This window comes from Cyrtonyx montezumae, unplaced genomic scaffold, assembly GCF_038088225.1.
Source record: "Cyrtonyx montezumae isolate F1298 unplaced genomic scaffold, pur_monq_1.0 scaffold_80, whole genome shotgun sequence".
Classification (NCBI taxonomy): domain Eukaryota; kingdom Metazoa; phylum Chordata; class Aves; order Galliformes; family Odontophoridae; genus Cyrtonyx; species Cyrtonyx montezumae.
In genome coordinates this window covers 428,947-499,566 of record NW_027072090.1, presented here as the reverse complement: position 1 = coordinate 499,566, position 70,620 = coordinate 428,947, and the positions used below count along the sequence as shown (strand labels likewise).

Sequence of the window (70,620 nt, the reverse complement as noted above, 5' to 3'; positions counted from 1 at the left end):
TTGGGAACTACAGGCCTGTAACCATGGAACTACAGGCCTGTACCTGTGCCACTACAGGCCTGTACGTGGGGAACTACAGGCATGTATGTGGGGAACTACAGGCCTGTGCCTGGGGAACTACAGTCCTGTACCCGGGGAACTACAGGCCTGTACCTGGGGAACTACAGGCCTTTACCTGGGGAACTACAGGCATGTATGTGGGGAACTACAGGCCTGTACTTTGGGAAGTACACGCCTGTACCTGGGGAACTACAGAACTGTAAGTTGGGAACTACAGACCTGTACGTGGGGAACTACAGGCCTGTACCTCAGGAACTACAGTCCTGTACCCGGGAACTACAGTCCTGTACCCGGGGAACTACAGGCCTGTACCCGGGGAACTACAGGTCTGTACGCGGGGAACTACAGTCATGTATGGGGGGAACTACAGACCTGTACGTGGGAAACTACAGGCCTGTACGTCGGGAACTACAGGCTTGTACCTGAGGAACTACAGTCCTGTACCTGGGGAACTACAGGCCTGTACATCCGGAACTACAGCCCTGTACCTGACAAACTTGTCACGGTGTTGTCCGTGACAGTGACCCAAGGGAAACCGAGAAGGGAGAGGGGAGAGAAAAAAAAACTGCGTCAGTGGCCGCGCGGCCGCCCGAGCAGAGCCGCGCTCCGGGAGGGGGAGGGGGAAACAGCGGGAAGAGATGGGTCTACAAGAAAACAACAGCACGATCTGAGAAGGAACGGTAACTTTACTAAATCTAATAAAATTGAACAATTGAGAGAGAGAATAAAATTTCCAACCCAAAAGCTGTGAGCTTATGTTAAGGAGGACCTGCAGGGGAAGCACACGTGCTGAACCTCCACGGCAGCCCAGAGCAACGTGCCCAGACCGCGCGCCGCCTGGCATCTATGGGGTGGCTATGGGCGGCTATGGGGCATCCGGTGCGGAGCTCCGCCCCTCTGCTGCTCCCACAGCATTAACTCCTTCACTGCTGCGTGATGCTCTGATGTGGAATACCGGCATCAAAACCACAACACCACAACATGTGTTAATCCTGAAAAATACTCAGAACGGTGGATGAACTTTGGCAATGTCACATCTTAACTGCCTAATGTTTGATAGGAGGTTAGCCTCGAACGGCCTCTGAAAGCCTCAGCCCATTGCCACTAATGACTATTATTATGACCTGAGAAAACGTTTTCTTATGGTAAATGCCACTGTGCACCACATGATTGGTTTTGTACTGGAAGGGATCTCATTCCCTTCTGTTATCAGCATTATTGCCACAAAGGGGTGAACTCCAAAGCCTGTACTGAAGAAAGTTCCCACCCAAATCATGGTTGGAGAGCTGGAAAATCCAAGCAGCTGTGTCTCAGCTGCCAGAGAATCCATTAATCCTACCTTGGAAAGTAACACCGTCAGGAGAAGAGAGGGGACAAGGAAATGTCTATTTGAGAAGAAAACACTGAAGAAGTATTCATGTTTTTATCTAAGATAATTGGTACAGCGGGAGATATTTACAGAGACAGCTTGTGGTAAGAAGGGAATAGATTATCCCTGTTCTCAAAGGGAGAAGAATCAGAGAAGATCTGCTGAACTTCTTGACACAGTGCTTTAACTTAGTCTTCTAATTCTGGGGCCTGTGCCTAGATGTGTAGAGTTTAAAGCAGTAGGTGATGAAGTCATGATGCAATTCTGATTCAGTTTCCTTAGACATTCTGTATCTTCTATCTTGTGTAGTCTTAGACTTTTGATTCTGTAATGCCTTGAAGGAGTTAAATAAGTATGGCAGAATGCTCCCCGGAGACTGCACCACGTGCTGTGGAACCAGTGCAGACATATAGTGATGCCAGCTGTTTCATCCTGTTTCGCTGTCCCACTGACTGTTGAGAGAAGCAATTTCTCATTATAAGCCCAATCTGATCACTGTGAAAGGATACATCAAGGATTCAAGAGGGCTCTTGGAACTGAATTAGGACACTTGAACTGAGTAACCAAGCGTGGCAACAGTGAATCACTGGGACCCATGGCGCAGCAAACGTTTTCTTGTCATCAGATTGCTATGGCTCAGTCAAGTCCTGCGTGCAGTTTTCTTCCCACAGTGGCTCCACATTCTGTGTGTGCTCTGGTGTCGGGAATTCTGTGAGTGCTGTATTAGTATTTCTGAATTCACCCTCTGTCACCACCACCACCCACTGACACAGTTCCTCTTGGAGCATCACAGACCTCAAAACTTGAAGCTGCTGTAAAAACCTGCAGCAAGATGCCACGTTATGTCTGATAAATAACCCAGCAGAGCAGATGGAGCACAGGGTGCCACAGCCTGGCAGTGAAATAGAAGTGCACCAGCAGGACCATGAATTGAAATCTTCAGTAACATGGACACCAACCTTCTCTATTCTCCACACGGCCTCTGCAGGAGTTCTGTCCCATACGAGATGGCTGTGCCTTCATGGCTGCTGTGGTTTTGTGGTTTTGATGCTGGTATTCCACATCAAACCAGCATGCTGGGAGTTGAAGAGTTGAAGAGGGATGGAGCTCCAGACCGGATGCCGTCCTCCCTCGGCTGCCGCGGAGATGCAGTGTGTGAACTTCTGCTGCAGTTTTTCTAACGTAAGCTCTTAGTTTTTGGTTTGGAAACTTTTGTCTCTCCCAGTTGTTCCATTCTGTTAGATTTAGTAAAGTTACTGTTCCTCCTCAAAAAGATTTTTCCTTTTTTGACCCATCTGTTACCTCCATACCCTTCCCCTCTTCCTTCCTCCCCCCACCCCGAGTGTAAGGCCACCAACGATGCATTTTTTTCCCTTTTTTTTCCCCTTGTATCCCTGTCGTCACAGATAACACCGTGACAATGGCTGTCCAAGTTACAGTGCAACATGAAATAAGCGGTGCAGTTATAGCTGCAGAATTCCCTGCCTGCAGTGTAAATCAGTGAGCACCCAGAAAACGGTGTTAATTCTGATCTGTTCATATTTCATCTCAAAATAAGTACTTCTTTCTCATTAAAGACAATGTGTTTTACCCTAAACGTATCACACTGGGCCAGTTAATTGGATCAATTGCATAGCTCCATGGTTGCCAACCCGCATTTAATTCCAGGGTTAACTTCTGCATTATCTGATAGGAGGAAGTGCTGCTTTGCAACAGGCATAAGATAACACAGAACCTAAGGCACATGCAGTAAGACAAGTTGTTTCCTAGGGTCTAAGCCTCAGCATCATCTCAATTCTTTGTCTGGTCTGCTGGACTTACATGTGAGATTCCTACTCTTCATTTCCTACGTGGAATGGAAACCTCTGAGGGGAAGGCATGGCTCAGTGGGCACAGGAAGGTTGGGCTGAAGGTTGGACTGATGATCTTAGAGGTCTTTTCCAACCTTAATGATTCTGTGGCTCTTATCAAGTTGTTCATATTTCATATGAACAACAACTGCAAACAATGCCTTAAAAGCCTGCATGGCATAGGGTTCCTTGGGACTACAAACTGTCTTTTTGCAGGGAACCTGCAAAGCTGTGTGTAAAGGTTGTAAAAGCAAAGAGACGAGTGCAAACAAAGGAGGTGTTACAAAAGAAGGAAGATGACTGCTCACCTGTCTCCGAAGATCTAGGTTCACAGGGAAGGAACTCCACAAAGGAGGGATCTCCAACAAGAGATCCTTCCTCAAGTGGCAGTCAGCCCTTAAATGAGGTCTAAGAGGGGCTCCACCTTTTCTGGTCACACAGGTGAATCACCTTCACTTGTGCTCCCAGGGCTGCTTTCAAGTGCTCACTCAGTGATTCAGACTGTAACTAAGGTTAGGTGCTGTCAGAACACACACTGCAGGAGGGTCTTGTTGTGACAGCAGGAACAGCATTGCTGGTGGAGCTAGACTGCCCCAAAAAAGGCTCTCGCCCTGTGGTCTAGAATCCGTAGCTGTGAAGGGCTGGATCTAGGGTGTTGGCCTGGTAGGTGTAATCTTTGGTCCCCCCATCCCCTCCTAGAAAGAGCTTGAAACTGTTCTCCTTTGCTTAGCCTGGTGCACAGCCTGTCTGGAGGAGCCGCTGTGCCTGTGCTGAATCAGGTACAGTTTGCAGGCACTGAGCTGCCTGTATTGTTCTCTTGGGCATTTTGCCTGATGTTTTTGGGCAGTATGAGCCTGGTTTTGTAATTTCTCCTGCTGTGTGGGAGTTGGACACTGTGCTTGTTACCCACTCCATCTAAGAGGAAGTGAGATTCCTATATGGGTCCAAGGAGAGGAAGCTGTAGGACAGAGGAGCTGAAAAGGAGTCATCTTTCAGCATCAATATTGTCCTACACTTAGGAAAACCAGCAGCTTATCTCCACCTGAGGAGCACACGGTGAAAATAATGCATGCGAATATCCTTTTGTGTGTTCGATAGAGGTAGTAAGCAGACCATCTATACTGTAATGGCTGCTTGATCTTCAAATAATGTTGACGTGTAAATGATCTACTAACTTGATCTTTGCAGAAAAAGTTGCCTAACCTGCATAGTCTGGACCTCTTCAACTGCAAGGTGACCATGCTCATTAACATCTGGGATAGCATGTTCTCCTTTCTGCCCGAGTTCACCTGCCAAGAGGGATTTGATGCTGTTGAGCAGGAAGCCCCTGACTGAGACTCTGAGACAGATGGGGATGGACTGGAAGATGAATATTTGAACTGGGAAGGTAAGGATTTTCTCCTTTTATGTGGGAACAGCTCATTCTTCCCTTCTTTATGATTGTGTAGCTAAATAAATGATTACAACTTGCCATGTAAGTAGGGGCTGTCTGGACAGCCCTGCTCATTCCTATCTTTGGTGGGCTGCGTCAGAAACGAAGCTTGCTGCAAGCTGACAGGGCTTGCTGCTGGTACTCCTTGTGCTTGTTTGGTGTGATATTACTCCAGCTCTAGGAGGTGTGGGATTAGCAAGTATTTGGAAACCATAATATCTTCTTTTGGTAGAAGGTGAGGAAGAGGAGGAGGACGAAGGAGAAGATGACTTGGATGAAGAAGTCATTGATGAAGAAGAAGATGATGATGATGATCTGGAAGGTGAAGAGGAGGAGGATGCAGTAGATGAGGAGGTGAGGCTTTCTATTGCTATTGAGTGTCTTCAGCAGAGTTTTGGCTTATTTGACTGTGTGTGTGAACTGCAAACTTGTGTCCCGTCAGACGAGATGTCACAGATCCTCTGTGAGCAGATTCAAGGGGTCCTACCCTGGGCTTTGGCTTTTCCCATCCAGATACTTTTTGTCCTGTGAGAGTTTCTGGTTCAGTAGTTTTCTACTTGGACTGATGTTTGTGTGTCAGTCTTCAAGCCATAAGGCCGCACACACACAACTTGTAACAGGTGCTGCTAAGGTTTTCCATGCTCAGCTTGTGCCTGGCACCCTAAGTAAGGCAGGAGCATAGGTGAAGGAAAAGGACTGTGGTTTGTGTAACAAGGTGTTTTGTTTTGACTCCAGGAGGAAGGCGAGGAGGAAGATGGTGAGGATGAGGATGGTGATGAAGCTGGTGATGGTAAGTTGAATTCTAACAAACTCTATGCCTTGTGAAGCTGTCTTGACAGTCTTGGCGTGTTTGCTCTATTCTCAGAGCTTCCAAATCTCCTGTGCCTTGTTGCCTTCAGCTTTTCCATGATAAGTGCAGTGTAGCTCCTCGCAGACACTGCTGAACGTGTTAGTTTGTATATATAGTTAGCTTGTGCCTGAGCTAACTAAAATGGAGGCTAAAACCTGAGAGTTAGGTGGTGGTGATGGGGAAATAAGTTTCAGTACTGGGTAGGTCTGCCAAATATTAGAGGAAAGTTGCCTGGTGGGCCTGTCTAAGTAGCTTGAACTGATGGTTCTTGCCAGACTGGTGCTTGTCATGTGTTCTCCTATTAGTAGGCTCTGAGAGATGCTCTTGGAGCTCTAGAAAAGGGGCATAGTCCTGAACTGGAGTCCGTACTCCTCTGGTCATAAAAACCCAAACAGACTGACAGAATGTAGTGGCTGGCATGACTTGAAATGTCCTTGCATGAGTTTGGTCAGAGATGACTGAATTGTGCAATTGTTATGCTTTTGGGGGTGCTCAACAAAAACCTTGCTTTGAAGCAGTGGATGAAATGTGGGATGCTTGGAGACCATGAGGTAATTCCTGGTTCTTAGGAGTTGAGGCTTTTTGGGGTAGCATGAGAAATGGAGCTGGGTGGATCTGATACGACACGGTGAGAGTTTAGTCTGTGCTTGCTCGCTGGCAAGCTGTGGCTGCTGAGGCTTGTAGTCACAGCTCAGGTGCTGTTCCACAAGACCAAACAGAGCTTCATGCTTCACCTCTGTTTGCAGACCTTCCACGAGGCGAGAAGAGAAAACGAAGTCTAGAGGATGAAGGAGAGGAAGACCCAGAAGATGAAGAGGATGATGAGGATGACTTTTACAGACTATGACTGTGCTTGTCTTAACCTCCCCGTTGTGTCTCTGTGAGACTGTAAATCCCCATCTCCCACTCCTCCTCCCCTTTGTATGGCTGCAGCGTCCACAATATATTTTTTTAACATGTAGAATACTGTAGGCATTCAGGGGAATCTTCCACACAAGGCTCTCTTTCACACAGGTATCTCATGACCAAAGACTTCAGGGCTGGGGACACCACTTTCTGTGTCTGTCCCAGCTTCCCCCCCCCAAGGGCTGTTTCAACCCCCAGCAAGACGTGGAGCGGGTCAGAACAAACAACATTTATTAGGAAACGAGAAAAACTGTACAACAATAGAACACTATCCTCATCCCATCCCTTCCCTCCCCCAGTTCTGAACAAATAACAGTTATTAGGAAATGAGAAAAACTGTACAACAATATATCACTAACCTCATCCCACCTTTCCCTCCCCCCCGTCCTATAAGAATGGCTCTAACCCTTCTCTTCCACCCCACTGCTGCAGGGGGAGACTGAGCTGCTCTGTGCTCAGCATCATGCTGGAGGCTTCAGGGGTGCTGTAGTCGCAGGAGAGAATCTCTTGGGGCAGCGAGAGAGAGCTCATGCTGTGAGAGGTGATGATCTCATCGAGGTCACAGATCCCCGAGGTCTTGGAGCACGGGGATGCTGCTGGGGAGGCCGTGGTTGATCCCCTGGGGCTCAGGATCAGATCCGCTCAGCTCAGGGGAGCAGTTGAAGAGCCTCATGGCCTCCTCCAGCAGCACCTCTTCGGGCACATCTCTATCTAGGCTCTCCCGGCTGTTCTCTGCCTCTTGATGACTGGGGGCAGCAAAGGTACCCGCTGGGATGTTGCTGTGGAGGGGGACGGTGTCACCCGTGGGGATACCACTGCTGCCACCTGGGGCTGCCTCGGAGATGTTCAGCTGTTGGATCTGCCCCTCCTGCTGCTGGAAGCTGGGGACTGAAGGCACCACCGAGGCCACAGCTATGGACTTGATACGGCTTCCGGACTTGATACGCCCCACCGACTACTACCCATTACTCGTAGTTCAGGCAGACTGCAATGAAATATCTCAGAGAAGTCTGCGAACTATGAAAAGAGATTTCAGGGGATTAGGGCGATTAGTTCAAGGGGTGGGAGCACAAGTGGTGTTTGCTTCCATACCTTCTGGGGCGGTGAAGGACACAGAATGGGCTAGGAAAACACAGGTGATGAATAACTGGCTGAGAGGTTGGTGTAGAGATAGACACTTTGGGTTTTTTGACCATGGGACAGTTTACTCAGCTCCTGGCCTGTTATCTGTTGACGGGACGCACCTATCCCAAAGGGGGAAACGAATCCTAGCACAGGAGCTAGCTGGACTCATTGAGAGAGCTTTAAACTAGCTGTGACGGGGGAAGGGGATAAAACAGGGCTCACCAGTAAAGAGCCTAAGGAGGCTGTGCTGAAAAAAGGGGCGAGGCAGATATCTCAGCTGAAGTGCATCTATACCAATGCACGCAGCATGGGCAATAAACAAGAAGAGCTTGAAGCCATTGTGAGGCAGGCTAACTATGACCTTGTGGCTATTACAGAAACATGGTGGGACCTCTCCCATGACTGGAATACTGGGATTGATGGCTACAAGCTCTTCAGAAGGGATAGACAGGGAAGAAAGGGTGGTGGCATAGCTCTCTATATCAGAGAGTGTTTTGATGTTGAAGAGCTAGTGGTTGGAAATGACAAAGTAGAGTGTCTATGGATAAGGATCAGGGGGATAGTCTCTAGGAGTGACATCGTGGTGGGGGTCTGTTATAGACCACCTAGTCAGGATGAAGAAATAGACGAGATGTTCTATAAACAACTCGTAGAAGTTGCATGATGGCCATCACTCGTTCTCATGGGGGACTTCAACTTCCCTGATATATGCTGGAAATACAATACTGCGCAGAGGAAGCAGTCCTTGAGATTTCTAGAATGTGTGGATGATTGCTTCCTGATACAGCTGGTGCAAGAGCCTACCAGGGGAGATGCCTTGCTTGACCTACTTTTCACTAACAGGGAAGGACTAGTAGGGGATGTGAAGGTTGGAGATTGTCTTGGCCAGAGTGACCATGAAATGGTGGAGTTTGCTATTCTGGGTGACGTCAAGAGGGTGACTAGCAAAACTATTACCTTGGACTTCCGGAGGGCAGACTTTGACCTGTTCAGGACACTTGTTGCAAGGGTCCCTTGGGACTTGCTCCTGAGGGGTAAAGGGGTCCAGGAAGCCTGGATGCTCCTCAAGATGGAAATCTTAAAGGCACAGGAGCAGGCAGTCCCGGAGTCCCGTAAGTCAAGCCGGAGGAGAAAAAGACCAGTGTGGATGAACCGGGATCTTTTGTTGAGACTCCGAGAGAAAAAGAGAGTCTATGTCCTCTGGAAGATGGGTCAGGCTACTTGGGGTGACTACAGAGAACTGGCCAAGATCTGCAGGCAGAAAATTAGAAATGCTAAAGCCCAGCTTGAAATTAGGCTGGCTACTGCTGTAAAGGAGAACAGGAAACCCTTTTACAAATATATTAACAGCAGGAGAAAAACTAAGGAAAATTTCCCTCCTTTACTCAACGAGGCAGGCAATATAACCACAGATGATAAGGAAAAGGCTGAGGTTCTCAATGCCTTCTTCACATCTGTCTTTAATAGACAGAACAGTTGTCCACATGGTACTTGCCCTGACCTGGAAGTCCAGGACAGGGTGCATAATGCACCCCCTGTGATTCAAGCAGAGATGGTCAGAGATCTACTCCTCCATCTGAACTGCCACAAGTCCATGGGGCCAGATGGGATCCACCCAAGGGTGCTGAGGGAGCTGGCAGAGGTGATTGCCGAGCCACTTTCTGCCATCTATCAGCATTCCTGGTTATCGGGAGAGGTCCCACAAGATTGGAGGCTTGCCGATGTGACTCCCATCTATAAGAAAGGCCGTAAGGAAGACCCGGGGAACTACAGGCCTGTCAGCCTGACCTCGGTATCAGGGAAAGTTATGGAGCAGATGATCTTGAGGGAAATCACACGACACGTGCATGGCAATAAAGGGATCAGACCCAGCCAGCACGGGTTCACCAGGGGCAGGTCGTGCTTGTCCAACCTCATCTCCTTCTATGACTGGGTGACCAGACAGGTAGATGAGGGAAAGGCTGTTGATGTAGTCTACCTGGACTTCAGCAAGGCCTTTGACACGGTCTCCCACAGTATTCTCCTGAGGAAACTGGCAGCCCGTGGTGTGGACAGGTTCACTCTTCTCTGGGTGGAGAACTGGCTGGAGGGCCGTGCCCAGAGGGTAGTGGTTAATGGAGTGAAGTCCAGCTGGCGTCCTGTTACGAGTGGTGTCCCCCAAAGGTCAGTTTTGGGGCCCATCTTGTTTAATATCTTTATTGATGACCTAGATGAGGGAATTGAGTGTACCCTCAGTAAGTTTGCAGATGACACCAAGTTGGGAGGATGTGTCAAACTGCCTGAGGGTAGGGAGGCCCTTCGGAGGGATTTGGATAGGCTGAATAGCTGGGCTGAGCTCAATGGGATGAGGTTCAATAAGACCAAGTGCCAGGTCCTGCACTTTGGCCACAATAACCCCATGCAATGCTATAGGCTTGGGGCAGAATGGCTTGAAGAATGCAGAGAGGAAAAGGAGCTGGGGGTGTTGGTTGATGCTCGGCTCAACATGAGCCGGCAGTGTGCCCAGGTGGCCAAGAAGGCCAACAGCATCCTGGCCTGGATTAGAAATAGTGCAGCCAGCAGGAGCAGGGAGGTGATCATCCCCCTGTACTCAGCTCTGGTACGGCCGCACCTCGAGTACTGTGTTCAGTTTTGGGCCCCTCACTACAAGAAGGACATTGAGGCCCTGGAGCGTGTTCAGAGAAGGGCAACAAAACTGGTGAGGGGTCTGGAGCACAAGTCTTATGAGGAGCGGCTGAGGGAGCTGGGATTTTATAGTCTGGAGAAGAGGAGGCTCAGAGGAGACCTTATTGCACTCTACCACTTCCTGAAGGGGGGTTGTGGTGAGGAGGGGGTGGGCCTCTTCTCCCTGATAAATAATGACAGGACGAGAGGGAATGGCCACACGTTGCGCCGGGGAAGATTTAGATTAGACCTGAGAGAACATTTTTTCTCTGAAAGAGTGGTCAGGCACTGGAATGGCCTGCCTAGGGAGGTGGTTGAGGCACCATCCCTAGCGCTGTTCAAGAAGCGTTTAGATGAGGTGCTAAAGGATTTGATTTAGTAGTTGGGTAGGGATAGTGATAGGAGGATGGTTGGACTAGATGATCTTGTAGGTCCTTTCCAACCTTATGAACTTATGAACTTATGCCCTGCTCCGGGGGGGCTGCGGGGGTCGCCCAGCTCTGCGGAGCTGCACAGCCATTGCTGGGCATCCGAGGTTGGCCGGTGGGGTTGGCCGGTGGGGGCACGGCAGTGTTTGTCCACTCGAGGCGGAAGACACGGAGGTCGAAGTAGCAGCCGCACGGGGCTCTCCACATCTCTGCGGGGATAGAGGGAAGTTGTTGGGGGAAGGGTCTTTGACACCCCCTCCCCCGGAGAGCTCCCACTGCGGGTAGGGGCACGTCTAACCTGGTGGGAGAGCCTCGGCTGCGCCGGTTGCCATCGGTGTCACCGTGAGCGGGGCTGCCAGCGGGGGCTGCTGCATCGCAGGGGGCTGGCAGGGTTTGGCTGAGCCTGGAAGAGATGAGGGAAACGGCGTCGATCCCCTCCCCAACCGCCAGGAAGAGCCCGGAGGGGGACGGAGAAGGGACGGCAGCGCCGGCGTGGGGCGAGCGGGGCTGCTGCTCACCTGCGCTGTTGAGGAGCTCAGGATAGATGAGCATCGGAGGTGCCAGGGAGAAGTAAGCAGAGAAGTAAGCAGCAGAGAGCTGCGTCTGCTGCTCTTGAGCAGCGGCTCCAACTGCCAACGGTTGGGGTCTCCTGCCGGTGGTCGTTACTGGGGGTCCTCGTGCTCTGTCCCCGCCCACCACGTCCTCCTCACCTCCAATGAGCTTACAGGGTTAACCGCGAGGTGCAGCCACCTCACCGTGGCCGTTAGGAGATGGGAAGGGGTCAGAGCTCCCATCACTGCAGCCCAGGGGGGATTTCTGTGGCTGTGGAGAGAGCAATGTGTGCTGGGGCCATCCGTGCGCCCACCATAGGGACGTGTGAGCTTGGGGCTGCACGTGGAGCCCCGTTCGGGGTTCCCGTTGTGTTTGGGGCTGGTGGAGATGCTCTCTGCTGAGGCTCCGGCTCCGGATGCCTGACTCTCATGCCTGACTTTCATGATGCACTGCAGGGAGTTTTCGTTTTCGTGCAGTGTCACGCTGCCCTGGAGAGCTGCCCGGGGGCTGCACCGTGGGCCACCCATCTCCCCCCTGCGTCCCTGCCCTCGAACCCACCGCCCTTAACCACATCTGCTCCCCACGTGCTCCCGGATCCGTCTCAAGCCAGGCCTGGCTGAAAAGGGTGCAGCTGTGGCTTTTAAGGGCAATTTTTGAACATCCCCTTCTGCATCCTTCTGTGCAGCCACGCTGTACCCACAGTGTATGGGAGCTGTTGAATCACGGCCTGAACCACTGATTGATCACCTGAGCTGAGCACCGAGGCAGCCACAGGGGCACAGCTAAAGGCGATATACCTGTGTGATTGGAACGGGTGGAGCCTGGCTGCCCACAAGAGAAAGCACCTGCTAAAAGCCAGGTGTCCTGTGTGCTGCATGTCCCTTCCATCCTGCTCTGCTCCACGCTCATCCTGCCTGGCCACAAGCAAACAGGCACAGCGGAGCTGCACAACGCTCCCATGCTCCACCCGCTTTGTGCAGGGACACTCCAACCTTTCCCCCAGGCTGGACGTATTTGGGAGCTGCATTTTCTCCTCGTTCTTTGAGTTTGGAACGACACTGCTCAGATCAGACGGGCATCCCAAAACCCCTACCACACAGAGGCATGGGGCTTGCTATTTTAGCACATTCTGCTCTGTAGTCCCAGTCAGCGACTCTCGTGTACCGCTGCTCCCTGGAGCGGCTGTGCAGCTGCAGAAAGAAGTCACAGTGAGACCTCACCAGGCAGCCCAGAGGAGGCAGAATGGCACAGGAGCACTGCAGGAATGTGCTTCCACGAGGCAACGGCACCAGGCTGGGGTAAAGGATCCTCACGGGTGCACAGCTGCTAACAAACCAGGCTGCAGAGGTGGTCTGCAATGCTAAGAAAGGGCTGGATGCTTTTCGGAGTCACCTTTGGGCTACTTGCAAGGCAGAGCAGGAAGCGACTGTAGGCAGTGAAAGGGAATATTCACTGTGGGCAGGAACTACTCAGCCCCATGCAAACCAATAGCCAGCCCTGAAATAATGAAGCTCGTCTGAATGAAGCCTCTGTTTTTGAAAAAGCACTGCAGTGGCCATCTCCTTTGGTAATGGATACAAAGCCTCAGGAGCACCGAGGACAACGTTCTAAATAGAAAGGCATGGAAACTTGTCTCTCTCATCAGGAGAAAGCACTAGAAGACACTAGAAACACAGATGGCCAAAGCTTTGAAAGAGCTACTTAGCAGGGGGTAAGGTCATCCCACAGCCCACTCTGGGCCCACACGCAAGCAGAGCTCCCCCAGACAGCAGCCAACAACTTCAAGCCACAGCAAGTATCCCAGTACCGTGAGCGTGGCTGCTCCCCACTCCCGGATCCTGGGGATTATTTGATGAGCCACGTTCCTCTTTTCTTGCACCCCTGTCCGTATCTTCACGGTCAGCGGGACGTCCAGCACCTGCAGAGAGGGCAGAGTGAGGCCAGGCTGGGGCAGGACTCAGCTCCACCTGCTCACGTCCTGCTGCCAGCCCATGCTCGCACTCACCGAGTTCATCCCTCGGACAGTCTGCTCAAACTTGTTAGATCGAGTCATGAGAGCACAGCCTCCGCCCTGGGGAAGGAAAGAAAGAAAGAAAGAAGGAAAGAAAGAAAGAAGGAAAGAAAGAAAGAAGGAAAGAAAGAAAGAAGGAAAGAAAGAAAGAAAGAAGGAAAGAAAGAAAGAAGGAAAGAAAGAAAGAAGGAAAGAAGGAAAGAAGGAAAGAAGGAAAGAAGGAAAGAAGGAAAGAAGGAAAGAAGGAAAGAAGGAAAGAAGGAAAGAAGGAAAGAAGGAAAGAAGGAAAGAAAGAAAGAAAGAAAGAAAGAAAGAAAGAAAGAAAGAAAGAAGAAAGAAAGAAAGAAAGAAAGAAAGAAAGAAAGAAAGAAAGAAAGAAAGAAAGAAAGAAAGAAAGAAAGAAAGAAAGAAAGAAAGAAAGAAAGAAAGAAAGAAGGAAAGAAAGAAAGAAGGAAAGAAAGAAAGAAGGAAAGAAAGAAAGAAAGAAAGAAAGAAAGAAAGAAAGAAAGAAAGAAAGAAAGAAAGAAAGAAAGAAAGAAAGAAAGAAAGAAAGAAAGAAAGAAAGAAAGAAAGAAAGAAAGAAAGAAAGAAAGAAAGAAAGAAAGAAAGAAAGAAAGAAAGAAAGAAAGAAAGAAAGAAAGAAAGAAAGAAAGAAAGAAAGAAAGAAAGAAAGGGGGCACAATCAAGACTTTCTGCCTCCTCGCACAGTAAAGAGCAGCCCTCTGCTCAAAGGAACACAGCTGAAACTCCAAGGCTTTCCAGGCTTGGTGTGGTTTTCTCTTCAGCCGTTCCCTTTCTCCTTTTTCCCCTCCCCGCTTCTGCCTGCTGCTCAAGCCTAGCGTCCATAAATGACCTGCTAACTCTCCATCAAACTGACAGCAGCAGATCAGCTAGCAGGAGACGATGCCAACAACAAGCATCTCCACACAGAAACGAGACATGCTGCAGAACATCTTCTCACCTTCTCGGAGACCAGGTCGATTGGACACCCAGCGTTGATGTCTGCAAAGTCCACGTCAATCGTTTGGTTCAGGAGCTCTGCACATTTGGTCATCGTGTCTGGAAACGCTCCCTCCAGCTACCAAAGGGCGACAGTTTGTGTGAGTTCAAGAAGCAGCTTTTCTCCTCAGAAGTGAGTTATCCTTTGTCTGCTTGTCACCACGGCGGCACTCACCTGCACCCCAAAAATATCCTCAGTGTGGTGCCGTTGGAGGAGAGCCCACTCAGAGGACTGGCCCTGAAGGAGGTTTGTGCACACAGCCATCCCCCCACAGGTGACATCTGCCCCAAAGCGTTTGCAGGTCCTTCTGAAAGGGAGCTTACCACACTGAAAGACAGCAGAGAGATCCTCTGTCACGAGCTGAGCTCTCTTCCAAACGTGCTCATATTAGGCACGTTCTGACAGAAGGACAGAATTATCCAGCTACCGTGGTCAGTGGGGCCAAGTAGAGCTTGCCTTGGATTTCCAACTGGAAAACAACCAGGGATGGAGGAGCACGTTAGCAGAGCTGAACCGGCACTGGTTAAACACGACGAGATTCCACTTAGCCACGTGATCACCTGTCTGGAGCAAACTCAGTGGGAAACCCAGGAAATCACAGTTTTTTGTTTAAGAACCTCAGCAGTTCCCTGACACTACATCAGCTGGGTAAGAGAACCACAAACTTTAACGGCTCCATTTGTTTCCACTGCTCTGCGTGGGGAAAACTCAAAGCAGTTCAAAATGCAGCGGGATGTAAGACTGGCCAAAGGACACGAGGTGAGGAGGAGGAGGAGGAGGCAGTGCTCAGCCTCCCCTCAGGAGAGCACTGCAGATCAACCAGCCCCAGCCTCCTCTCTCCTTGCAAATCATTCCCTCACGTGCAAAGGGCTGAAGCTTCTCTTAGCTCTCACCCCTCCAACGACACCACTGGGGCCCAACAGCTCACCCACCTGCATCCTTCCCCTCTCGTGACAGTGATGTGCTCTCCAGACAGCTCAGCCCTCTGCCCGCCTGCCACCCAGCTACGAGCTCTCTTCTGTCTTCCCAGGGGACACAAGAGACAGCAGCCCTCGACCAAACTCTCGCTGCTCACCTTCTTCTTCTCGCACGACCTCAGCTTTACAACGTCCTCCTCTGTCACTGGGCCTGCTGTTTTGGTGGGGCATCCTGTGGATCCTGTGGACTTTCCTGTCCTCCAGAACATGGTTCCAGTCTTCTGCTGAAGTGTCGGTACCATCAAGACAGTAGGAGGGGGATGGTGCCCTGTGTTTTGCCGTTAGGGGCTGCTAGAAGCTGGTGCTGAGCAGCTGCTCTTACAGTGTCGGGGAATTCGTGCAGTGTGTGTTCATGGGCACAGCAGTGCGGGGTGTATGTGTGGGGGATGGAGGTAGGATTGCACGTGGGTAATTTCGGCACTTTCCTCTCTTCTGCCACCTTCATGCAGTTCTCTCCGGATGATGCTCCTTCAGAAATGTCTTCTGGGAGGAGGTGAGGAGCTGGGAGCCTGGCAGGGTGCTTCTGCTATTGCTGAGGGTGGGCAGGTTGCACGATAGAGGCAAGCTGCTGTGAGAAGAGCTTTTGGCTGATTGGATATTAATTAGTTTTGGAGAGAAATATGAGGAATGCTGGAATACTATTATAAGCTTCAGCTTGACTGAGGAAAGGAAGGAAGGTAACGAGGCCGTGGGGATTAATGAACTTATTTCACTGATGTTTCTGTGGGGCAGTTAGCCTGAATGCAGAGTGCTTTCTCCTTGCAGTACTTGGCTGAGGTCAGGCTTTCACATCTAATCTCCTCTCAGGGCACTGGTGCGGTGGGTTTATGAGGCTCAGCCTCGGGCAAGCTTCCCAGCATCTCCTGGTAGCGCAAGAGAAGCACGAGGCTTCCAGCAGCAGGGGCTCCTTCTCCCCATCCTCGGGCTCCCCTTGCCCCTCTCCGTCCTGGCCCTGTGCATCCAACCTCCCCGTCTTGGCAGGGGGCTCGCTCTGCTCGCTGACAGCCTCCTTCTCCTCCTTCTCCTCCTCCTCACCACCCCCTCGGCTGCCGGGCTCCCCCCCCCCGTTGGCTCTCAAGGAGGCGTGGAACTGTTCCTTGGAAGCAACGAACCTGCAGAAGAACCAGGAGGCTGTGAAGAGCTGCACTGCCAGCACCACAGAGCCCTGGAGTGCCCCCATCCTCATCCCCTCCTTGACCTCATTCCCATTCCCAACTCTATCCCTGACCCCAACCCCAGTTCAATCCCTATTCCTATCCTTGATCCTATCCCCCCATGACCTTATCCTCATCCTCGTCCCCCATCCTCATCCTCATTCCCACCCCCTCCTCGACCTCACGTCCATTCCCAACTCCATCCCTGCCCCCCTCCCTGAGCCCATCCCCACTCCCAACCCCAAGCAAAGCCACTTCCCAATCTCCGATCCCATCCCCACCCCCATCCAGCCGCATCCCGGGACGCGGCCGCGCCGTCCCCGGTGCCCCCCTGTAGGCCGCAGCCCCTGAGCGAGGAGCACCAGTGTCATAAACGCTCAGAGTCCAATCTGAGTTTTAGAATATTTTATTATAATCAAAAGGTGAAAAGTAATAAGCAAGCAGCGCTGGGTGTGCCGGGGAGTCTCGCTCCACCAACGACACACCGCAAAGAAAGAAAGAATACCTATTTAAAAGTATAGTTCATACATATTCATCACATTCCAAACTCTGATTTATAGAGAGGATTACACTTAAGGGTTGATTTTGATGTAAATCTTCAAACCTTGAAGGGGAAGAGCCCCTCACTGGTATTTTGTTAGGAGGGGTAGCGATAAGCTTAACACAGCTGGCCCAACAGATAAATCAGTAAGGGAGGAGCACCTTTGGCGCCATGTGGTCCTTTTCCAGGGATCAGCTTCCCCAAGCTAAGTACCCCGAAAAGGGCCACTGGCCCCATCTCTCGGTGCATTCCAGGCTCATCTTCCAAGGTCTGTGTTAGTTTCACCCCTTGGTGTGAGGAATACGCTTTTTGTTACACAAGACTGGTGTTTGAAATGCAGATAAAGTTCTATCCTTCCATGTCTCACAAGGACATTTTACTCCTTCAAGTAACTTTGTATACCAATTGGAATTAATGCCAGTCCGAAGGTATTGTGTCAGCAGCTTTGACTTTTTATCTTTGACACGAATCACCTTTACATGTTTCACAATCCCCCATTTCCCTTTTGATCCCCATCAGTGACTCGTGTCCGGTATTCTAAATTCAATCCTGCTTTCCTAGCAGCTTGCAAAAATGGAGCCGCTTCAGTTTTTACTACCATCAATTTGTGGGTCCTTCCAGACTTTGCTTCTTCTGGATCTATTGGCATTGCAGAAATCTTCATTCTTTGTATCACGGAAGGTATTATCCGAATGAGACATGGAATTACACAAGGTATAAATATTAGTCCAATCATCCCACACAGTATCATGAAACCCAGTCGTTTCCACCACGCGCCCCCAAATAATTGATTCCACCAATCCTCGTTTAGAATTGAATTCCACCTCTGGACCGGAACATGGGCAATTCTTTTTATCTCTTCTGCAATATTTGTTATGGCTTGTCTGCTATCGTCTATTGTGAGACAGCATTCGGAGGTGTTAAACCTTCCACAGACCCCTCCTTCCTCCGCCAGTAAGTAATCTAGAGCTAACCAATTTTGATATACTGCTGCCCTGGTTTGTGAGAGTTGTCGGGCTATTAATTTTAAGGCCTCTGCTGTTTGGTTTGTTACTACTTCTACCACGGCTTGTAACCTAATAATTCGATTCAGCATATAGATGGGAGTTCTATATCCCCAACTACCATCTTGGGCCCACAGAGCTGGGTCGTAGTATTCTATTATTCTCTGTGGAGGCCATTCATCATCCTTCCAGGTTTGAGTCCCTCCTATTTTTAATTCTCGTTTTTGTCTAGCCAGAGTTTCGTATAGTGGCACTCCCAGAGTTTTCCCCCGTTGTCTAGGTAATAGGAAAAAGGCTGGTTGTATTATCCCAATAGTACAAGTGCCTTTCCAGTCTTTTGGCAATTTATTAAATGCCCATCTTCCACAGATCCAAAATAGTCTGTCAGGAGATCTCCAATCTGAGACATTCCTTCCCGGCTCTTCCCAAAATTCCTTTAAGGCTTCTATTTCCCTGAAGGGATTTTCATTGCTCTCATTCTTCCAACATAGGGAGTGCTTAGTAAGAGATGTACAATTATTTGTCCAGTATCCCTGGGGAGGGCCGGGCCACCAATGTCCCGCTCCCTCCGTGGAGTTTGTGGTTAATACCATTTTGCAGGGGGTAACTCCCAAATGTCGTTTAAATTGCCTTCCTTCCCTTGATATACAGATTTGTCCAATAACTTCATGACTAAGTATCCATCCCTCTGGTCTCATTTCAGTTGACCTGTGAGTATGATTCCAATTTAGTAATTGCCATGGTTCTAGTCCCTCCCCTCTCCAGGGCCATTGTTCTGTCATCTGAGACCCCCCGCATATCCAACATGAGGATATATTTAATTCAGTGGCAATTTCTTGCATAAGGTTAATGAACAGGTTAACCCCCTTGGTAGGTCCTGATTCCCCTAGGATTTTTCTCACCTCATCATAGAGGGGTGACTGTTTGTTTTCCTGCATTTTGTTCTTCTGTATTTTGTTTTCCTGCATTTTGTTCTTCTGTATTTTGTTTTCCTGCATTTTTTGCTTGACCTGCAGTTGCTTGGTAACATTTCTCACTAGCTCTTCCTTGTATTGATCTTGGACCCCCCCCGCCATCAGAATATACCCACATCCCTGATTTAGTGAAACAGATGTTCTCCTCTCCCTTTGGATAAGCATGGCCATTTATAAATCCACTTTTTCCTTTGTTAGCTGCCACCCAGAGGTCATGCCTAGCAATTATAATGCGTTCCTATCATAACAGGCCGTGTTTATGTTGGTATGGAATGATAATGCCCATTCCGTGGTTCGACCGTATTTAACGTATTGGTAGCACTTTGAGCATGGGTTTGCAGTTCCACTGCCAGGATAGCTCAGTATGGTTAAGAGCATCACTATACCCCACCGTTCTCTCATCCCTCTGCCTCCTCCGCCTACCGGCTTGCATCCGGCAGCGGGGTAAACCATCTTCTCGGCAGCAAGGATAGTCTTCAGGGGCTCCATACGAGCAGTCATATCCTGTGCAGCCCTGCCCAAAATTTCCCAATTTGTATTCTCACAAGTCGAACACTACAGGGCACCCAGTTTTGTTGGTAGTCCTCTATATTTTCTGCTCCCTGTTCCTTGGTCCTGTGAATGAAGAGCTCTCACCCCCTCTGTCAGGAGCCTGAGTTCCCTGAGCGGTTACCTCCCTCCCTATATATATATATAATCGTCCTACCTTCAATTACTCATTGCAAATTTTTTTTTCCCCTTAGTTCTTCCAAGCTCTTAGTCAGAGTTGTTATATATTGCTGTACAGTACTCCCTCCCAATCTGGGATGATCGATGGGTATTCCCTGAATATAAGGCATTCCATATAGCATCTCATAGGGGGATATCCCATGTTCTGAATTGGGCATACTCCTAATATTAAGTAAGGCTAAAGGTAAGCATTTTATCCAAGACATCTTAGTTTCTAACATTAACTTAGTTAACTGGGCCTTCAAGGTACCATTCATCCTTTCTACCCGCCCCGAACTTTGTGGATGCCATGGGGTGTGATATTCCCACCTTATTCCCAGGGCTTCTGCTAGGCCTTTCAAAATTCGTGAGGTAAAATGAGTTCCTTGATCGGAGTCAATAACCCCTATTAAACCATACCTGGGGATAATATCTTCCAAGAGATGTTTGGCCGCTGTTTGAGCAGTGGCCCTAGTTGTGGGAAATGCCTCTACCCAATGAGTTAATTGGTCTACTATTACTAGTAAATACTTATACTTTCCTGCCTCTGGTAATTCAGTAAAATCTATCTGTACTCGTTCAGAAGGTCTGTGTGCCAATGGCCTTCCCCCTGAGGGTGTTTGTCGTAGATTTCTTTTGTTAACCTTCTGGCAAATTAAGCAACCTCTTGTTTCTTGCTTTGCTACTTCAAATATCCCTATGCACCCATAGAATTTTAGGAAATGATCTGCCAGGGCCCTAGTTCCCCAGTGGGTTCTTTGGTGCATTTGCTGCACAATCCTTCGGGCAAAGTTCTTTGGTAATAAGTCTCGGCCATCAGGTAAGATCCACTTATTATCATTCAATTTTACTCCTAATTTCTCAAAGCTCTCTCTCTCTTTTTGAGTATAAATTTTTAGAGTCTCCTTTTTGTCATGTTGGGCTCCTATTTCTTTTCTAGCGAGTATTAGAAGTGCTGCCCTTTTTGCCTTCTCATCTGCCCGATTGTTTCCCCTTACTTGGAATTGCAGCCCTTTTGGATGTCCTTTTATATGAACCACGGCAGTGGTCTCTGGGAGCCTAATGGCCTCCAAGATTTGTTTAATTAGTTCTTCATGTATAAGCCCTTTCCCTTGGGTATTTATAAGCCCTCTTCCTTCCCATATTTTCCCAAAGGTATGTACTACCCCAAAGGCATATTTAGAGTCAGTGTATATAGTCCCTGATTTCTCTTTTAATATTATAAGGGCCCTTAGTAATGCATAGAGTTCACAAGCCTGAGCTGACCAATTGTTGCTTAAAGGGCCTGCCTCAATTGTTTTCCAATTTTTCCCATCAATTATAGCATATCCTGATTTTCGCTTCCCTTCCAGTATTCTAGAAGATCCATCTATAAACAACTTTTCTCCCTCAAGTAACTCCTCCTCCTCCAGGTCAGGTCTAATCTTTGTCTGTAATTCTACCATTTCTATGCAGCTATAACTGGGGCTTCCCTCACTTTCCCCGAACAAAAACTGAGCTGGATTTTGTGCCTGAGTGGTTTTAAGTTCCAATCCTGGCGAATTAATTAATATTGCCTCGTATTTTAAAAGCCTACTGTCTGTTAGCCATTTCTCTGCTTTTTGCTGTAGGATTCCTCGCACATCATGGGGAGCATATACAGTTATTTTTCCCCCGAAAGTAATCTTTTTTGCCTCCCCCACCAACAAAGCTACCGCCACCACTGCTTGTAAGCAGGTGGGCCTCCCTCTACTGACAGGGTCCAATAATTTAGAAAAATATCCTACAGGCTTCTTACTCCCAGCCCAGTCTTGAGCTAATACCCCATATGCTGTATGATCTGTGGTTCCCACAAATAAGTAAAAGGGCTTAGTTATATCTGGTAGGCTTAGGACAGGGGCTGATATTAGATCCCCTTTTAATTTCTCCAGCTTACTCTCATCCTCCTCATCCCAACAAACCTTGGTGGCAGTTAGTTTTTCGTATAAAAACTTTACCTTACTGCTATAGTTTTCTATCCACTGTCTACAATACCCCAGTAGCCCTAATAATTGTCTTACCTCCCTCTTAGTTCTAGGGTAGGGTAAGGCCAGGATCCCTGAAATACGCTCTGGGTCTAGCTTCTTTGATCCCTGACTAATCCAATGTCCCAAATATTTAACTTTAGTCTCTGTAAATTGTAGTTTTGATTTGGATACTTTCAGCCCCTTTTCCCCTAGGAAGTTTAACAATCCCATGGTACAGTTCCTAACTTCCTTCTCTGATTTTCCAGCTATTAGTAAATCATCCACATACTGAATTAATTTTGTTCCTTCGGGTGGGGCAAATTGCTCCAGCAATTTTTCTAATGCTTGCCCAAATAAATGTGGAGATTCCGTAAACCCTTGAGGTAGAACCTTCCACCTATATTGTTGTTTCCGAAGGGTATCTGGATCCTCCCATTCAAAGGCAAAATAATCCCTGCTATCTTCTGCCAAGGGACAAGCCCAAAAGGCATCTTTTAAATCTATCACACTATACCATGTGTATTCCGGGGATACCTGATTCAATAATGTATATGGGTTAGCCACTCCTGGAAACCGGGTGAGGGTCCGTTCATTCACCGCTCTTAAATCCTGCACTAATCTGTATGTCCCATCCTGTTTCTTTACAGGCAATATTGGGGTGTTATGGGGGGACATACAAGGTTCTAAGATTTGTTGTTGGATCAGATCCTCAATAATAGGCTTTAATCCCCGTCTACCTTCCTTTGAAATAGGATATTGTCGCACCCTAATGGGGCACTCAGGATCTTGTACCCTAACTCTTATGGGTGGAATTTCCAATTTTCCTATAGTTCCCTTTGCATGCCACACCTGGGGATTTATTCCCTCCTCGTCTTTTTGGGTGAGAACACACAGTCTTGAAATTCTCTCTCCTTTATTTACAGCGAGGTTTATCCCTAATGCCACTATTAAATCCCTTCCCAGTAAGTTATATTCTGCCTCAGGAACAACTAATACATTCCCTACACAAATTTTGGTTTCAGCTTCAATCATCACACCTTTTACAATTGGGACCCGAAAGGGTTCACCCTTTGCCCCAACTACAAGGCTTGTATCTTTGCTTATTACAAGGCTTGTATCTTTGCTTATATTAAAAAAGTAGCTTCCTCTCCCTGGGGACCTATTTTTAACTTTATCAAGGGCTCTCTAGTTTGTCTCGTCCCCAGGATGTATAGCCCCTGACACCCCTATTCTTCTTTAAATGCCTCCTCATCCTGTCGTTTTTTTAGACAATTTCGCTTCATGTGTCCTTTCTTCCCACAATAATAACATTCTATTCCTTGTTCTGATCCTTTTCGAGGAGGCTTTTTAATGCCCTTATTAGTATTCCTAGGGTTTTCTCTTTTCCTAGATACCTCCTCCTTTTTTGCCTCTCTTACCGCCGCGACAAATATTCGGGCCTTTGCTTTTTGGTTTTCCTCATCCCGTCTCACATAGACTTTCTGTGCTTCTCTCAGCAATTCATCTAATCCCTGCTCTTGCCAATCCTCCAATTTTTCCAATTTCTTTCTAATGTCCGTCCAGGACCTGGCCACAAATTGGGTTTTTAATAGTGCCTGCCCCACAAGGGTAGCAGGGTCTACGCCTGAGTACATTTGTAAACTTTTCCTCAATCTCTCCAACCAGTCTGTGGGGGTTTCATCCTTCCCTTGATGTTCACTAAAAGCCTTATTTATGTTTTGCCCCCTTGGGACAGCTTCCCAAATTCCCTGAATTATTATTTCCCTTAAATCTGCCATGTCCTGTCTATGCTGTGGATTCTGATTATCATGGACCGGCTTCTGATTAGGCCATTTACGCTCTGCGGCCGGACCTTGCTGATGTCTCCTATCCCAGTTTTGCATACCGGCCGTCCTAATCATTCCTCTTTCTTCAGCTGTTAATAACATTCCTAGGATCGAATGCAATTCATCCCATGTATAGATGTTAGGCCCTAAAAACTGATCTAGCCTTTCTGAGACACCTATGGGGTCATCTAGCAAGTTTCCCATTTCTTTCTTAAACTGTCTTATGTCCCCGGTGTTCAGGGGAACTGATACAAATCCTATCCCCCCGATATTCCCTCCAAGGGGAACCTCTCGGAGAGGTAAAAGCGCTGTCCCCTCCCCCTGTTCCTTCTCAGTGCCTGCATTTTGCTTTTCTCTTGTCCGGCTCCTAGTGTGGGAGGCGGGGGGGGGGAATTAGGTGGCGCCGAAGGAGAAGTTTCTTCCCCTGGTAAGAAGGGGTATACTTTCCTCCTCCTCCCCTCGTATGGGGGAGGTAAATTATCGAGGGGGTCCCAAGAGACCCCTTTATCCTTCTTGTCCTCTTTTTCCCTTACTGCATATAGGGAGACATGTGCCCAGGATCCCTTCCAAAGGCTGGCATAATCACTTTCTTCCTGGCTGAAGGGCTCTTTAGTAGTTACGTAAATGTTTAGAGCACGACATATCCAATCCTCAAAAGACCCGAACATCGGCCAATACACACTGTCAGGTCTTATCTGTTTTCCAGCCCATACCTCCATACAATAATAAACCATTTTTTCCTTGGTTTTACCTTCGTGGGATGGACAATCATCCCAATGTTTTATCATTAACCCCAGGGGACTGTCCGGGGGTATCTCCGGTAGTTCGCTCCCTTCCTTATCCTTGGAACCTCTCTGTGGGTCCCTCCTGGGGTCAGCAGACTTAAACTTTCTCTGCCCCATATTCTTATTCCGGGGTTTCCTTCTTTAAGCTATTTCCCCTCCTAATTCTAGGTGATCTATTCCCTTCCTCTGGGCCTCTCTGTGGGTCCCTGGGAATTTCTAACCACCCTCTCGAGAGGCTTTCCTCAACTTAATTCTCTCCACCCCAGAACTCGCCCTCCCAACCAAGCGATACTCACAGTCCGAAGTTTTCGCCTGGACCTTCGTGCACAAGAATTACAGGATATTTACTGCAGTTTTTCCAAGGGAGCTCTTTTCCTTGCTTACTGCTTTCCCAAGTTCGTGTGGTGCGAAAGGTCGGGCAAGGATCCTTTTCTCCCGAGGCTACCGAAAAGGTAGGGCGCCTCCCCGGGAGTCAGGATGTCCCGCTCGAGTCCAGTCGCATCACGTCGGGGTCACCAATTTGTCATAAACGCTCAGAGTCCAATCTGAGCTTTAGAATATTTTATTATAATCAAAAGGTGAAAAGCAATAAGCAAGCAGTGCTGGCTGTGCTGGGGAGTCTCGCTCCACCAACGACACACCGCAAAGAAAGAAAGAATACCTATTTAAAAGTATAGTTCATACATATTCATCACATTCCAAACTCTGATTATAGAGAGGATTACACTTAAGGGTTGATTTTGATGTAAATCTTCAAACCTTGAAGGGGAAGAGCCCCTCACTGGTATTTTGTTAGGAGGGGTAGCGATAAGCTTAACACAGCTGGCCCAACAGATAAATCAGTAAGGGAGGAGCATCTTTGGCGCCATGTGGTCCTTTTCCAGGGATCAGCTTCCCCAAGCTAAGTACCCCGAAAAGGGCCACTGGCCCCATCTCTCGGTGCATTCCAGGCTCATCTTCCAAGGTCTGTGTTAGTTTCACCCCTTGGTGTGAGGAATACGCTTTTTGTTACACAAGACTGGTGTTTGAAATGCAGATAAAGTTCTATCCTTCCATGTCTCACAAGGACATTTTACTCCTTCAAGTAACTTTGTATACCAATTGGAATTAATGCCAGTCCGAAGGTATTGTGTCAGCAGCTTTGACTTTTTATCTTTGACACGAATCACCTTTACATGTTTCACAGCAGCCCAGGCCAGGGACGGCCCCGTGGGGCGGCCGATGTCGCAGGGATCGGGGGGAGCACACGTGAGCCGCCGGGCCCCGCACTCACCGCTCCCGGACCGGCGCCACTGCCGCCATTGCTGCCGCACGCGGCGATGACGTCACTCACGCGATGGGACGGGGCCGGGCCGGGCCGGGGCGGCTGGAAAAGGGCGGGCGGAGAGCGGCCCCCCTCAGAGCGGCGGGAGGAGCGGGCCGAGGCGCTGTGGCTGTGCTGCAGCGCGGCTGTGTTGGGCTGCTCGCTTTGCCAGCCGGGAGCGCTTGTGCTGCTGCTGAGGACTCCGAAAGGCCGTGGGCTCCCTCAGCTCCGCCCTCTGTGCGGAGCGGGGCCGGAGCTGCCCGGGCTTCTCTTGGGAGCTGCCCCGTGGCCTCGTCGTGCCCTATGGGCTTTCTGGCTGTGGCTTCCCCACAGCTGTGGGCTGTTTGCATGGAGGCCCCACCGTGGATCTGCGCTGCTTCCCCGACTTGCCACTCTGGAGCTCAGGACGGGGACCGTCCCTGCTGCTGCTCCTGCGACTGCCCGGAGTGCCATCCGGGCCTCGTCTTTGCTCTGGGCGTTCAGTTTGGGCCTGAAAGGGAAACTGCTGCGCTGAGCTCTCCGAGTGCGTGCCCGTGACCTTTCCGTCCTGTGTAGCTGCTGGATTTCCTATGCGTTTGCAGCACTTGTTACGGTCTCCTTCTGGCTCTGGGTCCGTTTGTGGCGTCCCCATCCCCGACTCTCTGCTCGGCGTCTTTTTTTCTTTAGGAACTCTTCTTTTCCTTCTTTTCTTGAGCAGAGCGTCTCTTTGTGGCCCATAGAGGCACTGCTGCTGCCTGTGCTTCTGTTTTGGAGTGAGGATGCTCAGGGCAGGGCAGCACCCCGGGCTTTTGGGTGCCTGAGCCATCCTCGCTGCCCGTAATCGGGCTCTGTGCTCTGGTGATGGCCACTGGTTCTGCTGGGGTCCGGGATGTTGCTGGGACCCGTCAAAGGGTCTTTGACACCCCCTCCCCCGGAGAGCTCCCACTGCGGGTAGGGGCACGTCTAACCTGGTGGGAGAGCCTCGGCTGCGCCGGTTGCCATCGGTGTCACCGTGAGCGGGGCTGCCAGCGGGGGCTGCTGCATCGCAGGGGGCTGGCAGGGTTTGGCGGAGCCTGGAAGAGATGAGGGAAACGGCGTCGATCCCCTCCCCAACCGCCAGGAGGAGCCCGGAGGGGGACGGAGAAGGGACGGAGAAGGGACGGCAGCGCCGGCGTGGGGCGAGCGGGGCTGCTGCTCACCTGCGCTGTTGAGGAGCTCAGGATAGATGAGCATCGGAGGTGCCAGGGAGAAGTAAGAAGCAGAGAAGTAAGCAGCAGAGAGCTGCGTCTGCTGCTCTTGAGCAGCGGCTCCAACTGCCAACGGTTGGGGTCTCCTGCCGGTGGTCGTTACTGGGGGTCCTCGTGCTCTGTCCCCGCCCACCACGTCCTCCTCACCTCCAATGAGCTTACAGGGTTAACCGCGAGGTGCAGCCACCTCACCGTGGCCGTTAGGAGATGGGAAGGGGTCAGAGCTCCCATCACTGCAGCCCAGGGGGGATTTCTGGGGCTGTGGAGAGAGCAATGTGTGCTGGGGCCATCCGTGCGCCCACCATAGGGACGTGTGAGCTTGGGGCTGCACGTGGAGCCCCGTTTGGGGTTCCCGTTGTGTTTGGGGCTGGTGGAGATGCTCTCTGCTGAGGCTCCGGCTCCGGATGCCTGACTCTCATGCCTGACTTTCATGATGCACTGCAGGGAGTTTTCGTTTTTGTGCAGTGTCACGCTGCCCTGGAGAGCTGCCCGGGGGCTGCACCGTGGGCCACCCATCCTCTCCCCCCCGTGTCCCTGCCCTTGAACCCACCGCCCTTAACCACATCTGCTCCCCACGTGCTCCCGGATCCGTCTCAAGCCAGGCCTGGCTAAAAAGGGTGCAGCTGTGGCTTTTAAGGGCAATTTTTGAACATCCCCTTCTGCATCCTTCTGTGCAGCCACGCTGTACCCACGGTGTATGGGAACTGTTGAATCACGGCCTGAACCACTGATTGATCACCTGAGCTGAGCACCGAGGCAGCCACAGGGGCACAGCTAAAGGCGATATACCTGTGTGATTGGAACGGGTGGAGCCTGGCTCCACATCTCCCAAACCCCATTTAAGGGCAGACCACCACCGGGGAAGGATCTCTTCTTGGAGATCCCTCCTGCGTGGCGTCCACGGCAAGCCTCTTTCATCCTGAAGCCGAGCCACCATCCTTTGCTGGCTGTCTGTGCACCATCTATATAAGCCTACTAAATATACCATCTTCCATACTATTTTCACTGAGTACCATCCTTGGGGGTTATTTACCATACATAAGGTGATGTTATTTTTCCTCTGATATTGTGGCTTTATGTTGGGTGGATGAGGGGAGTGGGGTAGTGTCCTGCCAGCAGCTCCCTCCCTTACTTTTCTTTGGGATATTTGGAGTTCTTTTGCTGCAGCAGGGAGAACAACCCAGGCTCTGGAGTGGGACCCCCTTTGGAAGGCTGTGCACCCCCGTCCCCCAGAAGTGACCCCATCTGCCTTAGGGGGGTGAAGGCACTGCAGCCTTCCTCTGCCCTTGATCTGAGCTTCACTTCTGGGCTGGGGACACCACTTTCTGTGTCTGTCCCAGCTTCCCCCCCCCAAGGGCTGTTTCAACCCCCAGCAAGACGTGGAGCGGATCAGAACAAACAACATTTATTAGGAAACGAGAAAAACTGTACAACAATAGAACACTATCCTCATCCCACCTTTCCCTCCCCCCTTTCCTATATGACTGGCTCTAACCCTGCTCTTCTACACCACTGCTGCAGGGGGAGACCCTCTCTTTGTGGCTTTTTCTCATCAGGAAGCTGCTTCGCTCCTTTTTCCCCCTCTTTTCTGACTTGGCCTTCAGCTGGAGCTCATCACCCCGGGGCAGTGCCAGCAGCATTTCTGACAGTGTCAGATCCTGTCGCGCCTCCTTGGGGCACATCCAAACGTGGTTGAGCTGCTCCGTGCTCAGCTTCATGCTGGAGGCTTCAGGGACGCTGCAGTCGCAGGAGAGAATCTCTTCGGGCAGTGAGAGAGAGCTCATGCTGTGAGAGGTGATGATCTCATCGAGGTCACAGAAATCCCCGAGGTCTTGGAGCATGGGGATGCTGCTGGGGAGGCTGTGGTTGATCCCCTGGGGCTCAGGATCAGATCCGCTCAGCATCTCAGGGGAGCAGTTGAAGAGCCTCATGGCCTCCTCCAGCAGCACCTCTTCGGGCACATCTGTGTCTAAGCTCTCCAGGCTGTTCTCTATCTCTTGGGGACTGGGGGCAGCAAAGGTACCCGCTGGGATGTTGCTGTGGAGGGGGACGGTGTCACCCGTGGGGATACCACTGCTGCCACCTGGGGCTGCCTCTGAGATGTTCAAGTGTTGGATCTGCCCCTCCAGCTGCTGGAAGGTGGGGACTGAGGGCACTACTGGGGCCACAGCTATGCCCTGCTCCGTGTAGGGCACAAATTGCTCCGGGGGTCGCCCAGCTCTGCGGAGCTGCTCAGCCATTGCTGGGCATCCAAGGTTCTTCTTGTAGTTTTGCAATGGACCTGCCCTCAGCTCCCTTCTCCTGGGAGGTCACCCTGGTGCATCTTTGCCTTCCATCACTCTGGGGTGTGCTCTCCTAACTAGAAAAATCAAGAAACCCACCAAGAGCAAAGCAGAGCATCACACTCCATGTCATACCTGCGTGACTGATGGGCATAACCGGCTCTTCTCGTAGTGGTTGGGCTTCATGCAGGGCCTGCTCTTGTTCTGCCCCTGGGCTCGTTTGCGCTCCATGGGCTCCTGCTCCCCATCCTCGGGCTCCCCTTGCCTCTCTCCGTCCTGTCCCTGTGCATCCAACCTCCCCCTCTTGGCAGGGGGCTTGCTCTGCTTGCTGACAGCCTCCTTCTCCTTCTCTTCCTCCTCCTCCTCACCACCCCCTCGGCTGCCGGGCTCCCCGTTGGCTCTCAGGTAGGCATGGAACCGCTCCTTGGAAGCAATGAACCTGCAGAAGAATCAAGAAGCTGTGAAGAGCTGCACTGCCAGCACCACAGAGCCACAGAGTGCCCCCACTCTCATCCCCTCCTCGACCTCATCCCCATTCCCAACTGTATCCCATACCCCAACCCCAGTTAAATCCCTATCACCATCCTCGATCCGATCTCCTCCTTGACCTCATCCCTGTCCCCATCCTCAAACCCATCCTCATCTTCATCCCCACCCCCTCCTCAACCTCATCTCCATTCCCAACTTCATCCCTACCCCCCTCCATGACCCCATTCCCAACTAAATCCCCATCCCAAACCCCAACTAAATCCCATTCCCATCCCTGATCCCATTCCCTCCTCGAACTTCATCCTCATCCTTGTCCCCATCTCCTTCTCGACTTCATCCCCATTCCCAAATCTATCCCTGAACACTACCCCAATTAAATCCCTATCCCTATCCTTGACCTCATCCTCATCGTCGGCCCCATCCTCAAACACATCCTCATCTTCGTCCCCACCCCCTTCTCTACCTCATCTACGCTCTCAAATCTGTCCCTGTCCCCCTCCATGGCCCCATTCCCAACTCCATCCCACTCCCAACCCCAACTAAGTCCCCATCCCCATCCTTGATAATCCTCGAACCCGTCGTCATCCCAAACCCCTCATGTCCATGCCCAACTCCATCCCTGCCCCCCTCCCTGAGCCCATCCCCACTCCCAACCCCAAGCAAAGCCACTTCCCAATCTCCGATCCCATCCCCACCCCCATCCAGCCGCATCCCGGGACGCGGCCGCGCCGTCCCCGGTGCCCCCCTGTAGGCCGCAGCCCCTGAGCGAGGAGCACCAGCATCTCCCGCTCGCTGCCCCCAACGCAGCCCAGGCCCAGGGACGGCCCCGTGGGGCGGCCGATGTCGCAGGGATCGGGGGGAGCACACGTGAGCCCCCGGGCCCCGCACTCACCGCTCCCGGACCGGCGCCACTGCCGCCATTGCTGCCGCACGCGGCGATGACGTCACTCACGCGACGGGACGGGGCCGGGCCGGGCCGGGCCGGGCCGGGGCGGCTGGAAAAGGGCGGGCGGAGAGCGGGCCCCCTCAGAGCGGCGGGAGGAGCGGGCCGAGGCGCTGTGGCTGTGCTGCAGCGCGGCTGTGTTGGGCTGCTCGCTTTGCCAGCCGGGAGCGCTTGTGCTGCTGCTGAGGACTCCGAAAGGCCGTGGGCTCCCTCAGCTCCGCCCTCTGTGCGGAGCGGGGCCGGAGCTGCCCGGGCTTCTCTTGGGAGCTGCCCCGTGGCCTCGTCGTGCCCTATGGGCTTTCTGGCTGTGGCTTCCCCACAGCTGTGGGCTGTTCGGATGGAGGCCCCACCGTGGCACCGTGGATCTGCGCTGCTTCCCCGACTTGCCACTCTGGAGCTCAGGACGGGGACCGTCCCTGCTGCTGCTCCTGCGACTGCCCGGAGTGCCATCCGGGCCTCGTCTTTGCTCTGGGCGTTCAGTTTGGGCCTGAAAGGGAAACTGCTGCGCTGAGCTCTCCGAGTGCGTGCCCGTGACCTTTCCGTCCTGTGTAGCTGCTGGATTTCCTATGCGTTTGCAGCACTTGTTACAGTCTCCTTCTGGCTCTGGGTCCGTTTGTGGCGGCACTGTGGTGGCACTGTGGCCTGAAGGTGCTGTGTTGGCTGCATTGCTATGAAGTTGAGGAGCTCAGATGTGAAATGCTCAATAAAGAGAGGTGAAGTTTTCCGGCGCTTTCTGGCTGCGAAGGTGATGTTATTTTTCCTCTGGTACTGTGGCTTTATGTTGGGCGGAAGAGGGGAGTGGGGTAGTATCCTGCCAGCAGCTCCCTCCCTTACTTTTCTTTGGGATATTTGGAGTTCTTTTGCTGCAGCAGGGAGAACAACCCAGGCTCTGGAGTGGGCCCCCCTTGGAAGGCTCTGCTCCCCCCTCCTCCCAGAAGTGACCCCATCTGCCTTAGAGGAAGGCTGCAGTGCCCTTCATCCCTGCCCTTGATCTGAGCTTCGCTTCAGGGCTGGGGACACCACTTTCTGTGTCTGTCCCAGCTTGAAACCCCAAGGGCTGTTTCAACCCCCAGCAAGACGTGGAGCGGGTCAGAACAAACAACATTTATTAGGAAACGAGAAAAACTGTACAACAATAGAACACTATCCTCATCCCATCCCTTCCCTCCCCCAGTTCTGAACAAATAACAGTTATTAGGAAATGAGAAAAACTGTACAACAATATATCACTAACCTCATCCCACCTTTCCCTCCCCCCTGTCCTATAAGAATGGCTCTAACCCTTCTCTTCCACCCCACTGCTGCAGGCCCCATCGACACTAAGGACTGGAAGGTTACATCGTCTCCAGGAGAACTGAAAATACGAATTCAACGATAACGTTCATGCAAGGGACTAAATCGCCCCCTTTAAGGATAAGTGTGGATGTTACCTTGTTGCATGACTTGTATGTGTTATTATTGTAAGGAGAAGTGGTGATACCACTGCAGGGGGGGGTGTCTGCAAAAGGGAAAAATTTGCAATGAGTAATTGAAGGTAGGACGATTATATATATATATAGGGAGGGAGGTAACCGCTCAGGGAACTCAGGCTCCTGACAGAGAGGGTGAGAGCTCTTCATTCACAGGACCAAGGAACAGGGAGCAGAAAATATAGAGGACTACCAACAAAACTGGGTGCCCTGTAGTGTTCGACTTGTGAGAATACAAATTGGGAAATTTTGGGCAGGGGTGCGCAGGATATGACTGCTCGTATGGAGCCCCTGAAGACTATCCTTGCTGCCGAGAAGATGGTTTACCCCGCTGCCGGATGCAAGCCGGTAGGCGGAGGAGGCAGAGGGATGAGAGAACGGTGGGGTATAGTGATGCTCTTAACCATACTGAGCTATCCTGGCAGTGGAACTGCAAACCCATGCTCAAAGTGCTACCAATACGTTAAATACGGTCGAACCACGGAATGGGCATTATCACTCCATACCCACATAAACGCGGCCTGTTATGATAGGAACGCATTATAATTGCTAGGCATGACCTCTGGGTGGCAGCTAACAAAGGAAAAAGTGGATTTATAAATGGCCGTGCTTGTCCAAAGGGAGAGGAGAACATCTGTTTCACTAAATCAGGGATGTGGGGATATTCTGATGGCGGGGGGGGTCCAAGATCAATACAAGGAAGAGCTAGTGAGAAATGTTACCAAGCAACTGCAGGTCAAGCAAAAAATGCAGGAAAACAAAATACAGAAGAACAAAATGCAGGAAAACAAACAGTCACCCCTCTCTGATGAGGTGAGAAAAATCCTAGGGGAATCTGGACCTACCAAGGGGGTTAACCTGTTCATTAACCTTATGCAAGAAATTGCCACTGAATTACATATATATCCTCATGTTGGATATGCGGGGGGTCTCAGATGACAGAACAATGGCCCTGGAGAGGGGAGGGACTAGAACCATGGCAATTACTAAATTGGAATCATACTCACAGGTCAACTGAAATGAGACCAGAGGGATGGATACTTAGTCATGAAGTTATTGGACAAATCTGTATATCAAGGGAAGGAAGGCAATTTAAACGACATTTGGGAGTTACCCCCTGCAAAATGGTATTAACCACAAACTCCACGGAGGGAGCGGGACATTGGTGGCCCGGCCCTCCCCAGGGATACTGGACAAATAATTGTACATCTCTTACTAAGCACTCCCTGTGTTGGAAGAATGAGAGCAATGAAAATCCCTTCAGGGAAATAGAAGCCTTAAAGGAATTTTGGGAAGAGCCGGGAAGGAATGTCTCAGATTGGAGATCTCCTGACGGACTATTTTGGATCTGTGGAAGACGGGCATTTAATAAATTGCCAAAAGACTGGAAAGGCACTTGTACTATTGGGATAATACAACCAGCCTTTTTCCTATTACCTAGACAACGGGGGAAAACTCTGGGAGTGCCACTATACGAAACTCTGGCTAGACAAAAACGAGAATTAAAAATAGGAGGGACTCAAACCTGGAAGGATGATGAATGGCCTCCACAGAGAATAATAGAATACTACGACCCAGCTCTGTGGGCCCAAGATGGTAGTTGGGGATATAGAACTCCCATCTATATGCTGAATCGAATTATTAGGTTACAAGCCGTGGTAGAAGTAGTAACAAACCAAACAGCAGAGGCCTTAAAATTAATAGCCTGACAACTCTCACAAACCAGGGCAGCAGTATATCGAAATCGGTTAGCTCTAGATTACTTACTGGCGGAGGAAGGAGGGGTCTGTGGAAGGTTTAACACCTCCGAATGCTGTCTCACAATAGACGATAGCAGACAAGCCATAACAAATATTGCAGAAGAGATAAAAAGAATTGCCCATGTTCCGGTCCAGAGGTGGAATTCAATTCTAAACGATGATTGGTGGAATCAATTATTTGGGGGCGCGTGGTGGAAACGACTGGGTTTCATGATACTGTGTGGGATGATTGGACTAATATTTATACCTTGTATAATTCCATGCCTCATTCGGATAATACCTTCCGTGATACAAGAAATGCAGATTTCTGCAATGCCAATAGATCCAGAAGAAGCAAAGTCTGGAAGGACCCACAAATTGATGGTAGTAAAAACTGAAGCGGCTCCATTTTTGCAAGCTGCTAGGAAAGCAGTATTGAATTTAGAATACCGGACACGAATCACTGATGGGGATCAAAAAGGAAATGGGGGATTGTGAAACATGTAAAGGTGATTCGTGTCAAAGATAAAAAGTCAAAGCTGCTGACACAATACCTTCGGACTGGCATTAATTCCAATTGGTATACAAAGTTACTTGAAGGAGTAAAATGTCCTTGTGAGACATGGAAGGATAGAACTTTATCTGCATTTCAAACACCAGTCTTGTGTAACAAAAAGCGTATTCCTCACACCAAGGGGTGAAACACAGACCTTGGAAGATGAGCCTGGAATGCACCGAGAGATGGGGCCAGTGGCCCTTTTCGGGGTACTTAGCTTGGGGAAGCTGATCCCTGGAAAAGGACCACATGGCGCCAAAGGTGCTCCTCCCTTACTGATTTATCTGTTGGGCCAGCTGTGTTAAGCTTATCGCTACCCCTCCTAACAAAATACCAGTGAGGGGCTCTTCCCCTTCAAGGTTTGAAGATTTACATCAAAATCAACCCTTAAGTGTAATCCTCTCTATAAATCAGAGTTTGGAATGTGATGAATATGTATGAACTATACTTTTAAATAGGTATTCTTTCTTTCTTTGCGGTGTGTCGTTGGTGGAGCGAGACTCCCCGGCACACCCAGCGCTGCTTGCTTATTGCTTTTCACCTTTTGATTATAATAAAATATTCTAAAAACTCAGATTGGACTCTGAGCGTTTATGACACCCCCTTTCCCTCCCCCCTGTCCTATAAGAATGGCTCTAACCCTGCTCTTCCACCCCACTGCTGCAGGGGGAGACTGAGCTGCTCCGTGCTCAGCTTCATGCTGGAGGCTTCAGGGGTGCTGCAGTCACAGGAGAGAATCTCTTGGGGCAGCGAGAGAGAGCTCATGCTGTGGGAAGTGATGATCTCATCGAGGTCACAGATCCCCGAGGTCTTGGAGCACGGGGATGCTGCTGGGGAGGCCGTGGTTGATCTCCTGGGGCTCAGGATCAGATCCGCTCAGCTCAGGGGAGCAGTTGAAGAGCCTCATGGCCTCCTCCAGCAGCACCTCTTCGGGCACATCTCTGTCTAGGCTCTCCCGGCTGTTCTCAATCTCTTGGGGACTGGGGGCAGCAAAGGTACCCGCTGGGATGTTGCTGTGGAGGGGGACGGTGTCACCCGTGGGGATACCACTGCTGCCACCTGGGTCTGCCTCTGAGATTCTCAACTCTTGGATCTGCCCCTCCAGCTGCTGGAAGGTGGGGACTGAGGGCACCACTGGGGCCACAGCTATGCCCTGCTCCGGGGGGGCTGCGGGGGTCGCCCAGCTCTGCGGAGCTGCACAGCCATTGCTGGGCATCCGAGGTTGGCCGGTGGGGGCACGGCAGTGTTTGTCCACTCGAGGCGGAAGACACGGAGGTCGAAGTAGCAGCCGCACGGGGCTCTCCACATCTCTGCAGGGATAGAGGGAAGTTGTTGGGGGAAGGGTCTTTGACACTCCCTCCCCCGGAGAGCTCCCACTGCGGGTAGGGGCACGTCTAACCTGGTGGGAGAGCCTCGGCTGCGCCGGTTGCCATCGGTGTCACCGTGAGCGGGGCTGCCAGCGGGGGCTGCTGCATCGCAGGGGGCTGGCAGGGTTTGGCTGAGCCTGGAAGAGATGAGGGAAACGGCGTCGATCCCCTCCCCAACCGCCAGGAGGAGCCCGGAGGGGGACGGAGAAGGGACGGAGAAGGGACGGCAGCGCCGGCGTGGGGCGAGCGGGGCTGCTGCTCACCTGCGCTGTTGAGGAGCTCAGGATAGATGAGCATCGGAGGTGCCAGGGAGAAGTAAGAAGCAGAGAAGTAAGCAGCAGAGAGCTGCGTCTGCTGCTCTTGAGCAGCGGCTCCAACTGCCAACGGTTGGGGTCTCCTGCCGGTGGTCGTTACTGGGGGTCCTCGTGCTCTGTCCCCGCCCACCACGTCCTCCTCACCTCCAATGAGCTTACAGGGTTAACCGCGAGGTGCAGCCACCTCACCGTGGCCGTTAGGAGATGGGAAGGGGTCAGAGCTCCCATCACTGCAGCCCAGGGGGGATTTCTGGGGCTGTGGAGAGAGCAACGTGTGCTGGGGCCATCCGTGCGCCCACCATAGGGACGTGTGAGCTTGGGGCTGCACGTGGAGCCCCGTTTGGGGTTCCCGTTGTGTTTGGGGCTGGTGGAGATGCTCTCTGCTGAGGCTCCGGCTCCGGATGCCTGACTCTCATGGCTGACTTTCATGATGCACTGCAGGGAGTTTTCGTTTTCGTGCAGTGTCACGCTGCCCTGGAGAGCTGCCCGGGGGCTGCACCGTGGGCCACCCATCCTCTCCCCCCCGTGTCCCTGCCCTTGAACCCACCGCCCTTAACCACATCTGCTCCCCACGTGCTCCCGTATCCATCTCAAGCCAGGCCTGGCTGAAGAGGGTGCAGCTGTGGCTTTTAAGGGCAATTTTTGGACATCCCCTTCTGGATCTTTCTGTGCAGCCACGCTGTACCCACGGTGTATGGGAACTGTTGAATCACGGCCTGAACCACTGATTGATCACCTGAGCTGAGCACCGAGGCAGCCACAGGGGCACAGCTAAAGGCGATATACCTGTGTGATTGGAACGGGTGGAGCCTGGCTGCCCACAAGAGAAAGCACCTGCTAAAAGCCAGGTGTCCTGTGTGCTGCATGTCCCTTCCATCCTGCTCTGCTCCACGCTCATCCTGCCTGGCCACAAGCAAACAGGCACAGCGGAGCTGCACAACGCTCCCATGCTCCACCCGCTTTGTGCAGGGACACTCCAACCTTTCCCCCAGGCTGGACGTATTTGGGAGCTGCATTTTCTCCTCGTTCTTTGAGTTTGGAACGACACTGCTCAGATCAGATGGGCATCCCAAAACACCTACCACACAGAGGCATGGGGCTTGCTATTTTAGCACATTCTGCTCTGTAGTCCCAGTCAGCGACTCTCGTGTACCGCTGCTCCCTGGAGCGGCCGTGCAGCTGCAGAAAGAAGTCACAGTGAGACCTCACCAGGCAGCCCAGAGGAGGCAGAATGGCACAGGAGCACTGCAGGAATGTGCTTCCACGAGGCAACGGCACCAGGCTGGGGTAAAGGATCCTTACGGGTGCACAGCTGCTAACAAACCAGGCTGCAGAGGTGGTCTGCAATGCTAAGAAAGGGCTGGATGCTTTTCAGAGTCACCTTTGGGCTACTTGCAAGGCAGAGCAGGAAGCGACTGTAGGCAGTGAAAGGGAATATTCACTGTGGGCAGGAACTACTCAGCCCCATGCAAACCAATAGCCAGCCCTGAAATAATGAAGCTCGTCTGAATGAAGCCTCTGTTTTTGAAAAAGCACTGCAGTGGCCATCTCCTTTGGTAATGGATACAAAGCCTCAGGAGCACCGAGGACAACGTTCTAAATAGAAAGGCACGGAAACTTGTCTCTCTCATCAGGAGAAAGCACTAGAAGACACTAGAAACACAGATGGCCAAAGCTTTGAAAGAGCTACTTAGCAGGGGGTAAGGTCATCCCACAGCCCACTCTGGGCCCACACGCAAGCAGAGCTCCCCCAGACAGCAGCCAACAACTTCAAGCCACAGCAAGTATCCCAGTACCGTGAGCGTGGCTGCTCCCCACTCCCGGATCCTGGGGATTATTTGATGAGCCACGTTCCTCTTTTCTTGCACCCCTGTCCGTATCTTCACGGTCAGCGGGACGTCCAGCACCTGCAGAGAGGGCAGAGTGAGGCCAGGCTGGGGCAGGACTCAGCTCCACCTGCTCACGTCCTGCTGCCAGCCCATGCTCGCACTCACCGAGTTCATCCCTCGGACAGTCTGCTCAAACTTGTTAGATCGAGTCATGAGAGCACAGCCTCCGCCCTGGGGAAAGAAAGAAAGAAAGAAAGAAAAAGAGGGCACAATCAAGACTTTCTGCCTCCTCGCACAGTAAAGAGCAGCCCTCTGCTCAAAGGAACACAGCTCAAACTCCAAGACTTTCCAGGCTTGGTGTGGTTTTCTCTTCATCCGTTCCCTTTCTCCTTTTTCCCCTTCCCGCTTCTGCCTGCTGCTCAAGCCTAGCGTCCATAAATGACCTGCTAACTCTCCATCAAACTGACAGCAGCAGATCAGCTAGCAAGAGACAATGCCAACAACAAGCATCTCCAGACAGAAACGAGACATGCTGCAGAACATCTCACCTTCTCGGAGACCAGGTCGATTGGACACCCAGCGTTGATCTCTGCAAAGTCCACGTCAATCGTTTGGTTCAGGAGCTCTGCACATTTGGTCATCGTGTCTGGAAACGCTCCCTCCAGCTACCAAAGGGCGACAGTTTGTGTGAGTTCAAGAAGCAGCTTTTCTCCTCAGAAGTGAGTTATCCTTTGTCTGCTTGTCACCACGGCGGCACTCACCTGCACCCCAAAAATATCCTCAGTGTGGTGCCGTTGGAGGAGAGCCCACTCAGAGGACTGGCCCTGAAGGAGGTTTGTGCACACAGCCATCCCCCCACAGGTGACGTCTGCCCCAAAGCGTTTGCAGGTCCTTCTGAAAGGGAGCTTACCACACTGAAAGACAGCAGAGAGATCCTCTGTCACGAGCTGAGCTCTCTTCCAAACGTGCTCATATTAGGCACGTTCTGACAGAAGGACAGAATTATCCAGCTACCGTGGTCAGTGGGGCCAAGTAGAGCTTGCCTTGGATTTCCAACTGGAAAACAACCAGGGATGGAGGAGCATGTTAGCAGAGCTGAACCGGCACTGGTTAAACATGACGAGATTCCACTTAGCCACGTGATCACCTGTCTGGAGCAAACTCAGTGGGAAACCCAGGAAATCACAGTTTTTTGTTTAAGAACCTCAGCAGTTCCCTGACACTACATCAGCTGGGTAAGAGAACCACAAACTTTAACGGCTCCATTTGTTTCCACTGCTCTGTGTGGGGAAAACTCAAAGCAGTTCAAAATGCAGCGGGATGTAAGACTGGCCAAAGGACACGAGGTGAGGAGGAGGAGGAGGAGGCAGTGCTCAGCCTCCCCTCAGGAGAGCACTGCAGATCAACCAGCCCCAGTCTCCTCTCTCCTTGCAAATCATTCCCTCACGTGCAAAGGGCTGAAGCTTCTCTTAGCTCTCACCCCTCCAACGACACCACTGGGGCCCAACAGCTCACCCACCTGCATCCTTCCCCTCTCGTGACAGTGATGTGCTCTCCAGACAGCTCAGCCCTCTGCCCGCCTGCCACCCAGCTACGAGCTCTCTTCTGTCTTCCCAGGGGACACAAGAGACAGCAGCCCTCGACCAAACTCTCGCTGCTCACCTTCTTCTTCTCGCACGACCTCAGCTTTACAACGTCCTCCTCTGTCACTGGGCCTGCTGTTTTGGTGGGGCATCCTGTGGATCCCGTGGACTTTCCTGTCCTCCAGAACATGGTTCCAGTCTTCTGCTGAAGTGTCGGTACCATCAAGACAGTAGGAGGGGGATGGTGCCCTGTGTTTTGCCGTTAGGGGCTGCTAGAAGCTGGTGCTGAGCAGCTGCTCTTACAGTGTCGGGGAATTCGTGCAGTGTGTGTTCATGGGCACAGCAGTGCGGGGTGTATGTGTGGGGGATGGAGGTAGGATTGCACGTGGGTAATTTCAGCACTTTCCTCTCTTCTGCCACCTTCATGCAGTTCTCTCCGGATGATGCTCCTTCAGAAATGTCTTCTGGGAGGAGGTGAGGAGCTGGGAGCCTGGCAGGGTGCTTCTGCTATTGCTGAGGGTGGGCAGGTTGCACGATAGAGGCAAGCTGCTGTGAGAAGAGCTTTTGGCTGATTGGATATTAATTAGTTTTGGAGAGAAATATGAGGAATGCTGGAATACTGTTTTAAGCTTCAGCTTGGCTGAGGAAAGGAAGGAAGGTAACGAGGCCGTGGGGATTAATGAAGTTATTTCACTGATGTTTCTGTGGGGCAGTTAGCCTGAATGCAGAGTGCTTTCTCCTTGCAGTACTTGGCTGAGGTCAGGCTTTCACATCTAATCTCCTCTCAGGGCACTGGTGCGGTGGGTTTATGAGGCTCAGCCTCGGGCAAGCTTCCCAGCATCTCCTGGTAGTGCAAGAGAAGCACGAGGCTTCCAGCAGCAGGGGCTCCTTCTCCCCATCCTCGGGCTCCCCTTGCCCCTCTCCGTCCTGGCCCTGTGCATCCAACCTCCCCGTCTTGGCAGGGGGCTCGCTCTGCTCGCTGACAGCCTCCTTCTCCTCCTCCTCACCACCCCCTCGGCTGCCGGGCTCCCCCCCCCCGTTGGCTCTCAAGGAGGCGTGGAACTGTTCCTTGGAAGCAACGAACCTGCAGAAGAACCAGGAGGCTGTGAAGAGCTGCACTGCCAGCACCACAGAGCCCTGGAGTGCCCCCATCCTCATCCCCTCCTTGACCTCATTCCCATTCCCAACTCTATCCCTGACCCCAACCCCAACCCCAGTTCAATCCCTATCCCCATCTTTGATCCTATCCCCCCATGACCTCATCCTCATCCTCGTCCCCCATCCTCATCCTCATTCCCACCCCCTCCTCGACCTCACGTCCATGCCCAACTCCATCCCTGCCCCCCTCCCTGAGCCCATCCCCACTCCCAACCCCAAGCAAAGCCACTTCCCAATCTCCGATCCCATCCCCACCCCCATCCAGCCGCATCCCGGGACGCGGCCGCGCCGTCCCCGGTGCCCCCCTGTAGGCCGCAGCCCCTGAGCGAGGAGCACCAGCATCTCCCGCTCGCTCCCCCCAGCGCAGCCCAGGCCCAGGGACGGCCCCGTGGGGCGGCCGATGTCGCAGGGATCGGGGGGAGCACACGTGAGCCGCCGGGCCCCGCACTCACCGCTCCCGGACCGGCGCCACTGCCGCCATTGCTGCCGCACGCGGCGATGACGTCACTCACGCGACGGGACGGGACCGGGCCGGGCCGGGCCGGGCCGGGGCGGCTGGAAAAGGGCGGGCGGAGAGCGGGCCCCCTCAGAGCGGCGGGAGGAGCGGGCCGAGGCGCTGTGGCTGTGCTGCAGCGCGGCTGTGTTGGGCTGCTCGCTTTGCCAGCCGGGAGCGCTTGTGCTGCTGCTGAGGACTCCGAAAGGCCGTGGGCTCCCTCAGCTCCGCCCTCTGTGCGGAGCGGGGCCGGAGCTGCCCGGGCTTCTCTTGGGAGCTGCCCCGTGGCCTCGTCGTGCCCTATGGGCTTTCTGGCTGTGGCTTCCCCACAGCTGTGGGCTGTTTGCATGGAGGCCCCACCGTGGATCTGCGCTGCTTCCCCGGCTTGCCACTCTGGAGCTCAGGACGGGGACCGTCCCTGCTGCTGCTCCTGCGACTGCCCGGAGTGCCATCCGGGCCTCGTCTTTGCTCTGGGCGTTCAATTTGGGCCTGAAAGGGAAACTGCTGCGCTGAGCTCTCCGAGTGCGTGCCCGTGACCTTTCCGTCCTGTGTAGCTGCTGGATTTCCTATGCGTTTGCAGCACTTGTTACGGTCTCCTTCTGGCTCTGGGTCCGTTTGTGGCGTCCCCATCCCCGACTCTCTGCTCGGCGTCTTTTTTTCTTTAGGAACTCTTCTTTTCCTTCTTTTCTTGAGCAGAGCGTCTCTTTGTGGCCCATAGAGGCACTGCTGCTGCCTGTGCTTCTGTTTTGGAGTGAGGATGCTCAGGGCAGGGCAGCACCCCGGGCTTTTGGGTGCCTGAGCCATCCTCGCTGCCCGTAATCGGGCTCTGTGCTCTGGTGATGGCCACTGGTTCTGCTGGGGTCCGGGATGTTGCTGGGACCCCGTCACTCCTCCATGTCCTGGGGCTGGCGATGGGGACACCAAGAGCTCGAGCGTGGCCGAGTGGTGGCACTGTGGCCTGAAGGTGCTGTGTTGGCTGCATTGCTATGAAGTTGAGGAGCTCAGATGTGAAATGCTCAATAAAGAGAGGTGAAGTTTTCCGGCGCTTTCTGGCTGCGAAGGTGATGTTATTTTTCCTCTGGTACTGTGGCTTTATGTTGGGTGGAAGAGGGGAGTGGGGTAGTGTCCTGCCAGCAGCTCCCTCCCTTACTTTTCTTTGGGATATTTGGAGTTCTTTTGCTGCAGCAGGGAGAACAACCCAGGCTCTGGAGTGGGCCCCCCCTTGGAAGGCTCTGCTCCCCCCTCCTCCCAGAAGTGACCCCATCTGCCTTAGAGGAAGGCTGCAGTGCCCTTCATCCCTGCCCTTGATCTGAGCTTCGCTTCAGGGCTGGGGACACCACTTTCTGTGTCTGTCCCAGCTTCCCCGGCTGGGGACACCACTTTCTGTGTCTGTCCCAGCTTGAAACCCCAAGGGCTGTTTCAACCCCCAGCAAGACGTGGAGCGGGTCAGAACAAACAACATTTATTAGGAAACGAGAAAAACTGTACAACAATAGAACACTATCCTCATCCCATCCCTTCCCTCCCCCAGTTCTGAACAAATAACAGTTATTAGGAAATGAGAAAAACTGTACAACAATATATCACTAACCTCATCCCACCTTTCCCTCCCCCCTGTCCTATAAGAATGGCTCTAACCCTTCTCTTCCACCCCACTGCTGCAGGGGGAGACTGAGCTGCTCTGTGCTCAGCCTCATGCTGGAGGCTTCAGGGGTGCTGTAGTCGCAGGAGAGAATCTCTTGGGGCAGCGAGAGAGAGCTCATGCTGTGAGAGGTGATGATCTCATCGAGGTCACAGATCCCCGAGGTCTTGGAGCACGGGGATGCTGCTGGGGAGGCCGTGGTTGATCCCCTGGGGCTCAGGATCAGATCCGCTCAGCTCAGGGGAGCAGTTGAAGAGCCTCATGGCCTAAATTTTGTATGGAAGCTTAGAACTAACACATTAATTTACAGAGGATCAAACGCTAAGGAATAAATGAAGGAATCTTAAACAGTCTTACTCACAAATGAAATGCATTCTAACAAATATGCCTAAATAATAGTATGAATTTGATTCCTATCATGGCAGTTTTTAACTCTCTGTGACTCAATCAATCAATATTTAAGCATTTTCTTCCAAGTGGAAATGTTTAAACTGGAAAGTCTGAGGGCAAATGTTCAAAAATACCCTCCTCCATAGTCACGATACTCTGTTGGCTGTTACAGTCTTATATCTTCTGAGTCGTAGGATAGAGCTGCTCCAAAGTGTCCCACATTCTGGAGAAAGTCTTTGCCGTGATCGCACCTGTTACTCCCTTCTAATTTGTTGATTTACTTTCATTTAGACTCCCGAAGTGCTAGAAGAATGGGAGAACAATAGCTTTATTTTCGTTTAGCTCCAGTTCTTTCCTCCATCTGCCTGCCTCTGGCATTCCTCAGTTCTATAGGGTTGGAGGAGGCTGGCTGTTACACTGTTGAGATGGCTTTCATGGAGAGTAAGCTCTTTAATTCAGATGTAACTGAGTGTACTGCCAATGAAAGGTGAATGTCTGTAGCCCATTGAATATAACTCTTCTACCAAGTAAGTAGATTTTGGATAATTTCTATTTCTATAAAAGGGGAAATGCCTGTTGATGTGAACTGGTGCCTCTCTCATGGGAGCAGAACTGTAAATCAGGATTATTAACAAGAGAAATAGTAAATTTTATTTCCCTGCTTCTTTTTCAAATGTAGCTAATGCAGAAATTTCCATGGTGATAGTTGTGTGGAGGATGTGGAGAGGTCATGGCAAGAAGTTATTGATGGGACATAAAGGAGCATTAGGAACATGCCTCCTGTCTTAAATCAGGACAGTTTTTAATGACTCTTTAAACAGACTCCTTGCTTAGTCAGAATGGTTAGGTCTCTTCTTTAGGAGATTGGTGGTGGTTTGTTAACCATACTTTGTGCATTATAAGAAAGGAATATTGTTGATCTGCAGAGAACATAAGAACTCAGAACCAGAAAAGAGATGGAAGATAAGACCCTTTTCAAGTTGCTTATTTTAAAATGTATTCATGTGCAATTCATTTTCCACAGAGATCTTTGTTATTATATAGAAACTAAAGTGTCTGAAAGCATCTTTCTCTTAGATGCTCTGGGTGTGTTGGGTTTTTTTTTTTATGCAAAGGTGTAATCTGACCGTTCTGTGCAACATAGCTGTGATGATAACTTCTTGACAGAATTTTCCTGGAACCATGTAGAAGAGATTTGTGGAGCAAAGAGAGCCAGTACAGTGTATGAGGCTTCAAGAGATTGTGCAATTCCAAGAGAGGACATTGCCACAGTCACTGGTTCTTGGTGCTGGAAGATATTGGCAGAGTGGCATCCTTATAAATTCAGTAACATTTGTGGAAAGTAAGCCCACAAAAGCTAAATTATTTTGTCTCATCCTAACTCTGAAAGCCTCTGCAGGTGAGGGATTACGGATTTATGCCCCTTCATCCATTTAGTTTCAGCTTCAGCAGGTTTTGCTCAAGACAGTTTGCTCATTGGTGGTTATTGAATAAAATGCCTTTTTGTGTGGACTTCCTCTTGTAAACCTTGAAATTGGAGAACCTATCTTCACCTCAACCCAACAGAAGAAAAAACAGGGTTGAGTTGAGAGTCATGTCACTGTCTGTGTCTTGTCGTACGTAGCTATGGAATGCTGTCCGATATAGTCTTCAGGCTTTCTTCTTCCATATTCCAGAAAGCTGTTAAAGATTCCATTGATGAGACCATCCCCTGCAATTGACACTACGAACGTGTGATGTTGAAATCAGTACAAGCATCATTCTCTTAGGGTCGTGTTTGGAACAAGATTCAACTAAAAAGTGAGTCCGAGCACACATTCAACATGTACCAACATCCCTTTGGAGGAATTTCCCAATAATGTTCATAAAAGTAGGATTGGTTCTATAATTCATAGTTTAATTCAGTACCTCAACAACAAGGTAATTGGACCTTTGATTACTCATGCTCTATCTTCTTCAGCTGCAACTGGCTTGTTTTTACTACAGTGAGATTTTGTACCATGACCACGACAAAACATCAAGAAAGAGAAAATAAGAAGGAGTCAGTCAAGATAATTTAAATAGCTTTTCAGGTCTGTTGACTGCCCTGACACCCAGCAGAAATATTCTCTTTAATCTGTCGGGAACATTTCAGATCATTCTGTTTCCATGTGCATTGATAAGAAGTTGCAGTAAGGTTCTTCTTAAACAACAGAAACTGATTACATCTTCATTTGCAGAGAAGCTTGAATCAGCCTTCTTGAAAAGGTAAAGAGAAGGAAAAAAAAGAGGAACTGAAATTCAGAGCTGGCATGCAAAAGAACGTTTGAAATCAACGGCTACACAAAGGAACTGAATGTGCAAGCCATTGTGTATTTTATGATTTGATGTAATAGAAGCTGCAAAATTCCATACCTAGGTGATCTCTTCAGGAAGCTGGTTCTGATATCTGTCTATTAAATGATGATACAAGTTCTTGGAAAGAAAACTTCCAGGAGAACCCCTGATAGGATATTTGGTCTAGAATAGTCCCCAGGCACATGAACACATGGGGTACAGTCCATATAGCTAGAAGAGGTAGCCACAGGCAACTAGCATATCACAAACTATTTTTAAGTAAAACATCTTTAAAAAACCTGCATAGTGAATGCTCCACAGCTTGTTTGCTGCAGTGGAAAAAGAGAATTCTTGTTAGTTGTTTGAATCGTTTGGTATAAATGACCAGAGGAGAGAAGCTACCTGAACAGAATTAAGACTGGCTAGGCAGCTGCATATTCATCAGCTCTTAATCATTGCCAGCACTGATGGACAGTTCATAATTCAGTATCCATTCAAGAAAGCTATTAGCACTTTGAGGGAAAAAAAGAAAGAAAAAAAAGAAATCTCCAAAATGCAGAAATAGGGTTTTCCATTTTGCATGTTTCGTGTTCAGAAGCAGGAACATGTACCCTTGGTAGGAGAAGTTCTGTTCAGAGAATACTTACATAAGCAAAACCGTGGGCCCTGATGGGATTCTTCATGCTATTGACACTGTTATTTCCTACTGCCATGGAAGAGAAGAGGGTTTGTAGTGCAGAAGCTGAGTTGTTAAGCACAGGAAGATTTGTCATCTCTAGGTACTTTTTCCTAGTTATACAGATATTTTTCTTTGCATTGTTTCACTTTGAAAGAGTGAAGGTGCACAGCTGGCATAAGTCCTTATGATTAAGTATCTAGTTGTTGTGCCCTAATTTTCCCACAGTTTGGCTTGCCATAGGAAAAACTGAAGAACATTCTTCCAATAAAGACCAAGTAGCCTCCTGTTTCTTATGGACATTTCTTTTACATAATACACATAGTCTTCTTCCTGATCCTGAGCCGAGTCCTTAGTTCAAGTGAGTGCCTTATATGCACAGCATCAAAACTGAACAGCATTTCACAGAAACACAGGATGCCAGAGATTGGAAGGGACCTCCAAAGGTTATCTAGTCCAATCCTCCTGCCGGAGCAGGAGCACCTGAAATAGGTCATATGTCCACATGGGATAGGGGCACGATGTTCCCAGTGTTACCCATCAGTCTCTTTGCACCCCTGTGTCCATAACATCACCCAGATGTCCCTGTGGGACCCCGGTGTCACCTAGATTTAGGTCTTACCATCAGCGTGGCACTCTGCATAAGCTTCAGGTAAGGCAAAAAACAATGGCAGGGATCACAGCTGTCTCTGCAAGCACTGACAAAGCAGGATGTGGTATTTCCAAACTCATTCAACACCAAACAGAGCTCAGGCCTGTATAATATACAAGACTCACTGTTTCTGCTGCAAGGTTTTGTACTTGATTTTCTCTCACCTGATACTTGTGCTGTGACTCAGAATTGTAGGAGGAAACTGTTATGTACTACACAATGTTTTGCACTGTTACTGTTCTGTTTTGGGCTGAATCTTTATTTTTTCCTCTTGCAGAGCCATAGCCCTGCCTCTCAGTGCCAAACTGGGTGTGAAGGACAAGCTGAGACCTAAAGCTCAGCCCATCTCTGTTCTGGAAACATTCTACACTACGAATTGTAAGAACCCTAAAGAGGTGAGTCTCCAAACTCCTGTTTCCTCTTGTTTGCCTTGTACAGGGCTTTTTCTTCATGTATTAGCAAATCACTGTCAGATCAGGTCACTTGGAACTGACTGCCCATTGTGAATCCTTGCAGCTTAGCACATGTGGATTGCATGATTCTTTTAGGTCTGGGAGGCAGAGCATTCTGTTGCTGTACAATCAACAGGTTTTTGGTTGGTCTTTAAGGAAGCCTGTTAAAATCTTCTCTGTCATCAGAGACACAATAAGGACCATCAGAATACTGCAAGCACAAATAGTAGGTAGTTTTCCCATGAGGGAGAAGAAGAGTGATCTTGAAGATCTTGGCAGGATAATTTGGAGTTATAATGGCTGCTGCTGAGGGAAAAAGCAGGACTGTAGATAGTCTGTATTGGGATTTAACCTTGTCAGTTAAGTCCCTGGATGCGACCCTGTTGTAGGTAAGGGAATCACTGTGGTTGTTTCAAATAGATGGCTAGCAAAAGTTACCCACACCACTGTCTCACTCTCCCTCATCAGAAGAATGGGAAGAGAAAATGCATCAGAAATGGGGTCAAGGGTGAGAAAAGGACAGGGAGAGCACTCAGGAATTACAATTGCAGGCAAACTAGTCAGCGTAGGGAGATAAATATATTTTATTGCTTATTACTAACAGCATAGAGCAGGGAGATCTAAAAGCAAACTATAACACCTTTCCTCAAATAAACACTCCTCTACCTGCTCCCCCCAAGTGGCACAGGGAGACAGGGAATGGGGTTCTGATCACTCCACAACACTGTCTCTACCCCTCCTCCTTGATCATTCTCTGCCCCTGCTCCATGTCAGTCCCTCCCATGGACGCTGTCCTTCCTGAACTGACTCTGCGTGGCCTTGCCACAGGCTGCAGCTTTCCAAGCATTGCTCAAATACAGGGCTGCATGGGCTGCAGCTCCCCCAGCTGTCCTGCTGCACTGCAGACCACTCTGCACAGGTTGAGCTGCTCCTGCTGGGTTCCATGGGCTGCAGCCTCCTCCAGGCCACATCCACTGCTGCACTGTGGGCTCCATGGCTGCATGTGGAGATCTGCTCCACACGGTGCCCATGGGCTGCGGGGAGACAGTGTGCCACACCATGGGCCACTCTTGGGCTGCAGGGATCTTCTGCTCCACACCTGGATCTCCTCCTGCCGTCCTTCTGCACTTAACCTTGATGGCTGCAGAACTGCTTCTCTCTCTGTTCCTCACTCCTCTCTTTCAGTAACAGCAGTTTTTCCCTTTCTTCAGTGTGCGTAGCGAGCAGTGTTCACAGCTCAGCTCTAGCAGTGGCAGGTCCCTTTTGGAGCAGCTGGAGTTGGGGCTGAACTGACAAGGGGCAGCTGCTGGGATCTGCTCACAGAAGCCAGCGCTGCTAACAAAACCTTGTTGTGTATGCCCAATGCAGCATTACCTTTTGTCTCCTTTTTGCACGCCTTGAAGCAAAAGCTGATAGCACTACCAAGGAGTAGGGATTCCAGTTCCACTGGACAGTCCTAGTGCAAGCAAGCTAATGCCTTGTCAAGGCTGTTACAGCATGTTTCGTACTACTGTGGGGCATATGGAACCCCAGGACATTCAGCAGCAGCTTGACAGTGCAAGAGTAGAGGCTAAAATAAGAATGCAGGCATTCATCTGGGTTGTGCAGCCAGCCTCTTTCCCTAGCAATGGGAAGGAGTGTTCTCAGGAACACTTGCCATGGTCCCTGACCTTCTTGCCTATCAGAGAAATTTGCACATTTCTCAGTAAAACTCCCATTGCAGATACAGAACTCAAGGGCTGCCTCATAGTCAGACTTTCTGTGCAGCTGTCACTACACCCTGAATGCAATGAAGGAGTAGAAATCTACACTTTTGTCCTAGAAAATCTGGGATATCAGAGTGTATCTTGGCCGTGTGATGGCCTTCTGATATCAGTGTGACACAGAGCAAGAACTCAGCAGCTGGCCAGAGCCTTACTCTCTTGTTCGTGACTTGCACCTCAGCCAGTCTTTTGGATTCCTTCCCCTCTTGTGAGCTCTCAAAATTTTGCTTATGAGGCAGCTTTTACAAGATGTAATTTTGCTGTTCTCAGCAGCCCTCACCTTGGGAGGGATATCACCCGGCGGAGCAATTGGAGAATTGAAATCACAGTTATCTGTATGACACCAGCCCAAGAACAGAAGTCACTAGGTAAAAATAGAAATAAATGTATCTGAAAATGGCTAATGGACACAGATTTTTACAACACTCTCGGGGTATGTAAATCACTGTCACATGATACCTTTAAGGTGAACACATTCAATGAAAACCTTTACTAAACTATCCGTGATGACACTTTCAAAAGGTTTATAGAAAATGATGGACTTCCTCTGTGTCACACAGCAAACTCTTCAAGAGTTTTAAGGGCAAGAAGAAATGTAATTCCAGTATTTCTGTGAGTAATCTATTCTTTGTTTCTCCCCTTTATTTTCACTTCCAAGACTCCTTTTACTCCTCTCTCACTTCATTCCTTATAGGGTGCCTGTTTTTGACTTTGAAAGACTCCACTTTGAAACATGATAACTGAATATTCAGTATTGTTTTGCTTCCCACCGCTTCCTACTGCTTAGTTGCTACTCTTGTGACTCCAGAACAGCCTACCTTTGCCTCTGTGTTTCCTTCCTATTTGCTTCATTGCAAGCTGATACCTTCTGCTGCATCTTTCCTGCAACTGTTCTCCACAGTGCTGCTTTCAAAAGTCATAGACTTGTATTCCTTGAAAGCCAAAAAATAGAACCCTTTTATAATGTCGGGCCTATGTGAAAGCTGTTCTAAGGAGGCTCAAGCAGATCTGGCAAAGGAGAGCTCCTCACTTTTTAGGTACTTCAACTAATGCAGATTGAAGCTGTAGCAGAGCAATAGCCCCGATAGACTTGAGCTGGCTGCACACTTACGTATTCACTGCTACACTTAGAGGTGCTGGTGACCTGGCCTGTGGCAACCTGTTGCACAGCTGAGGCCAGGAGTTGTACAACTCTTGGAGCTCCATGACTGTCCATCCTTGCCCCCATGCCTAGAAAGACTTTCTTGGCTGGGACTGCCTCCTTGCCAGAATCTAGGTGAATTGTCGTCACAGCCATTTTACACCAAAAAGTCATACTGTAAAACTCTTAAAGAAACCGTTCTACACTAATGCCCACACCCTCGTGAGCATGCCCCAGCTATTCTCCTAGTCTATGTCTTTGTGATTCCTTATGGGAACTCCACTTGGTCTTCATGCTTGTGCAGAGGCTGTAGAAATCTCAGCCTGAGGTTGTTAGAGATGTTAAGATCTGAGAGGTTATGCTCTGTGACAGTACATGGCAGACCATCACTCAGCGATTGATTGCACATAAATTCCTGTATATTGGGGTTTCGTAGGAGTAGAAACGAACCCAGATCCCAGAATTGTATTTAGAGGAATACCAAGAATATTTTGGTAAAACATTAGAAATTAGCCCTCTTAGAAATGTTAGCTTTGGCTCAGCTTTCCCCAGTGAAGAACTCTCCTGAGCTTGGGTGAAATGCCTGGTTACTGAGTGTCTGTTCTGCTTGGCTTGTGGAGAAGTAGGTTCTTCCAGGAAGGCTGCAGAGATGAAAGAGAAAATAAATACCAACAGTGACATTCATCTAACTAAAAGTGTGTGTCTGTAGGGTAGGCATCACCTCTGAGCTGATCACAATCCGTTTAACATTCAACCTCTAATTCAAAACTCCTACCCCAAATGTAGAAAACAAAACAAAAAGGGTGCATATTATTTATTTATGGCATTTCAGATCGTTACAGTTAGAAAGATTTACAGAATTGTGGACAAAGAGCTGTAAAACAAACATGCTTAATTCACTTCTATCAAGATGAAATCCAAGCTCTTCCTGCACTCGGCTGCCTTGCAGTAAATAGTACCAGTAAACACTAGACAGTAAATAGGTTTCTAACTCAGCTCACTGACAGTAATGTCTTTCTGCCTGCCCTCTGTTGCCATTTGCAGTCTACAGATCGAATGCCCTTCTAACATAAAATAGTAGCTTGTCTTTCTTGGAATCCTGGGTGGTTCGTTAACAAATGGAATCTTTCAAAACATAAAGCTGCTTCCAGTTTGTTACAGATATGTTTGGTAATGTAAGAGCTGTTGTAGGCAGTTTGACTCCTTTGCAGATTTTCTGTGTTCAGTCTATTAGCTACTAATTTGTTCTTCTGGAATGAAATTTCCCTCATTTCTTACTGTAGGTGTAAATATTCAGTATGACATTTCTATTTTATACATATCTTATATGTACTTCGCTGTTGGTTTAACGTGGGTAAGTCATTAGCAGCTCTCACAGAGGCTGAACATGTTTTGTTTTTTCTTTTTCATTTGCTTTACATGATAATGAACTTAGCATACCTAATCTTCAAAAGCCTAAGAAGGAGATAGGTACTGTTTGAGTTTTACGCATGCCTCTAGTTGGGCTTGGAAGGTTTGGGATGATTATCTGGGCAATTTCCAGGTAATCGTCCAGAAAACGATTATCTGGGAAATGATTATCACCTAGATGGTTATCTGGGTGATTTCAACAGCCCTTGTGACCTCTGTTGAATTTGCTAACTATACAAAATCTGTTAGGATCTAGGCAAACCTTGATGTTTTTGTTTGCTTTAATGGCATAATTCTCTGAATGAGTGGGACTGATACACAGAAGTGAATCTTGGTGGTTAATGGGTTACTGACATGCTTCTTTCCTTCTTTGTAGCTGGAGGTTTACTTTTTGCGTCCTTTCGTTCTTCACTGGGCTTGCTGGACTCTACGATGTGAGTATACAAGCAGTGCCACCTGCTGTCCTATCTAGGGAGTGCCTCAGAATGGCAGATGTGGGTGCCAAACCTGTGTCTTCAAACCTGATGACTTTCCCGTCAGATATATCAGCTGCACAGCACACTTCTGAGAACACAAAAATAGGGAATCATGCTCACCTTAACACAACTTCAGCAAGAGAAGGCTGAGACTTAAATGTTATGAGTTAGAATAACTGAGACAGAAGAGGTAGTGGAAGTCATGCCATACACTCTCGTCCTGACTTGATCATGAGGGGCACCTGTCCTCTGTCTGTGGGATAAAGTTTCCCCTGGCTCTTGTGCTGTTTCCTTTGCAAAATGTTCTCCCCTGTGATCTTCTGGAGTGTCGAGGAATGGGAGATCTTCAAATCTCAAGTCAGTGGGCACAGACTGTGCTAGGGCTGCTTGTTATAAAAACTGAAGAGCAACGAAACTTAACTTTCAAGGCAGAATGTAAGATACCTGACATGTATGGGGATTGCAAGATGAACTAGCATAGGAGTGGAGGCGTCTAAATCCTAACTACACTGTTTTGTGGTTCTTTACATCAAAATAGAAGGGTGTTCTGTGAAGCCAGCTCTGAAAGTTTAGAATTAATGACCTGTTCAGCATAGCTCAAGATCCCTGTGGTGACAGAAGGGACAAAATCCTGTTCTGAATGTAACCTTCCCATTCTGGGAATGAGACTACCTGTACTTTTCATGAAAGTTTTTCTTCATTCATGAGATGTTTTCCAGTTTCCACAAAATAAATTGTTTTGTGAAATACTTTGGTTTGTCTAAAAAAAGAAAAACAACAAACGTTGAAGTTTAAATTCAATAGTATATGTTGTTGCTAAAGAGCTGGAATTTGGCATTCCTAAAATTAAGTTTCCTGGTTTTATTCTTTGTCCAATATCAGTCATGAGTGTGAACTCCTCCATTGCATGGTCACTGCAGCCAGGCAGCCTCCAATTCTGATGTCACCAGTCAGTTCACGCACACTGGTGAGCAACTGGTCTGGCATTGCATCACCCTTGCTGGGGCTGTCTATCACTTTACTCAGGAAGCTGTCCTCAGTGCATTCCAGGAACCTCCTGGATTGCCTACAGATCGTTATCCTATTTTTCCAGCAGATGTCCAGGTGGATGTGGTCCCCCAGCAGGATGAGAGCCCGCAATCACAATACTTCCTGTAGCTAGAGGAAGAAGGCTTCATCAACAGGCTCCTCTTGATCAGGTGGCCTGTAGTAGATACCAACCACAAGGCTCCCTTTGTTGCCTCAGTCTCTAACTCTCACCCGAAGACTTTTGACTTGCCTTTGTCCCTTCTTCAAGGACAGCTCTTCACACTGTATTCCTTTTTTTTTTTTTTTTTTGATGTAAGGGCAATGCCTCCTACTCTCCTTCCTTGCCTGTCCCTTCTGAACAGCTTGTAGCCATCAGGAGCCACTTTGCAATCATGGAATCATCCCGCTGCTTTCAGTGACAGCAATTACATCATGGTTTTCCAGTGGCATGGTGGCTTCCAACTCCTGTTTCTTTCACAAGCTGCATGCATTTGGTGTAGATGCAGTCCAGATGGGCAACTGGTCTTGTCACCTTGAAGGATAAGTCCTTAATTCCTTTGATATTTTTACCTTGAGTATCCTTGTTGCCTTCATCATCATAAGATGCAGAAGGTTGAGAGCCCCCACTAGCACCTTGTCCCTCTGAGCTATTCCATCCCACACCTTGTTGTGCGCAGACTTGCTATCACCCCTTTACCCCTTCAAACCTCATTTAAAGCCCTGTGAAACTACAAGTTCTACATTACAGTTTTCTTTGAAGTGTAAGCAGCGCTTTGAAGCGGTTGTCTTTTCAGAGATTCATTACTTACAGCCTGCAGCATGAAAAAGACGTATTCCTGACAGGGGTGCTTAGCCTTTGTGCAGTACTCAACAATTGTTGTACGATCCATAGCAATACATAATGACATACTTTTCAAAATACTTCAGTATATTCAAAATATACCCCCTAGAAATCTTTCCTAGGCTGTTTTATTTGGAAATGAGCTGAACAACATATAAAATTTCAGCTGGGCAGCAGTTCGTTGGTAGCATAAGAACAACTGCAAGCTGTGCAGTAGAAGTTTCTTGACAACCAAATTTCAGACAGCACAACCAGCTCTGTGATAACATGCAGCAAATCTGTGATAGCCAACAAGTAAAAGATTTAGTTTGTTGATAAGAAAAGACTTTCTTCGGCATCCTCCCATTCATGTTGCTTTTTCTTTCCAGAAGCCTTGGCTTTGGGACCACAGAGAGTGCTGGACAGGATACCCACAACACGTGAGTCATCCAGGAGTGAAAATTGCTGTTATAAATCGTGTATTGTCCTGGTATATCTTTTGAACGTCAGATTTCATTACAGATACAAGAGGTAGTGCTGAACACAATTCAGACTGATGAGCCTTAGGAATTCAAATCCAATCCTTGTCAGTAGATAACATCTCAATATCTGTCTTAATCTAAACACGATTTAACCTGGGGGTGTTGGTTGATGCTCGGCTCAACATGAGCCGGCAGTGTGCCCAGGTGGCTAAGAAGGCCAACAGCATCCTGGCCTGTATTAGAAATAGTGTAGCCAGCAGGAGCAGGGAGGTGATCATCCCCCTGTACTCAGCTCTGGTGCGGCCGCACCTCGAGTACTGTGTTCAGTTTTGGGCCCCTCACTACAAGAAGGACATTGAGGCCCTGGAGCGTGTTCAGAGAAGGGCAACAAAACTGGTGAGGGGCCTGGAGCACAAGTCTTATGAGGAGCGGCTGAGGGAGCTGGGATTGTTTAGTCTGGAGAAGAGGAGGCTCAGAGGAGACCTTATTGCACTCTACCACTTCCTGAAGGGGGGTTGTGGTGAGGAGGGGGTAGGCCTCTTCTCCCTGATAAGTAATGACAGGACGAGAGGGAATGGCCACAAGTTGCGCCAGGGAAGATTTAGATTAGACCTCAGGAAGCATTTCTTTTCTGAAAGAGTGGTCAGGCACTGGAATGGCCTGCCTAGGGAGGTGGTTGAGGCACCATCCCTAGCGCTGTTCAAGAAGCGTTTAGATGAGGTGCTAAAGGACTTAATTTAGTAGTTGGGTAGAGATAGTGATAGGAGGATGGTTGGACTAGATGATCTTATAGGTCCTTTCCAACCTTATGAACTTATGAACTTATGAACTTATGAACGATAGGAGTCAGTATAGCAGAAGGAAACTTCTATAAGGAAAGGGAAAGTGACACTTTGGACCAGGTAAGCAAAGAACTGAAAAATAAGCATGCTCCTTGTTTAGTTTATAGAGGAGACTGAGGTTAGACACTTAGCCAAAGGAGGAGAAAACTTCAGTGTAGAGCAGAGGACATGCTCTGAGAAATACACTCCTTCCGCTACACCAAAGAATCCTGTCCACAGTGCTCTCCCATGAGCTCGTTTCCCAGAGGAACTGGCAATATGGCCAGTAGCAATAAAGCACAATTTCCATTAATTTTGGAGGTTGTTATTTTACAGTTCTACAATGTATATTCTGTGCTTTTTTCCCACAACAGCGCTGTAAGAAGCTATCCCAGGGGATGGAGAGTATGCATCTCTTACCTGCTAAGGGCAAAGTAACCTCAAAGAAAATTGTCAGTTAAACACAAAATTTGTTCCTTGGTTACCAGGTACACAAGGAGCAAGGATGGCCACAAAAAAACAAGTATACTCGTGCTTATCTGCCTCCCCAGATATTCATAAGTTCCTAAGTTGAGAAGCTGAAAGAGTTAGAATGGGGCTTCACCCACTGAGCTTGTGAACCATTGACTATTCCACCCTTCCCCTTAAGTTTTTATGACTGTTCTGTAGCAGCAGCCTTCGTATATACAGGCTTGATTAGCGTTATGAACTAATTAATGAGACACCTGGGTATCATTCCTTCTCTAAGAGTGAACAATTTTTGGTTTGCTGTAGGACAGTGTCCTTGTCAGTGAAAGGCAAGAATCACCACAGAGCTGACAAAGCCTTTGCAAACTACACAAATCCCACAGAGATCTTTAATACTCCCTTGCCTTCATCTCCTGGAAAATATTTTCAGAGTGCGGTGGCAAAACTAGAGGAGTCTGAACTCATGCCAGAGCTAAGAAGAAAAAAGCAAGCACTTTCCAGTCTGTAAGTGACCAAGTGCTGGAACCCTCTGCCCAGAGTGCTGTAAGCCAACTGAACGTGGTACTGCACTGCTCTGGGTGGCCCTGCTTGAGCAGGGGTTGGTCCAGATGGCCTCCAGATGTGCCTGATAACCTCGGCCTTTCTGAGATTCTGTCAAGCGTAGTTCAGTATCTTTAGTTAAGCTACTTCTTCCTAAGCAGACAAAACCTGCCTTCTGCGAGGTGTTGTCAGGTGCCAAAAGGAGTGTGTTGCCCTACAAGGGAAACCTACTGCAAGAAAAGGGTGACAGCAGCAGTCAGCTGACAAGAGGAAAAGAACAAGAGCAGATACAGCTGGGATCAGCTGAGGATTCAGGTCACCAGACAAGTCTGCAGTTAGATGACAGGTCCAAAATCAAGTGGGAGGATCCAGGATAGTGAGGTACAGCAGCACACACAACGTATCTATAACATTGTTCAAGTGACAACAAAGGCTGAAACTGAAACACAGATCCTGAGCTGAGGTATGAAGGTTACCTGATGAGTTACTGACTGCTCTTTCTCACACGGCTCATTCAGCACTTGTGATTTGAGGTGAAACAGATAGACCGTGTGAGAAGTGACCTTGACCACAGGCAGCCAAACCCCCTCAGAGGAATCCTTTGCAGAGTCTGCTGGTATGCTCAGAGCTCTGACAGTGCAATTCAGAGTTCAGTGAAGGAGACACAAAGGATCCCGTGGACTTGGAAGACTTTGATCCCTTTCATTTTTTGCTCATTGCAATCCAAAGGCTGCTAAGTATTTCTGGCAGGAGAATGATTTCCACTGATACCATGCAGGGAGCTCCCACGCACATAGTTTTACAACGCTAGAATGTCCTGTGTGAGAAATAATTATTTCATTACTTGAAGGAGAGGTTGGAGGACAGTATGATCCCAGCACCAAGACAGACTGAAGCCTGCTTGTGCTTCAGGGCTGCTTGGTCTGGCAGTCAATATTAGAACATTTGAATGTACATTGAGATTTACCAACCTGTAAAGGGAAATATAATGCACAGGTTTAACCACAGAAACAATAATGGAGCAAATGAGTGAAGAATGAGGTACTGTCTTTCAAGCCAAGTCTCCAAATTTCTTTTGTCACCCATAGGCAGAAATTTTAAGGGTGCATTTGTAGTTCAGAGTAGAAGTCAAAACATCCAGACAGGTGATGTTTGAATAGGACAGTATGGCAAAGAGAATCACTGAGATCTTTCTTTCTTTCTCTGTACATTTGCAGTACATGAATTTTCCAGAAAAATGTATATCATCGTAACAAAGCAGCTTCTAAGAGCTGTAATAAATAGAAAAGACCAGAACTAGAGCTAGTAACATTCCACAGGAAAAGAGTAGAAAGTCTCAAGAACATACCTGCGTCCTAACAGGAGCCAAGAATGTTTTAAATATAATTTCTGCTAAACGAACCATGCTCTGTCGTACAGACAAGGGCAAAAGAAGCATCAATTCTCCCAAACAATCTATCTTCGGGAAATAAAAGAATCCCTTCTGATCCAGAGCTCGCATTTGGATGACCCGCAGAGCACAGAGAGCATGAACCAACCTGAGAGACACACTGGTACCCTCCAGCAGCAGCAGTGTGTCCAGCCATGCTTCCTCCTGCTGCACTCGCTGCTGCATTAAAGAAAAACAAAGCAACGTCTACAGAACCATCTATTGGCATTTTGGGTAGAGAAGGAATAAATTGGTATTCGGGAGTGACACACTCCAAGATTATTAAGAAATGCTAGTTGCAAAGTTCTAGTTATAGCAATATTTTTATCAGGTGGGTTCTGGTTTAAAGAGGCCATTCAGTGCCACAACAGAAAAATTACTCTTTAATTGGCACGAGCTTGCTGATTGTGTCTGAGCTTTTAGTTTACCATGTATAAAACCCCAGAACAAATTACTCAAAAGAATGTAGATGACTGCTCGCGCTGTACAATCCCCTGTTCACACAGGAGGACTGTACTTTTCCTGACAATTTCATTAGATTGAAAAATCTGTCACAGAGTCCAAGAAATCTGAAGTGTCTCCCTGAATGCTATCAAACAGAATGATTTATTCAGGTGCCAATCTGTTCCACCATAGTGAAACAGTGTGTAGAGTTGGTAAGGTTCTACAGTGATGGCTTGTCAATTCACACAGTGCTGAAGAAAACCTACAACCATTCTGGGTCTTCCCTGAGTTCCCAGATGTTCTCCCTGGTAAGGCAAAGTAGAGTAACCCCTGCTGTTTGCTTTTACCTCAGCACAAGCGGATGTTTGTTTAGTGACTAGATTGTTCTGTTGATTTTTGTTTCCGGAACATTGTAGGAGCCAGCTCTTTTCATGATGGTGATCTGATAGGTTGTATTTTGCATAGAAAGGAGTTGTCATTTCCATCTCTCTTTCTGCCTTATCTGATGGGTATATCACTGTCTCTCCCTTGATGTTGCAGCCTCTCCAGCCCTCTCTGTTCTGGTACTACCTGCTGGAGCTCTCCTTCTACTGCTCTCTGGTTTTCACCTTGCCCTTTGATGTGAAGAGGAAGGTGAGTGACAATGCCAGGGAAGAAGTGCAAACACAATGCAAGCTTAATACTTGGGAGAGCGTTCTTCAAGAGTATAATGCATACAGTGCCAGTCTGATGTTCTGTGGGACTCTGTCCTTGCTCGTTGCCAGGCATTTCCATCCCAGTCACTGTCTTCCTTCTCCTCTGGGAGGTGGGGATTGCAAACCCTGTCATGGAAAGGTGTGAGCTACCGCATGGGATGCAATCGTCACACCAGAGGGACAAGATGACATTCAGAGGGACCTAGACAGACCTCATGAGGTTCAGCAAAGCTAAATGCAAGGTCTTGCACCTGGATCAAGGCATTCCCCACTGCCAATACAAACTGTATGATGTAAGGATAGAGCACAGCCCTGCTGAAAAGTACTTAGGGCTACTGGTGGATGGGAAGCTGGGCATGAGCCATCAATGTGCCATCACAGCCCAGAAGGCCCTGGGCTGCATCCAAAGCAGCATGGTCTACAGAGTGAGGGAGGTGCTCCTTCCCCTCTTGCTCTCTGCTGTGAGACTTCACCTAGAGTACTGTGTCCTGATGGGGTGTCCTCAGTACTGGAGGGACATGGACCCGTTGGAGTGCGTCCAGAGGAGGGCCACAAAAATGACCCCAGGGGCAGAACACCTCCCCTGCAAGGACAGGCTGAGAGAGCTGGGGCTGTGCAGCATGGAGAAGGGAAGGCTCTGAGGAGACCTGAGAGCGGCCTGTCAGTATCTAAGGGGAACTACAGGGAAGAGGGGGACAGATTCTTTAGCAGAGTCTGTGGTGATAGAACAAGGGTTACAAACTAAAAGAGGGAAGATTTAGACTGGATATAAGGACAAAGTATTCTACAGTGAGGGTGATGAGGCACTGGCACAGGTTGCCCAGAGATGTGGATGCCCGTCCTTGGAGGCACTCAAAATCAGGCTGGACAAGACTCTGAGCAACCTGATCTAGATGTGGAGGTCCCTGTTCACTGCAGGAAAGGTGAACGATTCTGTTATTCTGAGACCTTACAGTGAAAGGTTTTTTGCCTCAGTGAGAGATTTTATTACCTGAACGAGACGTGCTTAACCAGGACAGATAAAACACTGTGTGTTTCATTCTCTCCTGTCCCCTTTTTCTTTAGGACTTCAAGGAGCAGATAGTCCATCATGCTGCAACCATCTTCCTGATCAGTTTCTCATACTGTGCCAATTACATCCGCATTGGGACACTGGTGATGGTGATTCATGATGCGTCTGATTGCTTCCTAGAGGTGAGCTCCAGTTATTTGCCAGGCAAAGCCTAGTGGTCAGCGATGCTTTTCAGCCAAATGCTGTCTTTTGATCTAGCACAGTAAGGGCTAAGCATTATTTCACTGATAACTCAATGCTGATCTCTCAACCTAGCTTAGGTGCCCTACAGAGGAGAGATGATTACGTGCATGTGGATTGTATTATATCTGGCTCATTAGCGTCTTGGAGCATGTGCAGATGCAGTGTCTTGGCTTGCTTTGTCTTATTGTTCTTTCTCCTTCCAGCCAACTAAGATATTAAATTACATGAAGTGGAAAAAAACTCGTGACAGCCTCTTGATGATCTTCTCAGCTGTTTTCCTCATCAGCCGCCTGGTCATTTTCCCCTACACGTGCGTCTGCTGCAGTCAAGGAAAATGAAAAACTGCCTTCTCAGAGGCAGGACAATTCAGCTGTGGGCTGAATCTTTTGCTACAGCCTTTGCTTTTTGATTCTTGAGCTCATGTCTCTGATCTCTGCATAGATTACAGTGCCATATGGCTGTTGCACCTGCCTTGGGGTAAACAAGGGTGGTCTGCTTTGGAGTTCATAGAGGAGTCATAAAGACCTGATGTATACTGCAGAAGAGTCCTTAGCTTTTGGCTCTACTCTGCTTATTTCCAGTGGGGAGCTCACATGCTATATAGAAGAAGGAAAAGACTGACCTGTAACTTCCTCTGTGACAAGAGCTTATGGGGGCTTACAGTCCTGCTAAGAACACAATTGCCCTTCAGTGCAACTTTTTCTCTCTTGCAGAGTGCTCTGTAACACCTACTATTACTCCATGGAGATATTCCAGCCCTTCTTTGGATACTATTTTGTGAATACTCTCCTGATAATTCTACAGTTGCTTCACGTCTTCTGGTCCTGCCTCATTATTCATATGGTCTACAAGTTCATGCTCCAGGGCACGGTATGAATCAACTTCTAGTCCCTTGCACATCACATGGGGAGGGAGGGTGCCCTAAAACTACTCGGGAGCACAGAAGTTCATCTGGGATTGATGCTTTCTTGTTGTAGTGTAATTGTACATGCAGCACTCAGTAAGCATAATCCATTCAAGACTGATATTGTCTTTCTCTATCAGTCGTAGAGCAACATTCCATTCCTGAGATGCAGCTGTATCAACTTAAGACAAATGCATCCCCATTCTTTCTGTCTACAGCATTTAGCATCTGCTGTGCAACCAAACTGCTGTTCAGCATGAAATTCTTCTCAAAATCAAAGGTGTGACCTAATGTCATCAGGTTGGCCACCTGCCAAGGACACAGTGTAGGAGAAACAACTTTATGCTCTGTGGGAGTTGACCTCATGCCCTGGGATGAGTTGTTTTGTTACTGCCCAACTGGGGAATTCTGTCTTAGGGGAACTGAGAGCAAGCATGGATAGCTCATCTTCATCCATATTGTCCAGAGCTTCCTTATTAGCCTTCCCTTAAGGTAGCACAAAGCAAATTACTTGTGAATTAAAACCAGAAACTTCACACGCTGCAGAAAACGAAGAGGTGACTGAGGAGGTCCTACTTCTGTTTTCCTAAATCTAGTGCAGGGTGAAACGCCACTGCATTTATTATAAATGATGAGGCAATAAATAGCCTTATTAGAAATAAATGAGCCATCAGGAAGGCTGGAGCACATCCAGATTTTTTCATATTTTATCTCTAAGTGTCACGGTTTAAACCTGGCAGGTACCTAATTGCCACACAGCCACTCACTGCTCACCACAAGCAGGGTGGTAGAATCAGAAAGGGAAAAATATGAGAACTGTTGGGTTGAGATGAAGACAGTTTATTAGGCAAAGCAAAAGCTGCATGCACAAGCAAAGCAAAACAAGGAATTCATTCACTACCTCCCATGGACAGTCTGCTTCAAGGAAAGCAGGGCTTATGCATAATGATCTCTTGAGAGCAAACACCATCACTCTGCAGATGCCCTTCTTCCTCCTTTCCAGCTTTTATTGCTGATGTCAAATGGTGTGGCCATATGACATATACTTTGGCCACTTTGGGTCCACTGTCCTAGTTCTGTCTGCTCCCAGCCCCTTACGCCCACCCAGTTCCACACTGGCAGGTAGTATGAGAAGCAGAAAGGTCCCTGACTCAGTGCCAACACTGCTCTGCAGCAACTAAAACACAGCTACTTTCATCAAATATCCAAAACACAGCATCACATGAGCCTCAGCAAAGAAAGTTAACTGTATCCCAGCCCCCCCAAAAATCCCAACCCACAATGTAAATTACCTGCTATATTTGATATGAAAAAATAAAATTGAGAACATGACATATTGAGCCATCAATAGCAAATTAAAATGGTCCTGAAGGGATGTCTCAGTGATGATTTCAGACAGACAATTTAATTTTTATGTAGTCCTGTGTGGAGCCAGAAGTTGGATTCAGTAATTCTTACGTGTTCTTTTCAGCTCAGGATATTCTCTGATTCTGTGATAATAGCACAAGGCAGTATTAGGAGAAATACAGAGCACTGCCTCCTTTCCATACCCTTGAAACTCGCTCCAGTTCAAAAGTTCATATTCTTCTTATGAGCCTTTCTGACCCCCACAGTTTTCCACCATGGCTACAGCCTTATCTGAACCACCTTTTCATATGATGTTCCCTTATCCCAAGTAATTAGGATTCAGCCAAATCCTGAAGTAATAGGTTTCACTTCCTCATAGAGGCAACCATCTTTTTAGTCCATGCAGCTGTCTAGTTCCTTTAGAAACCTTGCAATGTGTAAGACCTCAGCCACATTCTGCACCTCCGAATAAAGAAAAAAACAAGACTTAAAAGAGTACTGATCATTGATTTCACTTATGCTGCAGATCAGTGCTCTCTGTGCATAGTTCTGCAGCTGCCAATTCCAGAATGACATAGATTGCTCACAGAATTTGGCACCTCCTATTCATACTGTTCTTGCAGGCAGTAAGAATTCAGTGCGAGTTCAGATTCTTACAATTCCTGACTGCTCTGTGGTGTGGGGATTTCTAAAAAAGGCTTCAGGCTTCATGGACACTGTGAATGTTGTGGGGCTACCCTGGGATGAATCCCATCAGGCCCTATGGACTGAACTGCATCCAGCTGGATGGAGGGCCTGATGGGATTCATCCCAGGGTAGTCCAAGAGTTTTCTCAATTTTTTTCCAACGGTCTTGGGGGTCTGGAGAGGTCCCAGTAAACTGGAAGTTGGCAAATATTCTCCCAGTTTTCAAGAAGGGCAAGAAAAAGGATCATGGTAATTACAGGCCTTTCAAATTGACTTTAGTGACCGGAAAGAAAACAGCTTGCATTCATTGGAGGAGCTGTTGACTCCCTCAAGGGCAGGGAGGCCTTGCGGAGACCTCGATAAATGGCAGGGCTGGGCAACTCCCAGGAGCATGAAGTTCAGCAGGAGCAAGGGCCGAATCCTACCCGTGGGTGGGCAGACCTGGCCATGGGTACGGGCAGGAGATGTGAGGCCAGCCTGCAGAAAGGGACTTGGGGATTCTGGGTGCCAGTGAGTTGAGTCTGAGGCAGCAGCATGCCCTGGAGCCCAAAGGCTCAGGGAGTGTTGGGACACCATTCTCAGCCAAAGGGTTTGGGTTTGGGTGGTGCTGCAGAGCCAGGAGCTGGACTCGGGGATCCTGTGGGTCCCTTCCAACTTGGGCTGTGCTGTGATCCTGGGACTCTGTATGGTCTCCATATCAGAGTGCTCAGCTGGTAGCACCCAGAAGCTATAGTCATGTCCCCTTTGGAAAATACAAGATTTTGATCAATTGCCTTGCCCCTTCCTTCATGTGCACGATGATGCCCAAAGCGGCAGTGTGGATCTCTTCAGTCTGACGTGGCTGTCCTCACTCCTGGGCAGCTGTGATCTGGGGCTGCTTCAGCCTGTTTGTGTAACATACACCAGGATCACAGTTAAGATTTAGTTGGGGCAGAAATCAAATTGCTTGCAAAGGTGAACTAAAGCTAAAAGCACACTGCAGAAATGCATGCCACAGGCAGGTGGCTGAAGGAACAGTTTCAGCCTGTGGCTCAGCTGGCACTGCTTCTTGAGCACTTCTGCATTTGTACTGTTTCTCATTTACATTGTTCTGTAGATGGGAAAGGACATGAGAAGTGAAACAGAAGAAAGTGACGTGGATGAAGAAAGAGAAAACATGACGGAAAAGGAGAAAAATGGGATTGCACATTTCAGCAATGTCACGAGCAGCAATTACATCCAGAGGAATGGGACCGACCCACTGAATAACAGAGCCCATCTCACCAACGGCCACGTCAAGGAAAGATAGCCGCTGCTACTATCTGTCATGAGTCCAGTTCACTGTCTTTAGAAGCAGTTCTGCTCATTGTTTAGGTATGAAAGATTGCAATTGCAGTATCATAACTGAACTCCTTCTTATTGTAAACAGAACTGTGTATAGTCATTGATACCTGAGGAGAGTTTTTGGTCTCTCTTCAACAAACGCTTACTACATGTTGTAGCCTTGAGGCAAACAGAAAGGGATCAAAGTGTTTTGACTTGAATTAGACTGTACCATAGCAATTGTTAAATGTGTTAATCCTGAAAAATACTCAGAACGGTGGATGAACTTTGGCAATGTCACATCTTAACTGCCTAATGTTGTTTGATAGGAGGTTAGCCTCGAACGGCCTTTGAAAGCCTCAGCCCATTGCCACTAATGACTATTATTATGACCTGAGAAAACGTTTTCTTATGGTAAAATGCCACTGTGCACCACATGATTGGTTTTGTACTGGAAGGGATCTCATTCCCTTCTGTTATCAGCATTATTGCCACAAAGGGGTGAACTCCAAAGCCTGTACTGAAGAAAGTTCCCACCCAAATCATGGTTGGAGAGCTGGAAAATCCAAGCAGCTGTGTCTCAGCTGCCAGAGAATCCATTAATCCTACCTTGGAAAGTAACACCGTCAGGAGAAGAGAGGGGACAAGGAAATGTCTATTTGAGAAGAAAACACTGAAGAAGTATTCATGTTTTTATCTAAGATAATTGGTACAGCAGGAGATATTTACAGAGACAGCTTGTGGTAAGAAGGGAATAGATTATCCCTGTTCTCAAAGGGAGAAGAATCAGAGAAGATCTGCTGAACTTCTTGACACAGTGCTTTAACTTAGTCTTCTAATTCTGGGGCCTGTGCCTAGATGTGTAGAGTTTAAAGCAGTAGGTGATGAAGTCATGATGCAATTCTGATTCAGTTTCCTTAGACATTCTGTATCTTCTATCTTGTGTAGTCTTAGACTTTTGATTCTGTAATGCCTTGAAGGAGTTAAATAAGTATGGCAGAATGCTCCCCGGAGACTGCACCACGTGCTGTGGAACCAGTGCAGACATATAGTGATGCCAGCTGTTTCATCCTGTTTCGCTGTCCCACTGACTGTTGAGAGAAGCAATTTCTCATTATAAGCCCAATCTGATCACTGTGAAAGGATACATCAAGGATTCAAGAGGGCTCTTGGAACTGAATTAGGACACTTGAACTGAGTAACCAAGCATGGCAACAGTGAATCACTGGGACCCATGGCGCAGCAAACGTTTTCTGGTCACACAGGTGAATCACCTTCACTTGTGCTCCCAGGGCTACTTTCAAGTGCTCATTCAGTGAGTCAGACTGTAACTCAGCAGTTCCCAGACACTCCACCTCTTCACAATGTGAACCAATGATTGATCCAACCAGGGGGCAAGCCTTTCCTAGTACAGAGATCCAGCGCATCATGATGTTCATACAATTTACCTGTTGCAATAAAGGTTGGCATAATGTAAGATGATTGATGATTGGTTGGTGGTTGAAGTTCATGTTCTCTCATGGGCCAGTGCTCAACAGTGTTACTGGAGGTGTGCAGTTGTTTGGTGCAGGTCCATCTTATATTCCATCAGTCTCACATAGGCCATCACCAGGTGTCATTCTCAATCTCACAGCAACACTGGAACTCTTTGATGACATTTTGCTCCTTCTGGTGTAGTACAGATGTTTCAGAAGTACTAAGAGAGGAAGGTCTGCCCTCCAAGGCAAAATACAGGCTGTATTTATGTCCTAGCTCAAGTCTTCAGCTTGCACTAGAACGTGTCCCAGCTGTCTGTACCACATCCTTTGGCCAGATATCTGTGATTGCATAACTATATCAGTCAACAAAAGGGGAGTTCTTATCTGCCATCTTATCTACAAGAAAGGCCATAAGGAAGACCCGGGGAACTACAGGCCTGTCAGCCTGACCTCAGTATCAGGGAAAGTTATGGAGCAGATGATCTTGAGGGAAATCACACGACACGTGCATGGCAACAAGGGGATCAGACCCAGCCAGCATGGGTTCAGCAGGGGCAGGTCGTGCTTGTCCAACCTCATCTCCTTCTATGACTGGGTGACCAGACAGGTAGATGAGGGAAAGGCTGTTGATGTAGTCTACCTGGACTTCAGCAAGGCCTTTGACACGGTCTCCCACAGTATTCTCCTAAGGAAACGGGCAGCCCGTGGTGTGGACAGGTTCACTCTTCTCTGGGTGGAGAACTGGCTGGAGGGTCATGCCCAGAGGGTAGTGGTTAATGGAGTTAAGTCCAGCTGGCGTCCTGTTACGAGTGGTGTCCCCCAAGGGTCAGTTTTGGGGCCCATCTTGTTTAATATCTTTATTGATGACCTAGATGAGAGAATTGAGTGTACCCTCAGTAAATTTGCAGATGACACCAAGTTGGGGGGATGTGTCAAACTGCCTGAGGGTAGGGAGGCCCTTCAGAGGGATTTGGATAGGCTGAACAACTGGGCTGAGCTCAATGGGATGAGGTTCAATAAGACCAAGTGCCGGGTCCTGCACTTTGGCCATAATAACCCAATGCAATGCTATAGGCTTGGGGCAGAATGGCTTGAAGAATGTAGAGAGGAAAAGGACCTGGGGGTGTTGGTTGATGCTCGGTTCAACATGAGCCGGCAGTGTGCCCAGGTGGCCAAGAAGGCCAACGGCATCCTGGCCTGTATTAGAAATAGTGTAGCCAGCAGGAGCAGGGAGGTGATCATCCCCCTGTACTCAGCTCTGGTACGGCCGCACCTCGAGTACTGTGTTCAGTTTTGGGCCCCTCACTACAAGAAGGACATGGAGGCCCTGGAGCGTGTTCAGAGAAGGGCAACAAAACTGGGGAGGGGTCTGGAGCACAAGTCTTATGAGGAGTGGCTGAGGGAGCTGGGGTTGTTTAGTCTGGAGAAGAGGAGGCTCAGAGGAGACCTTATTGCACTCTGCCACTTCCTGAAGGGGGGTTGTGGTGAGGAGGGGGTGGGCCTCTTCTCCCTGATAAATAACGACAGGACGAGAGGGAATGGCCACAAGTTGCGCCAGGGAAGATTCAGATGAGACCTGAGGAAACTTTTTTTTTCTGAAAGAGTGGTCAGGCACTGGGATGGCCTGCCTAGGGAGGTGGGTGAGGCACCGTCCCTAGCGCTGTTCAAGAAGCGTTTAGATGAGGTGCTAAGGGATTTGATTTAGTAGTTGGGCCCACAATTGGATCCTAAGAGAGGAGGCCCATGTTGTCTGTAGCATCTTGAGGGCACTAGATATGCTGTCTCTAGGCCTTTCATTCAGATTCCACAGGGTTTCAGAGAGTCTTTGTCTACCCCTGCAGGGACTGAGAGTCTGTCTTCAGAGCAGCCTTAAGAATACCATTATAGCATTCAATAAGGCCTGCCCCTGTTGGATTATACGGCAGATGGAATCATCACTCAATGTTGTTTTCTTCTGCTCAGCACTGAACCAGTAAAATGGGTCCCTTGGTTTCTCTTGATGACTTGAGGTGTCCCATAGGCAGCCATCAACTCAACAAGTGGGTCCCTTGATAGTAATGCCTGGTTTGCTCTTGGCACTGGATAGGCCTGCATTAGCCCACTTGCTGTGTTGAAACAGGTCAGGGCATATCTCGCTCCCTCAGACTGAGGGCAGGGCCTCATGTAATTGACTTGCCATTGCTGGACAGGACTGTGTCCTCTGGCAAGATGGGCTGTTGTTTTGGGCAGTGGTCTCAGTCTCATCTTGGAGCAAGCACTGTGGTCTCAGCATGCCTGGATGATATCAGAGAGTCGTATGGGCAGCCCCCATGCTTTAACAGCTGCCACATTGCCTTTTGCCCAGCATGCCGCAGCTTCTGATATAACCAGCAGTTCTGGATGGTGTATTCTCAATCTGTTGAACTCAGGCCAGTGTGTCAGCTTCATCATTTCCTGGTGACTGTGGAGGTCGGTGCCCATATACATGGTAGACATGTACAGTCCCATGTTTAACTGCATTCCATATGTCTAACCACGTATCTCTTCCCCATATCAGTTGGGTGCAAATAGTCAATTCCTGGGTGCTGTGCAATCCAAAGAGTGAGCCCCCAGTACGCAGCCCAACTATCTTTGTTGATGCTCAGGTTACCATCACTGGGTTCCTTGGTTATAACCGTCCACACAGCTTGCAGTTCTGTCCATTGGCTACTCTGACCATCCCTCTCTTCAAACCAGACTGTTTCAGTGGAGGGATGGTATGCCACTGTTCTCCACTTGCTCTTGCTGGACTCAGTGTCCGGGGTGAGGTGAGCAGCAGAACCTCATCCAAGTGTTGGCTGAAGGTCCCCTCTGGTGCAGCCACCTGATGCAGTGTGGCAGCAGGAGAGCAGGTAGGGCTCATGGCTGCCTTGCTCAGGATGAGTCCTGAGCTGGATGAAAAAGTCTTTCCTTGTCCCCAGGCTGAACACCTCCAGTTTCACACAATGGCCCTTGTCTTTTGTCCTCCCACTGTGCACCACAGTGCTGAGCCTAGCTGTATCACCTTGCACGTACTGTCAGACTGCAATGCAGTTACAAACATCCTGTTGCACCTTCCTGGCTTGCACGTGTCACCAAGGGCACAGACTGATCTCCTCTCCCCTGCACCTGCTGATCTTGTCTCCTTCCTGAATCCCTAGCTCTGCTCCACAAAGCCCTTGCGCAAATCCTCACCCTGCATCACCACAGCTCAGCTAACAGTGGTGTTTCCTTCTGTTGGGAACATCCCAGACCAGTTCCTCCCCAGCCTCACTCCTTGCCCTCTCCCCAGCCCAGCAGCCCAATGGCAGTGCCCGCCACTGGTTATGCAGAGCTCTGGCAGTGCCACCACAGCCCCGCACTATGAAGGCACAGCAGCTGCTAGGCAGGGGCTGTGTCCTGAAGGAACAGGTCAGTGAAGCTCCCAGCCCAGCAGATGGGAAATTTTCCCCTGGAAATGCCTGCAGAAATAGCTTTCCCTTTCTCATCTGACCTTCCCTGAAGGCACAGAAATGCTCTCTTGGTCTTCACCAGGGCCATCCCTGCTCCCAGAGAGCCAGAGAATCACTAGAAGGCAAACTAGGCAGGACAGCTGTTGGGGAAGAAAACTTATTTAAGAGAAATACCAGTAGCTACTGGGGGACCAAACCCAGGAGTTGGATATGTTTCAGTTCCCTTAAATTCAGGAGATCTGAGGGAATTTAAAAAGGAGAAAGGAAATTTGTTAGAGGATCCTTTAGGGGTCTCCGAGAGGCTAGATCAATTTTTGGGTCCCAGTCTCTACACCTGGGATGAAATACAGGCAATTTTGGGCATACTATTTACAGTAGAAGAAAAGGATATGATTAGGAGGGCAGGTATGCGGATTTGGGATCAGCAACATCAGGCTGGCCCAGGAGCAGATATAAAGTGTCCCCTACGGCGATGCAGTTGGGATAGTCAGAACCAGGAACATCGCACCCACATGGCAGATTTGCAAACCATTATTATTTAGGGGATTAGATGAATAGAAGAGAGGCTCAGAAAGTATATGTAAGGAGAGAGGAGGAGACTCAGAAGAGGCAAGCTAGAATTCTGGTAGCCGTGGTAAGAGAAGGACAGAAGGGGGCGTTCCAGGCAAAGAGAATTCCTCTAGCAGGGGATGCGCCTCGACCTAACCAGACGAGACCCAGAGATATGAAGACAGTAGAATGCTTCTACTGTCAGAAAAGGGGACTGTAGAAGGAGAATCCAGGGTGAGAAAATGTTTAAGGAAGACTGAGGGGGTCAGGAGCTCTATGTGCTGGGGACCCCGAAAGGAAGTGAGCCCTTGATAAACTCTAAATTGGGTCCTCTTTATCTGTAGGATATGATTTGTATATGTAGGAGTTCAAAGAAAATATATCCTTCTGTAACACCCTTAGAACAGAAAACTAATCAGAGCTTGCTATGGAAAATGGTATTGGCATCATATGAGATTTTGAACGCTAGCCATCTTAATGTGACTACAGCATATTGGCTTTGTTATGATACAAACCCCCCTTATTACGAAGCTATCAGAGTGAATTTCACTTATAGCGTGCGTGTAGAAGAAGCACCTTCCCTATGCCAGTGAGGAGATAGGAGGGAGGGACTAACCATGAAACATGTCACAGGCTCAGGGGCATGTATAGGGCGAGTACCAAAAAGGAAGAAATCACTTTGTGGTTCCTTCTGAACGTCAGTAGTTAAAACAGATAAGAAATGGGTAATTCCAGCACCATGAGCTAAATGGATATGTTCAAAGACAGGGCTTACCCCTTGTATATCCCTACATGTATTTAGGACCTTCAGTCCCTGTATACTGAGTAATTGCGGTAGTGAAGAAGCGCCTGGAAGCAGCACACTTAATGGTACACAGGAAACAATATGAACAATTGGAAGGAAATGATGATCATGTTTTAGCCTGAGAAGCAGTGGCTCGGTTTGAGGAACAAAATGAGAAAAAGAAAAAGGGAGGATTCTGGTAAAAAATAATTTTGTACTTGTTAATCAAACCAACTCAAAATAGACACGTCAGTGTTTTTTTAAGAAC

General features: G+C 49.1%; 2 protein-coding genes and 1 long non-coding RNA gene across 3 annotated transcripts; 1 reads left to right on the top strand and 2 right to left on the bottom strand.

Moving 5' to 3' along the window:
* Positions 1-10,977: 10,977 nt before the first annotated feature.
* On the bottom strand, positions 10,978-25,503 carry LOC136059662 (tRNA-dihydrouridine(47) synthase [NAD(P)(+)]-like; the record flags this gene model as incomplete). The annotated part of the gene is made up of 10 exons (XM_065753775.1): positions 10,978-11,087; positions 12,330-12,426; positions 13,044-13,154; positions 13,242-13,307; positions 14,209-14,325; positions 14,422-14,574; positions 14,675-14,716; positions 15,323-15,448; positions 16,096-16,336; positions 25,475-25,503. Coding segments are annotated over 10 exons (1,092 nt in total), but the record flags the coding sequence as incomplete, so codon positions are not given.
* Positions 25,504-36,976: 11,473 nt separating this feature from the next.
* LOC136059666 (uncharacterized) lies at positions 36,977-37,951 on the bottom strand. The gene is made up of 3 exons (XR_010623296.1): positions 37,884-37,951; positions 37,686-37,796; positions 36,977-37,068 (listed from the first exon to the last, which is right to left on the bottom strand). It is a non-coding gene; the product is annotated as an uncharacterized LOC136059666 (long non-coding RNA).
* A 5,458-nt stretch (positions 37,952-43,409) lies between these two features.
* LOC136059661 (ceramide synthase 4-like) lies at positions 43,410-64,078 on the top strand. The gene is made up of 8 exons (XM_065753774.1): positions 43,410-43,471; positions 46,906-47,023; positions 54,028-54,159; positions 58,444-58,536; positions 59,664-59,792; positions 60,057-60,163; positions 60,567-60,723; positions 63,887-64,078. The coding sequence occupies exons 1-8, from the start codon at positions 43,410-43,412 to the stop codon at positions 64,076-64,078; spliced, it is 990 nt and encodes a 329-aa protein (XP_065609846.1).
* Positions 64,079-70,620: the final 6,542 nt, after the last annotated feature.

Coding starts and splice junctions, on each gene's coding strand:
- LOC136059661 (XM_065753774.1), top strand. CDS start 43,410: ATGGCTTTCATGGAGAGTAAGCTCTTTAATTCAGATGTAACTGAGTGT. Junction 47,024..54,027: donor ATTGTAAGAACCCTAAAGAG/GTGAGTCTCCAA, acceptor AATCTGTGATAG/CCAACAAGTAAAAGATTTAG. Junction 60,724..63,886: donor AGTTCATGCTCCAGGGCACG/GTATGAATCAAC, acceptor ATTGTTCTGTAG/ATGGGAAAGGACATGAGAAG.